Source organism: Pan troglodytes, chromosome 23 (assembly GCF_028858775.2).
Source record: "Pan troglodytes isolate AG18354 chromosome 23, NHGRI_mPanTro3-v2.0_pri, whole genome shotgun sequence".
In the NCBI taxonomy this organism is placed as follows: domain Eukaryota; kingdom Metazoa; phylum Chordata; class Mammalia; order Primates; family Hominidae; genus Pan; species Pan troglodytes.
Genome location: NC_086016.1, coordinates 19,361,177 through 19,431,514, shown reverse-complemented (window position 1 = coordinate 19,431,514; position 70,338 = coordinate 19,361,177). Strand labels below are relative to the sequence as shown.

General features: G+C 43.9%; 4 protein-coding genes and 1 long non-coding RNA gene across 5 annotated transcripts; 3 read left to right on the top strand and 2 right to left on the bottom strand.

The window, feature by feature from the left end:
* The first annotated feature begins 13,995 nt into the window (after positions 1-13,995).
* LOC472619 (fatty acid-binding protein 5) lies at positions 13,996-14,479 on the top strand. Its single transcript, XM_009454639.5, has one exon. The coding sequence runs from the start codon at positions 14,072-14,074 to the stop codon at positions 14,477-14,479; it is 408 nt and encodes a 135-aa protein (XP_009452914.2). The 5' UTR covers positions 13,996-14,071.
* A 1,196-nt stretch (positions 14,480-15,675) lies between these two features.
* Positions 15,676-18,809, top strand: CCT8L2 (chaperonin containing TCP1 subunit 8 like 2). Its single transcript, XM_525513.8, has one exon. The coding sequence runs from the start codon at positions 17,010-17,012 to the stop codon at positions 18,681-18,683; it is 1,674 nt and encodes a 557-aa protein (XP_525513.5). The 5' UTR covers positions 15,676-17,009; the 3' UTR covers positions 18,684-18,809.
* Positions 18,810-23,571: 4,762 nt separating this feature from the next.
* Positions 23,572-31,756, top strand: LOC744497 (calcium-activated potassium channel subunit beta-3-like). Its single transcript, XM_063808438.1, has 4 exons — positions 23,572-23,615; positions 26,867-27,065; positions 28,284-28,760; positions 31,524-31,756. The coding sequence occupies exons 1-3, from the start codon at positions 23,572-23,574 to the stop codon at positions 28,671-28,673; spliced, it is 633 nt and encodes a 210-aa protein (XP_063664508.1). The 3' UTR covers positions 28,674-28,760; positions 31,524-31,756.
* Positions 31,757-37,009: 5,253 nt separating this feature from the next.
* Positions 37,010-45,604, bottom strand: LOC107972578 (phosphatidylinositol 4,5-bisphosphate 3-kinase catalytic subunit alpha isoform-like). Its single transcript, XM_054676151.2, has 5 exons — positions 45,533-45,604; positions 42,131-42,298; positions 41,450-41,567; positions 41,195-41,346; positions 37,010-37,490 (listed from the first exon to the last, which is right to left on the bottom strand). Exons 2-5 carry the CDS (start codon positions 42,223-42,225, stop codon positions 37,220-37,222), a joined length of 636 nt encoding a protein of 211 aa, XP_054532126.2. The 5' UTR covers positions 42,226-42,298; positions 45,533-45,604; the 3' UTR covers positions 37,010-37,219.
* A 5,864-nt stretch (positions 45,605-51,468) lies between these two features.
* Positions 51,469-52,315, bottom strand: LOC134809666 (uncharacterized). The gene is made up of 3 exons (XR_010155941.1): positions 52,275-52,315; positions 51,815-51,979; positions 51,469-51,603 (listed from the first exon to the last, which is right to left on the bottom strand). It is a non-coding gene; the product is annotated as an uncharacterized LOC134809666 (long non-coding RNA).
* Between the last annotated feature and the right edge of the window lie 18,023 nt (positions 52,316-70,338).

Here is a 70,338-nt window from a genome sequence, read left to right as displayed (position 1 = left end):
GGTGTGGTCAGGAGTACTTGGAGTGGTCCTTTCCACCTGGGCTCTAGGGTCTCTTGTCGGTGTCGCTTAACCAGGACCCAGTCTCCCGGCTGGTACGGATGGGGTGTCGGTGGGGGACTGGTCTCATATAGCTCTTTCAGCTTGGGCCAGATTTCTTGGTGAATTTTCTGTAAGGCTTGCAGGGAAAATAAGAATTCAGAGACATTTTCTGTTTCAGACTTAAGCAGATCATCTTTTAAGCTAGGAACCAGGGGTGGAGGTCTGCCATACATGATTTCGTAAGGGGTAAGGCCCAGTTTGTAAGGGGTATTACGGGCCCGGAACAGAGCATAGGGGAGAAGGACTACCCAATTAGCGCCAGTCTCTATAGTCAATTTAGTTAAGGTCTCTTTTAAGGTCCGATTCATCCTTTCTACCTGTCCTGAACTCTGGGGCCTGTAAGCACAATGTAGTTTCCAATTTGCCCCAAGGATGGAAGCCAAGTCCTGACTTACCTTAGCGACGAAAGCGGGCCCATTATCTGACCCTATCTGGATGGGGAAGCCATACCTGGGAAGGATATCTTCCAGAATTTTCTTTGCTACGACCTGAGCAGTTTCTCTTTTGGTTGGGAATGCTTCAGTCCACCCTGAAAAAGTATCTACAAAGACAAGTAAGTACCAGTACCCATACTTTCCTGGCTTTATTTCAGTAAAATCTACTTCCCAGTAGATACCGGGCCTGGTTCCCCTGAGCCTTGTTCCTGTTGCAGCTTGAGATTGGGGGTATGCGTTGTTAAGCTGGCAGACTTTGCAACTTGTCACGATACTGCTGGCCATCTCAGCTATATGTCTGATTTTGAGCTTGGAGCGTCTGATCAGGTCTATCATCCACCGGGCCCCCAGGTGGGTGGTTCGGTGGATGTGTTCTAACACCTGTTGTCCTAATTTTTCTGGTAGGATGGTTTGGTCATTAGTATCAGTCCACCACCCATTCTGGATTTGTTTCAGGGGAAGTTTGTCAATCCACTGGAGATCTTGTTCTGAATATTCAGGGAAATATGGCAAGTCCCGGGGGCCCGGGTCAGGGAGCTGGAGCGCAAGAAGTTGGCTGGGAGCCTTCGCCACATTCCTTGCAGTTTGGTCTGCCACAAAGTTGCCTTGAGCAGTTGGAGTAGTTAGTTTCTGATGCCCTGGGCAATGTACAATGGTTAATTTTTCTGGCCTCCATAGGGCTGTTAGCAGGGCTAGGATCTCTTGCTTGTTTTTTATCTATTTTCCTTCAGCCGTCAGTAACCCTCGCTCCCTGTAAATGGCCCCATGTATATGCGCCGTGGCAAAAGCATATCGGCTGTCTGTATATACTGTCAGCTTTTTCCCCGCTCCTAAGGTAAGAGCTTGGGTGAGCGCTATCAGTTTGGCCTTCTGGGCCGATGTCCCCGGGGGCAGGGGTTCCGCCCAGATTACCTCAGTCTCTGAAGTTACTGCCACTCCAGCGTACCTCTGGCCTTGATGCATGAAGCTGCTCCCATCAGTGAACCAGACGAGGTCGGCGTCAGGAAGTGGGCGGTCCTGCAGGTCTTCTCGAACTCCGTGCACCTGAGCTAGTATCTTGGTGCAGTCATGGAGTGGGGCGTCCAGGTCCAGGTTGGGCAGCAGCGAGGCAGGGTTTAAGGTCGTTGGGGGCAGGAAAATTATCCTGAGAGGATTTAGTAGTAGTCCTTGGTAGTGGGTGAGCCGGGCGTTACTCATCCATCGATTAGGTGGCTGTTTGAGTACACCTTCAATGGCATGTGGAGTAACGACCCGCAATTCTTGCCCCATGACAAGTTTATCAGCATCTTGCACCATCAGAGCCGTGGCCGCAATCATTCGGAGACAAGGGGGCCACCCGGCAGCCACTGGGTCTAACTTCTTTGACAGGTAGGCAACTGGCCTCCGCCAGGGGCCTAAGTTCTGAGTTATTACTGCCTTGGCGACACCCTTATTCTCATCCACGTATAAGTGGAAGGGCTTGGTAACATCAGGTAGTCCTAGTGCAGGCGCGGAGAGTAGGGCGGTTTTAATCTGTTGGAAGGCCAACTCGGCTTCGTCTGTCCAATTAAATGGCTGTTGCCCCCGTGTTGCCTGATACAAGGGTTTAGCCAGTTCTGCGAACCCAGGTATCCATAGTCTGCAAAATCCCGCCGACCCCAGGAATTCTCTCACTTGTCGGGTGGATTGTGGCCTGGGGATCCAGGTCTTCATGGAGGGCCTCATCGAACAGGGTAGGAGAGTTTTTGAATCCCTGCGGCAGCCTGGTCCATGTCAGTTGGCCACTTATGCCCCTATCAGGGTCATTCCACTTGAAGGCGAAGAGCTTTTGACTCTGAGGGGCTAAAGGCAAACTGAAGAAAGCATCTTTCAAATCTAAAACAGTGTACCATTGATGTTTAGGGTTTAAGGTACTTAGGAGGGTATACGGGTTAGGCACAGTTGGATGTATGTCCACAACCCTCTTGTTGATTTCTCTTAAGTCTTGTACAGGTCTGTATTCTCCACTATTAGGTTTTCGTACCGGCAACAATGGAGTATTCCAGGGTGAGTGACATGGGCGAAGGACCCCTTGGTCAAGGAGCCGGCGGATATGCGGGGCAATCCCTTTCTTGGCCTCTAGGGGCATCAGGTATTGGCGTACCCGCACGGGGTCTGTCCCAGGCTTAAGTTCAATAAATAAGGCAGGATGGTGTTTTGCTAGACCTAAGCCCCCCGTTTCCGCCCAAGCTTCTGGATATTGCTGGAGCCAGGTTGCTATGTCCTGGTCAGGGGCCGCTTTCTCCTGGTGGAGACGGTACTCATCTTCTAGGTTTATAGTCAGGACGGACACGGGTCGATTGTGGGAGTTGGTCACGACGGGCCCCTCAGGGAGGAAATGGATCTGTGCTCCCATTTTAGTTAGCAGGTCTCTCCCCAATAGGGGACAGGGGCTCTCAGGGATGACCAGGAAAGAATGGGTTACATTCTTGGCTCCGAGGTTTACTGTTCTTTGTGTTGTCCATGGGTATTTCTTAACTCCTGTGGCCCCTTGTACCCACGAGGATTTGGAGGATAACTTCCCATTAGTTTTAACTAAGACCGAGTGCTGTGCTCCCGTATCGACCAAGAACTGGACTGGGGACCCCTCCACTTGCAAAGTTACCCTAGGTTCGGGGAGGGGGTCCGAACCCCGTCTTCCCTAGTCTTCGTCTTGAGTGACTAGTACGGGTGTAGACCTAGGGGGTCCCTGTCCTCGTGGTTTCTTTTTGGGGCAGTCTCTTACCCAGTGGCCAGCCCCCTAACAGTAGGCACATTGGTCTTTGCTCAGATTATCATGCCGGGGGGGGGCCGCCTAGGTTGGGTGTACTCTGGCTGTAGATGCTCTTTCTGTACCACTGCTGCCAGGACCTTGGTCATTTTTTCAGTGGCCTTAAATTGCTTTTCCTCTGGAGTATCTCTGTTATTGTAAACCCGCTGGCCTATCTGAAGGAGGTCCTGAATCCGCTTTCCCTCCAAGTCTTCTAATTTCTGGAGTTTTCTCTTAATATCTGGGGCTGCCTGATTTACGAAAGACATTACAACAGCTGCCTGACTTCCTGGAGCCTCTGGATCTATGGGGGTGTACTGTCTAAAAGCTTCCATTAATCTTTCTAAGTAGGTAGCTGGGCTCTCTGTCTTTCCCTGCAGAATAGAATATACTTTAGCCAAATTAGTGGGCTTGCGAGCAGCTGCCCGGAGACCTGCCATTAGAGTCTGGCGATAAAGGTGTAGCCGTCCCCTACCTTCTGCCGTGTTGTAGTCCCACGCCGGCCTGGTCAGAGGAAAGGTTGCGTTTATGAGGTCGGGGTTGGCAGTCGGTTGACCGTCATCCCCCGGGACCAGCTTTCTAGCTTCTATCTGTATTCTCTCTCGCTCTTCCGCGGTGAACAAGATTCGGAGGAGCTGCTGACAATCATCCCAATCATCCCAAGTGGGCTGGTGGGTGAACATGACACTATCCAGTAAAGCCAGTAAATCTTTGGGGTTGTCTGAAAACCGAGCACTCTGAGTCTTCCAGTTATACAGATCACTGGTGGAGAATGGCCAGTACTGGAGCCTGGGGATTCCTGTGTCATCGGGGGGTCCTATTTCCCGAAGGGGTAAAGCCACCGTGGATTCAGGCGGCTGAGGGGGGCTAGTCCGCGAAGTGCGCCCTCGCGTCCGCCCCGCCGGCCCTTCAAAGTTACTTTCCCTTTCAGCGGGCCCGTGTGTGCTGGCCGCCTCCCGTCCGCCTGCTCCCTCCCGCAGCTCAGCCAGGGGGGCTGGGGCCTGGGGCCCGGAGGGGTACGGAGGGGGTTCTGTGAACAGTGGGTCCCCGCTGTCAGGTAGAACAGGATGGGGGGGGCAGTTGGTTGCTTGGATTTTAGTGGTCGAGCAACCAGTGCCTTACAGGGTTCAGAGGCTAATTGGAAAGGGGACAGCCAAGGAGGCGGGTTTTTCAACAAGGTCCTGCCATATGAGGATATATGGGATTTGATCTAAGTGGCCCACACGCCCAGGTAGGAAAATCTTGGACTTTACCCTAGTGATGACAGCAAGTCGGAAGGTCCCTTCGGGTGGCCACCCCACATCAAAGGCAGGCCATTCGGAGCGACACAGAGTAATTAGCTTTCCTTTCCTGATTTCTATACCAAGATCATGGCCCCTTGCTCTAACTTCTTTGAAATTACTCATAAGGAGAGATAGAGGAGTGCTCTGGGTATTACCCATCCTGTAATAATTTGTAGTCTCTTCCTGTAAAGGAATGTGGGTTAGAATCCCTGTAAAGGAAATCTGATCTGACTTATTAATGATATCTAATCGCAGGCGCACTTTGGCAGCCCTGGTCAGAGTTAGCTGCCTGGATCGTGATCGCGCTGGGGCAGCCCGTATCAGAGATAGCTGCTGCCCGCCAAACCGGGGCAGTTCAGATTGCAAGCGCGCACCGGAAGCCCGGGTCAGAGTTAGCTGCCTGGATCGCGATCGCACTGGGGCAGCCCAGATCAGAGATAGCTGCTGCCCACCAAACCGGGGCAGTTCAGATTGCAATTTAGATCAGATGAGAGCCAGGGGACGTCTCCCACCGGTCTCTGCTGGCCGTTCTATAGCGCGTCCGCCAGGACTGTGCCAGCTCCAGTTTCAGACCTCGTGAGTCACAGATTCAGATTCATAACAGACACAGACAGACAAACGGAGACGAGCCAGCTCACCTATCAGTAGATCGATCCTAGCAGATCCGTTGACCAGGGGTCTGGTGGGCTTGGGGAATCCCGGACGAGCCCCCAGATGTTATGCCCAGACCGTTAGTTCCCCAAAGAAGACCACCAGAGTCCAGAGTCAAAGCCAAGCGGCAAGGAACTTTACTACAAGTTCGAACCTGGTCCCTCCATTCCACATCATACAAGAGGGCCCTGAACAACGTGAGTGTTTGCTTTTTATAGCCTGAAAGTTACAGGGGAACAAAGGAATTCTTTTGGTTCCCGCTTTTTCAGTAAAACTTTGAACGGCTGTCCCCTTATCGGAGACTTTCCTGGTGTTGTTTGTACTGGGCTCAGGAAGTTTGAGAGATATATGGCGATATGTGGTGGGATGGGAGGATGGGATGTGTTTGTACTGGGCTTGTTTGTTTTGAGCCCGGGGCTGAGGAATGTGCCCGGCTCCTTTCAATACACAATTGAAAAACTTTCTCTTTGCTTTCCAATTCATATGTTAGTTTCCATTTACATGTTTCTAAAAACAACTGGAGATTCCATTCCCTTCAAAAGACACAATTTCAAAAAAAAGCTCTAAAAAGTTTAGACCCGTCAATTTTACCAGTAGACTTTACTTTCCTATAAAGAAAGCAGTACTAGTTTTCAAATCTAAAAGAAAAAGCTCTCTACAGACTTACATTTGTTCTAAATATTTCCAAAAGCTTTGATGTTTCATAGTTATACTGTTATTCAGCAGAAATTTATCTTCTCCAAAGGCTACCTATTTCTTCATAATATGAGATTAAGAATTAAAATAATAAAGTGGCAATACCCTAATCGTCCAGTGCACTCAGGAACTGCACTAATACAAATGAGCTCATTTCAAAAGTAGGGTGTGTGCGAGTGTGCGCGTGCGTGTGAGTGTGCGCGTGTGTGCGTGCACAAGCACGCCCTTACAGGAGTATGGGGTGTGGGGTGTGACAACATAGATCTAATCTTTCTGGAGTAAAAATTCAAATGCAAATTTAAAACAATAATTCCAAATTAATGTTCAGTAAGAGATGAAGAAATGCTTTGCAAATGGTGAAATGGGAGGCAATCAAGGTAAAACCCCAATATGGCTTGTCCTGAGTTGCTTTAAAGGATGCAAAAAAGTGGCTTAGACGTCTAAAAATTACTTAAACCTCCACTTCCTTCTCCAAATTTCAGTTAATATAGAATAAGGGCATTTTTTATTTGCCATTGTATTACAACGCAAGTGGCATAAGTAAGTCCTAACTTTGTATCACGAAGAAGCTAATGTAATAATGTACACACATCCTGTACTTGCCTCCCTCACGATTATCATAGCTAGGTAAGAGCTGGCAATAAAATATGGAGGCAAGTTGAAGGCCCTGAATCATTTTCATAGTAAAAGGACAGCAGGGCAAGAAAAGAGCACATTCAAGTCAAGAGCTTAATGGGTTCCCACAACCCAACTCTGCTATGTCTCAGTTCACTCTACTATTTTTACTGCAAATCACCAAACAACAATACTATTACTAAGTGAATGCAGCCGAACCAAAGAAACAGCCTATCCATAAACGTGCTGGCTTCCTTCACATCCCAGCGCACCCTTCCACTCCCCACAGTTCAATGAGAATATCATCTCATGAAATGAGTAAGCACACACGCCATTCTACAACTTCGAAAGACATTCACAGTTCTTCCACGGCACACGCGAGAGCCACAGAAGCCGAGCAGCTCGCTGGCACTAAAACGGTGTCTTAATTTACAAGCAAAGCCGTCAAATAACCATTCTGTAAGAAGACATTTCTGGTCCTCTAATAAGCGGGTCTCCAGCCCTACTGTACGGTCAAAGGCAGGCGACCCTATTCCCAAGCCCCTTACATCTAAGACTTACGAGGGAAACGACTTTTACATCTGCACTCTTTCCGAATAAGTGCTCTCGGTATTCTGCCTTACGAGGGTACACTGGCTACGTCTCCAAAACTTAGGCAGGCCGTTCCCCGAAGCTGTGGGATCCCACAGGACTTGTGCTTTCGGAGCCCGGGAGTGCGGTGCTGGGTGTTGGGGTAGCGGGGAGGAAGAAGCCAAATGGCTTCCTAACATAACATCAAAAGAAGAAAACACAGGTTTGGGACCAGGAAAAGTTTCAGGAACAAGTCGCTGACAAACAAAAGCTGCACTCGCCCGGCCGCTTTCTTCTCGTCCCCAGCCCGCACCCCGAGACCACCTGGCCCGGGCGTTTTGACAGCTCCGAGAGTTTCCCCAGCGCCGACGGCTCGGCGGTTCGCCCGGAGTCCGTCCGGGGACTACCTGCGCGCGCTCCCGGCTTGTTTTCTCAATGATCCAGCTAGGCCAAGACGCGGCTACGAGAAATTTCTCCAAAAGAAGAGTCGCGGAGAAGACCCAGTGAAAAGGCCAGACTGAAAAGTAAAGTGTGCAGAGCCGGGCGCGGCGGGAGCCCGGGCGGGCGGCGCGGAGCGGGGTCGGCCGGGCGCGGGGGCTACCAGGGGCGCGGGGCGGGGGCCGGTCTCCGCCCGCGGCCCCTCCCCCGGGCCGCCCGCAGCAGGAGGAGAAAGGGGCCCGGCGGGGGGAGGGCGGGCCGCGGGGCCCGGGCGGCAACGAAGTTTTGACAGCTGCTCCAGCGGCGGCGCTGGGCGCCCGGCCGCGGCTCGCTCCTCACATTCGCTCTCTCACACACGCTCGCTCGCTCTCCCGGAGCAGGGGAGGAGGAAGTTTTGCAGGTGTGCGTGGACCCCACACACACGCCGCGCGACCGTGGCCGTCGCGCGAGGCCCGCGCCGGGGATACCCTGGGGCGACCCGCACCACAGACCTCTCCAACTCGCAGCCGTTGCGCCCACACACCGCCGCCTCGACGGCCCCCGCCCGCTCCCCGCGCGCCGCCACTGCCACTCACGGGCGTCGCTCCGCGCATGCGCAGCTCCCGCCGCCCGCGGACGCGCCGCCGCCGCTGACCTCACCGCCCCTTCCCCTCCCCCTGGGTTCCCTCCCCCTGTGACGCGGCGGCCGGGCCCAGCAGCGACTCCGGCTCCGCCTCCGGCTGCGGCTCGGGAGGGAGCCAAGCTGTGGACCCAGAGATCCGGGATCGGGATCGGGGGACTGCGGGCGAGGGCGGGAGGGAGCCGCGGACACACGCCGAGGCGGCCGCGGGCGCCCGGCGCAGCCCGGCGCGAGGAGCAAGTGTGCGCCCGCAGGGCGAGGGCAGCCGGGGCTTCGCTGGTTCTCGCCGAGGTCTTTCCTCGTATCGCCCACACTACGGGGAGGAAAAGGAATGGAGTCAACTTCGTTCTAATCCAACGCCAGTTAGAGTTTCCTTATTATAACGTCATTTTTTTTAATCCAGAAAAGGTTCATAAGGATGTAAGACGAAAAGAACGATGACAGCTCGAGAAATAAAACGGTTAGAGACAAAATAAGCCAATAAAAACCCAACCACTTGATTTTAACGTTCAGTGTGTTGTGATGAAGAGGCAAAAATCGAAGTATTTCTAAGCCACCTCTCATAACATGTAAAAATGGTAAAAAGAAAAATGGGGCTAGAATCCGCCTGAAAAATGCACTTTCTCAAGAAGGACAGTTACAAATATGGGATTCTGGATTCCTCAGGCTAATACCTAACACTTGGACGATGATCTATTCTGTGCTTTCCATTAACTATCGATTAGTATATGGGAGTGAAAAAATTCTAGATTTGAATAGGGGGGAAATAGTAGGACCTATCAACCATTTGTGAAGGATTGGGGTAAAGTATCGTTTAATAAGCATCTACTTTGGGCCTGGCGTTAAGAGGCACACTCTCATCTTGATTTCTTTTGATCTTCACAATGTAGTTTTAGTGTAAGGTAAAAAAAAAAATAGGCTCCTTTTCCAGCGATGTTGTTTGCTTTCCCTTCTAGTAGCTAGGATGTTAACTTTAAACTGTGTCTTCTACTTGGGCAAAACACACACACTTTGATTCCCAGAGCCTATTCTAAATGAAAGCATAATTTTTCGAAATGGCTGAAATGAGGAATAACGTCAGATAGTCATTTGAATACCTTCAGGGTTTAATCCCTGCTGGCTCTTTCAAATTTACTAAATTTATAACCAAAGGAAATTTGGGATTGAGGAGGAGGCTGGCATGGTAAATGCAAACTAGAAATTAAAAGTGCCTGACGATTACACATAGAAATACAACATATACGTGACTAGTGATAAACATATGATGTGATCTAGTGAAAGTTTACTAAGTACAAATTTGAAAGCACCCTTTCTTTTTTCATTTTTGTCAGCACATTGTACTTTAAATAAAGTGTGCTTTCAAAACTGGATTATTGATCCAAATGTTTAGCTGTGTTCCATACTGAAATTAGATAGGCACTTCCACGGTGAGTTTCACATGCACAAAATTATACATCAGGATAATTCACTTCCATACGCTTCTCCAGCACTTCCGAGAACTTAAGTGTCAGTGGATACAAATTTCAAGTCACTCCTGCTGGAGAGTTCACAAGAAACAAAGGGTACTAAGAGCAGAAAGGTGAGCCGAGTGAATGGAAGGGTAGAAACAGAGGTTTTGTGCAGGGATGCTTCTGGATAGATGAAGATGATGCAGGTAAGTAAACTCAGCCTGAAATCTCCATTCCTTTGGCCACTATGAGCAGGGAGTTGGGATCTGTTTTAAGAGAACTGATAGCAGTCTCCTTGGCATGAAGTTATCATGAGCAGAGCAAATCAAATATAACCCAGGATGCTGAGCAAGGATTCAAGGAATACTTATTCAACATAAATAAAGGTTTTCCAGAGGTTTTTCCATCTCAAGTCATCCAAATTACACAGCTCTGAGACCACAGTAGCAAAAATCTAGGAGGCAGGGAGCTGAGGTCCGTCAAAATTATGAAAGCAAAAAGGCAGGAGCATCTGAAAATAGTACCAAATACAATAGAAAAATATTAGAATGTGTACTTTCTAATAAGTATACATGTTAAATATGGGATTTTAACTTTAGGTAGATGTGTACTAACCTGTTAACCAATCATCTGCAAAGGGTTGAATTACGAGGGACTTTTACTGTCTAAAATATTTGAATATTTCAAAGCACATGTAGTAATCGTTTAATCATATATATATATATGTAGTTTTTAATGGGGAGGGAATGAGCATTGTTATCTGTGACAAAGAAAAACCAACATCTCAGGAAAATTTAGGCAAGGAAGATTCTCAAAGCATCTAGCAAACAAGTGACAGTGAATAAAAATTCATAGTCCAATATTCATTCTTACTAATTGAAGGCCTATAACATGTCATTGATATTGTCTTTATTTAGAATGCACAGGTTGACTACTAAATGTTGTCTCTCTTGTTTTCCCATAAATTCCTCAGGGCTTTTTAGGAACCAAACTTTCACAATTATAGAAGGACCACTGAAAGCTTAAATTTTAGATCTTAGAATTTTTGTGTTCATATTGTTATTATTAAAGTTGCACTGTAGGCTGGGCACCGTGGCTCATGCCTGTAATCCTAGCACTTTGGAAGGCCAAGGCAGGTGGATCACTTGAGCTCAGGAGTTCGAGACCAGCCTGGGCAACATAGTGAGACCTCCGTCTCTACAAAAAAATACCAAAGAAAATTAACCAGGCCTGGCTGGGCGCGGTGGCTCACGCCTGTAATCCCAGCACTTTGGGAGGCCAAGGCAGGCGGATCATGAGGTCAGGAGATCGAGACCATCCTGGCTAACACGGTGAAACCCTGTCTCTACTAAAAATGCAAAAAATTAGCCGGGCGTGCTGGCAGGTGCCTGTAGTCCCAGCTACTCGGGAGGCTGAGGCAGGAGAGTGGCGTGTACCCGGGAGGTGGAGCTTGCAGTGAGCTGAGATCGCGCCACTGCACTCCAGCCTGGGTGATGGAGCGAGACTCCGTCTCAAAAAAAAAAAAAAAAAAAAAAAAAAAATTAACCAGGCCTGGTGGCACATGCTTGTAGTCCCAGCTACTTGGGAGGCTGAAGTGGGAGACAGTCTTGCTCTGTCACCTAGGCTAGAGTGCAGTGACGCGATCTCAGCTCACTGCAACCTCCACCTCAAATTTGCCGGGCACGGTGGCTCATGCTTGTAGTCCCAGCACTTTGGGAGGCCAAGGCAGGCGGATCACCTGAGGTCAGGAGTTCGAGACCAGCCTGGCCAACATGGTGAACCCCCATCTCTACTAAAAATACAAAAATTGGCCTGGCATGGTGGCGTGCACCTGTAATCCCCACTATTCTGGAGGCTGAGACAGGAGAATTGTTTTAACCCAGGAGGCGGAGGTTGCAGTGAGCCGAGATCATGCCATTGCACTCTAGCCTGGGCAACAAGAGTGAAACTCTGCCTCAAGAAAAAAAATTTATATTGCTATATAAGTTATTTCAGTAAAGTATATCATGTACCTGTTTGGTGGAAAAGTTAAAGGAAGAAACCAGGAAGGAAACAAACAGAACAGTCATCTTCAAAAGTAATTTGTGTTTAAGAATGTGAGGCTTAAGTAGATGTTTTGCAGTACATTTTATATAGATACAAATCTTGCCCTCTAGGGGTCTATACTTTAAGCCTGGCAATAGTAGTTAACAAGGATAAACACAAAAGGACAAGTAAGCAACTAGAAAATAAACATGGAGGCCGGGCATGGTGGCTCATGCCTGTAATCCCAGCACTTTGGGAGGCCGAGGTGAGAGGATCACGAGGTCAGGAGTTTGAGACCAGCCTGGCCAATATGGTGAAACCCTGTCTCTGTTAAAAATATAAAAACTAGCTGGGCGTGGTGGTGCACACCTGTAGTCCCAGCTACTCAGGAGGCTCAGGCAGCAGAATCCCTTGAACCTAGGAGGCGGAGGGTGCAGTGAGCCGAGATTGTACCAGTGCACTCCAGCCTGGGCAATAGAGGCAGACACCACCTCAAAAAAAAAAAAAAAAAAAAAAAAAAAAAAGAGAAAGAAAGAAAAGAAACATGGAAAAACATACAAATAGAAAGACTAAATATTTACATCCATTGTGTACAAGATCATAGTTTTAAAAGAAATGCATCTGTGGATTCAGGGGGAAGGGCAGCAGTGGGAGAAGTCATAGCAGACAACCATATCTATTCAGAAGAGGGTGACAGAACACATTCTGCCGGCAAGTATCATAAACTAGAAATTTTCAGGCCAGGCACGGTGGTTTACACCTGTAATCCCAGCACTTTGGGAGGCCGAGGTAGGCAGATCACTTGAGGTCAGGAGTTCGAGACCAGCCTGACCAACATGGTGAAACCTCGCCTCTACTAAAAATACAAAATTAGCCAGGCATGGTAGCAGGCACCCGTAATCCTGGCTATTCTGGAGGCTGAAGCAGGAGAATTGCTTGAATCAGGGAGGCGGAGTTTGCAGTGAGCCAGGATCATGCCACTGCACTCCAGCCTGGGTGACAGAGTGAGACGCTGTCTCAAAAAAAGAAAGAAAAGAAAGAAAGAAGGAAGAAATGGAATAGACAGCCCTATTCATCACCCTGCAGGCTGAAGCCTAAATTCCTTGGCTTGACTCACTAGGTCCCGGAGAGCCCCTGCTACCCTCTGGCGAATGTGCTCATCTCTTCCCCAGCTTTCCTTCTCACCTGACCACCAATTTTCAGAACTCCTTCCAGTGGGCTACAAACCACCAGGCTCTCCCATCGCCCTTCCCCTTTCCACGAGGCCAGTTCCTACTTTTTCTTCAGCTCTTGCTTTAGACCTCTGCCCTCCCTGAGAATGGCTGTGTCCCCCTAAATGCTTCTGCCAACCTCGTGCTTTCCCCACTCACAGCTCTCATTGCCTGTAATGAAAGTGCCCAGATTAATGTCTGTATCATCCCTAAACCCAGCGAAGATGGCAGTAGTTATCTGCCTTATTTCCCCTATTCAACAGCAGCTCAGTGAACAGTTGTAGGGTAACTGAAATGAATATGAAAATGTAGGTTAGGTGTTAGAAAAAGAGCTAAGAGGATCCTTTATAGGAGTGTTTATTTTATTTTATTTTTTGAGACAGGGTCTCACTCTGTCACCCAGGCTGGAGTGCAATGGCACAATCTCAGCTCACTGCAACTTCCACCTTCAGGGCTCAAGCAATCCTCCCACCTCAGCCTCCCAAGTAGCTGACTACAGGCACACACCACCACGGCCGGCTATTGTTTTGTATTTTTAGTAGAGACAGGGGTCTTGTCATATTGCCCAAGCTGGTCTTGAATGCCTGAACTCCACCTGGCTCAGGCCTCCCAAAGTGCTGGGATTATAGGCTCGAGCCATGGCCACTGGCCAGTAGTGTTTATTTTATTTATTATTTATTTATTTATATTATTTATTTATTTATTTTTTGAGACTGAGTCTCGCTGTATTGCCCAGGCTGGAGTATAGTGGCGCAATCTTGGCTCACTGCAATGTCCACCTCCCAGGTTCAAGAGATTCTCGTGCCTTAGCCTCCCGAGTAGCTGGGATAACAGGCACCCACCATCACACCTGCCTAATGTGTTTATTTTTTCAAAAAAGAAACTGTATCTTTAGAGAAAATGTATACATGCATACTTTGCTACATTTTTGTTGATTGTTACATTTTACATTTGTATAACAATACAGGCAAGTCATCTTTGCACTCATAACCACATCTTTTATGGAACATCAAGCCTACTCTGAGGTACAGGCTTTCAGAAGCCTGAATTTGGAGGACCATGCCTGATCCAAAGGGAGTCTCCAGAATCAAAAGTGCTCAAAATAATCATTCATGGTTCTCAGACCAAATAAGATCTCCTTAGAAACATTTCTCGACAGCACGCTGCCACGCCGACGCAGACCCCGCTCTGCACGCCAGCCCCCCTGCACCCACCATGGCCACAGTTCAGCAGCTGGAAGGAAGGTGGCGCCTGGTGGACAGCGAAGGTTTTGATGAATACATGAAGGAGCTAGGAGTGGGAATAGCTTTGCGAGAAATGGGCGCAATGGCCAAGCCAGATTGTATCATCACTTGTGATGGCAAAAACCTCACCATAAAAACTGAGAGCACTTTGAAAACAACACAGTTTTCTTGTACGCTGGGAGAGAAGTTTGAAGAAACCACAGCTGATAGCAGAAAAACTCAGACTGTGTGCAACTTTACAGATGGTGCATTGGTTCAGCATCAGGAGTGGGATGGGAAGGAAAGCACAATAACAAGAACACTGAAAGATGGGAAATTAGTGGTGGAGCGTGTCATGAACCATGTTGCCTGTACTCGGATCTATGAAAAAGTACAATAAAGATTCCATCATCACTTTGGACAGCAGTTAACTAAGAGAATGACCAAGCTCAGTTCAATGAGCAAATCTCCATACCATTTCTTTCTTTCTTTTTTTTTTTCATTACTGTGTTCAATTATCTTTATCACAAACATTTTACATGCAGCTATTTCAAAGTGTGTTGGATTCATTAGGATCATCCCTTTGGTTAATAAATGAATGCGTTTCTGCTTAAAAAAAAAAAGAAAAAAAGAAACATTTCTCAGGCCGGGCACAGTGGCTCACAGACCAGGCACAGTGGCACACGCCTGTAATCCCAGCACTTTTGGGAGGCCGAGGCGGGTGGAAACCCTGAGGTCAGGAGTTTGAGACCAGCCTGACTAACATGGAGAAACCCTGTCTCTACTAAAAATACAAAATTAGCCGGGCATGGTGGCACATGGCTACTCAGTCCCAGCTACTCAGGAGGCTGAGGCAAGAGAATTGCTTGAACCCGGGAGGCAGAGGCTGCGGTGAGCCGAGGGTGAGCCGAGATTGCGCCATTGTACTCCAGCCTGGGGGACAAGAGCGAAACTCTGAAACTCCATGTCCAAACAAAAAAAGAAACATTTCTCTGAGCCAAGATAATGTTGAGGAGGAAATGATTACAGAATAGCATATATGTATCATGATCTTAGGTAAAATGGTGTAAATCTATAATTATGTATGCATACAATATGTGCAAAGTAGTAGTAATGTTCATCAAGTTGTAAACAGTGGTTATCTCTGGACTAGGATTCCAAATGACCTTTTCCCTATTTTTTTTGAGACAAGTCTCACTCTGTTGCCCTAGCTGGAATGCAATGGTGCAATCATGGCTCACTGAAACCTCAACCTCCTGAGCTTAAGCAATCCTCCCGCCTCAGCCTCCCAACGTGCAGGGATTACATGCATGAGCCACCACGCCCAGACTAAATATGTGTTAAACTAAAGCAGAAGCATCATTACCCGAGTAGGCTCTATAGGAGGAAAGAGGAGACAAGTGAGGAAAGGAGAGAGAATGAAAAAAAGAGACTTAAATTGTAAGCATTGAAGGTTAGGATGGGAAGGCAATTTGCATTTAAACCTCAGGACCCCATTTAGGCTTCTACCTCCCTGACCACTGGGAGGCTGGTTGCTTTTCACCCCTCTGGGTTCACTTCTATTTGTCTGTGAGCTGTCAGCGTCCTTCCCCCCTTGTCTTGCCCTGCCTCTGCCAGGGAGGCAGAGTTGGGAGTCATGGCACAGGCATGCACGCTGTGCAGCCTCCCACACCTGCACCCTGAAAGACCAACAGACACCCTAAGAAACCTGATACACAAGCACAAACTGATAAGATACCCAAAAAGGCAAAGGCAGACAGCAAAACATGGCTAATATTACACAGTACTGCAAGAGAAAGTAACACCAAAACAAAACAAAACACAGACATCATCTCTCAGTTCCTTCTCAAATAAAAAAAAAGGCCAGGTGCAGTGGCTCACACCTGTAATCCCAGCACTTTTGGAGGCCGAGGTGGGCGGATCACTTGAGGCCAGGAGTTCGAGACTAACCTGGCCAACCATGGCCAACATGGTGAAACCCCCCTATCTCTACTAAAAATACAAAAAATTAGCCGGGCATGGTGGCTGGCGCCTGTAATCCCAGCTACTGAGAGGCTGAGGCAGGAGAACTGCTTGAACCTGGGAGGTGGAGGTTGCAGTGAGCTAAGATTGTACCACTGCACTCCAGCCTGGGCAACAGAGTGTGACTCGGTCTCAAAAAAAAAAAAAAAAAAAAAAGGGTGGGTGAGGTGGTGGCTCATACCTGTAGTCCTAGCACTTTGGGAGGCCAAGGTGGAAGGCTCTCTTGAGGCTAGGAATTCGAGACCTGCCTGCACAACATACAGAAACCCTGTCTCTACAAAAAATAAAAAAACTAGCTAGGTGTGGTGGTGTGCGCCTGTAGTCCCAGGTACTTGGGAACCTGAGCAGGAGGACTGCTTGAGACCAGGGAGCTGGGCCTGCAGTGAACCATGGTTATGCCCCTGCACTCCAGATAGGGTGAAGTGGGTAGCTTTTCACTTGATCTCCTCCTCATTGTCTCTTATGTTTAAACAAGTCTCAGACCTGGTGCAGAGGTGCATGTACCTCCATTGCTGGACAAGGCCTGACTTTTGCCTGCTGGTAGGGCCTCCTCAGTTCTAACCAGCCTTCTGTGACCTCATTCTCTATCCTGGTTCCATTTTCCACTTTGTGACTTCATCAGTTAAAGATCCCATTTCAGCCATCAAGGTTGAGAGGCCCCAAGACCCAGTTCCTTTACAGAATCAACCCTGGGGTGGCTTTAGGACTGTGCTCTTTGGAGCTCATCCTTGGACCCACAGTGGAGCGCTGGTCCGTGCTGATGTCTTCAGATACCAATCAATGGGCATTTGGCTCCTTGCTTCCACTGACCTCTTGAGTACTTTCAACGATTGGTGTCAGGGGTGCCCCAGCTGCTGTTTCTAGAGCATCTCTGCAACCCACGGTGGCCTCTCCTCTCTCTGCGGGCCATGGACAGCACAGTCCCTTCAGCCCTGGAGCTGCCCCAGCGGCTGGCACTGAACCCAAGGGAGAGCCCGAGGAGTCCAGAAGAGGAGGAGCCCCACCTGCTGAGCAGCTTGGCTGCAGTCCAGACCCTGGCCAGTGTCATCCGGCCTTGCTATGGCCCCCACGGCCGGCAGAAGTTCCTGGTGACCATGAAAGGAGAAACAGTGTGCACGGGGTGTGCCACTGCCATCCTCAGGGCCCTGGAGCTGGAGCACCCAGCAGCATGGCTCCTCCGGGAAGCAGGCCAAACCCAGGCAGAGAATAGTGGGGACGGCACAGCCTTCGTGGTTCTGCTGACGGAAGCCTTGCTGGAACAGGCAGAGCAGCTGCTGAAGGCCGGCCTGCCTCGCCCACAGCTCCGGGAGGCCTACGCCACGGCCACTGCAGAGGTCCTGGCCACACTGCCCTCCCTGGCCATCCAATCTCTGGGGCCTTTGGAAGATCCATCCTGGGCCCTCCATTCTGTGATGAATACCCACACCCTGTCCCCCATGGACCACTTGACCAAGCTGGTGGCCCACGCCTGCTGGGCTATCAAGGAACTAGACGGCAGCTTCAAGCCTGAGCGTGTTGGGGTGTGCGCGCTGCACGGGGGGACACTGGAGGATTCCTGCCTCCTCCCGGGGTTAGCAATATCTGGGAAGCTCTGTGGGCAAATGGCCGCAGTGTTAAGTGGTGCCAGGGTGGCTCTCTTTGCTTGCCCCTTTGGTCCTGCCCATCCAAATGCACCAGCAATGGCCCGTCTTTCTAGTCCTGCTGATCTAGCTCAATTTAGTAAAGGAAGCGATCAATTACTAGAAAAGCAAGTAGGCCAGCTAGCAGCTGCAGGAATTAATGTGGCAGTGGTGTTGGGGGACGTCGACGAGGAGACCCTCACACTGGCGGACAAGTATGGCATCGTGGTAATTCAAGCTAGGTCTCGGATGGAGATCATTTACCTGAGTGAGGTGTTGGACACACCTCTGCTGCCTCGTCTGCTCCCTCCCCAGAGGCCAGGCAAGTGCCAGAGGGTTTACAGGCAGGAGCTGGGAGATGGTTTGGCTGTGGTATTTGAATGGGAATGTACAGGCACACCTGCCCTCACTGTGGTTCTCAGGGGAGCCACCACCCAGGAGCTGCGGAGTGCAGAGCAGGCCGTCTACCACGGCATTGATGCCTATTTCCAGCTATGTCAAGATCCCAGACTGATTCCAGGAGCTGGGGCCACAGAAATGGCTTTGGCAAAAATGCTTTCTGATAAAGGAAGCAGATTGGAAGGGCCCAGTGGGCCTGCATTCCTAGCATTTGCCTGGGCCCTGAAGTATCTTCCTAAAACCTTGGCAGAGAATGCAGGCTTAGCTGTCTCAGACGTGATGGCAGAAATGAGTGGAGTGCACCAAGGTGGGAACCTCCTAATGGGTGTGGGAGCTGAAGGGATAATAAATGTGGCCCAGGAAGGGGTGTGGGACACCCTAATAGTCAAAGCCCAAGGATTTCGAGCAGTGGCTGAGGTGGTGCTACAGCTCGTGACTGTAGATGAAATCGTAGTGGCCAAGAAAAGTCCCACACATCAGCAGATCTGGAATCCTGACTCTAAGAAGACAAAGAAACACCCACCTCCTATGGAAACAAAAAAAATCCTTGGATTGAATAACTAGTGATACCCTCAATAAAACAGGGATTGCCAAGAAGGGAACAATCACCCCAAAAATGAATGTTTGCCTTTATTCCATGTTTGGTACTTGATTCACTTTCTTTAAATAAAAACATGAAGGAACATAAAATTTCTTTTCATGCGCTTAGTTCCTTTCCAGTTCTCGACTTTTTTTGATTTTTTTTGAGAGACGGAGTCTTGCTCTGTTGCCCAGGCTGGTGTGCAGTGGCGTGATCTTGGCTCACTGCAACCTCCGCCTCCCAGGTTCAAGCGATTTTCCTGCCTCAGCCTCCTGAATAGCTGAGACTACAGGTGCGTGCCACCACGCCCAGCTATTTTTTGTATTTTTAGTAGAGATGCGGTTTCACCATATTGACCAGGCTGGTCTCGAACTCCTGACCTCATGATCCTCCCGCCTCAGCCTCCCAAAGTGCTGGGATTACAGGCGAGAGCCATGGTGCCCAGCCAGTTCTTGACCTTTTCATTTTGTGTTTCTATCAGATGCTCTTCCTTTCCTATGATAAGAGCAGGATTCAATTCTATTAAGATTTTTAAACTGAGTACCTATGTGGGCTTTGGGCGTGCAAAGCACAGTGCAGCAATCTCTTCCCAACTATTTGAGCATTCCCTGCATGATATTCTGACATATATGGACTTATGTCTAGATGTCACTTTAGGAGTCTGAAAACATCAGTTGCAGCTTACAAGAGTGGTCAGTCCTTCCCGTTGTGGTTATTTGAAAAAAAAGAAGGGACTATCATCTTAAAGCACACAGAGAGAGAGAGAGCAGGAGAAGGAGCTGCTGTGGTGGCAGGCAGAAATGTAATTAAAAAAAAAAATCCTTGCCTGGCAAAGTGGCTCATGCTTATAATTCCTGCACTTTGGGAGGCTGAGACAGGAAGATCGCTTGAGTCCAGGAGTTCAAGACCAGCCTGGACAACATAGTAAGACCCTGTCTCTACAAAAATAAAAATTAAAAAAAATTAGCCAGGTGTGGGCCAGGCATGGTGGCTCAAGCCTTTAATCCCAGCACTTTGGGAGCCCAAGGTGGGCGGATCACCTGAGGTCAGGAGTTCAAGACCAGCCTGGCCAACGTGGAGAAACCCCATCTCTACTAAAAATACAAAAAAGTAGCCAGATGTGGTGGCACATGCCTGTAATCCCAGCTACTTGAGAGGCTGAGGCAGGAGAATTGCTTGAACCCGGGAGGCAGAGGTTGTGGTGAGCTGAGATGACGCCATTGTACCCCAGCCTGGGCAACAAGAGCAAAACTCTGCCTCAAAAAAAAAAAAAAAAAAAAATTAGTCAGGCTTGGTGATGCATACCTGTAGTCCCAGCTACTCAGGAGGCTGAGTGGGAGGATCACTTAAGCCCAGGAGATCGAGGTTGCAGTGAGCTGTGATTGTGCCACTGCACTCCAGCCTAAGAGACAGAGCAAGACCCTGTCTCAACAAAACAAAACAAAACAAAACAAAACAAAACCAGCAAACATCCTTGGCATAGATAGCAGAAGATAAGAACACATACCTTAGGACTATACTAAGGTTGTTGTGTAGGTGAGGAGAAAGCTGAGGGTAAGGGGAAGGGCTAGGATTGGACAACCTTGGGCATTAAAGAAGGGGTTTGAGCAGAGCTGAGTGGGTTCGGCACCTAATACCCAAAGCTTTTTCCACTTTTTTAACATCCAAGTTACTCTAGGAAAAATCAGAACCTATGGGACAGAATCTAGGAGATAAGAAGGTACAATCTTTTAGAATCATAAACGTAAAAAAGCTTTAGGCATATGCAGAGAGAATGAGACTCAAGAAACCATTGTCTTATAGCACACATATTAGCCGCAACACAGCAAAACAAAATTTTATTTATTTATTTATTTTGAGACAGAGTCTTGCTCTGTCACCCAGGCATAGTGACTGGTGTGGCCCAGGCACCAGTACGGCAGTGCAGTCTCAGCTCACTGCAACCTCTGCCTCCTGGGCTCAAATGATTCTCCTGCCTCAGCCTCCTGAGTAGCTGGAACTACAGGTGTCCACCACCATGCCTGGCTAACTTTTGTATTTTTAGTAGAGACGGGGTTTTGCCATGTTGGTCAAGGTGGTCTCAAACTTTGGACTTAAGGTGATCCACCTGCCTCGGCCTCCCCAAATGCTGAGATTACAGGTGTGTCCCACCCCAATTTGCTATATCTTGATTTTGTCTAGAATCTAAGTATCCTCTTTAATGTCATCTTTAAGTGTCCTTTTTTTTTTTTTTTTTTTGAGATGGAGTCTCACTCGCCCAGGCTAGAGTGCAGTGGCATGATCTTGGCTCACTGCATCCACCTCCTGGGTTCAAGTGATTCTCCTGCCTCAGCCTCCCAGTAGCTGGGATTACAGGGGCCCGCCACTAAGCCAGACTAATTTTTTTGATTTTTTTTTTTTGAGATGACATCTCACTCTGTCACCCAGCCTGGAGTGCAGTGGCGTGATCTCGGCTCACTGCAACCTCCACCTCCCGGGTTCAAGAGATTCTTCTGTCTCAGCCTCCTGAGTAGCTGGGACCACAGGCGTGCGCCACCATGCCCGGATCATTTTTGTATTTTTAGTAGAGACAGGGTCTCACCATAATGGCCAGGCTGGTCTTGAACTCCTGACCTCGTGATCCACCCACCTCAGCCTCCCAAAGTGCTGGGATTACAGGCATGAGCCACTGCGCCCAGCCAATTTTTTTGAATTTTTTGTAGAGATGGGGTTTCACCATGTTGGCCAGGCTGGTCTCGAACCCCTGACCTCAAATGATTCACCCGCCTCGACCTCCCAAAGTGCTGGGATTACAGGCATGAACCACTGACCCCAGCATAAGTGTCCTCTTTAGTTGTCAAAACATATGACTCAAACATCAAGTTGGTTTTTTTCTCCTACTGACTATGGAGAAGTTGACCAGAATTTGACCTGAATTTGGCCAGATCCCGATTCTTCTTCTGAGGTTACAGGATCAAGTTCTCCTAGCATGCTAGGTCTCAATACTCAAAGGCTTTGTCTTTGGAGTTGGCTACATATTTCTCTTCCAAGATGAGCTGTTTGCTTCAATTCCAGAAGCTGTTGAATTTCAGAAATGACAATTCCTGGAGTACATTTTCTTTCTTTTTTTTTTTTTTTTGAGATGGAGTTTCACTCTTGTTGCCCAGGCTGGAGTGCAATGGCATAATCTCGGCTCGCCGCAACCTCCGCCTCCCAGGTTCAAGCGATTCCCCTGCCTCAGCCTCCCTAGTAGCTGGGATTACAGGCATGTGCCACCACGCCCAGCTAATTTTGTATTTTTAGTAGAGACGGGGTTTCTCCATGTTGGTCAGGCTGGTCTTGAACTCCCGACCTCAGGTGATCCGCCCGCCTCGGCCTCCCAAAGTGCTGGGATTACAGGCGTGAGCCACTGGGCCCGGCCATTCCCGGAGTACGTTTTCTACAAGAACTTGTAGCTGGTGGACTCATCCCAGACCCCTTCCAGCTTTGTGACACTGCTTTACTGTGCTCCAGGTTGATCTAGCAACCAGAGAACAATAGCCACAATCCGGAGAAGATGGGAGGAAAATGAGAACTGAGTCCTGGGAAATGAAGGAGATGAGAGGCTGACTTGGATAGTGGAGGCTGGGACTGAGCCTTGGGAACTGCTCATCCATTTGGGCTATACGTAGGCCAGTCATGGTGGCTCATTACCTCTAATCCCAGTAGTTTGGAAGGCCAAGGCAGGCAGATCGCTCGAGGTTAGGAGTTTGAGACCAGCCTGGACAGCACACTGATACCCCTTTTCTACAAAAAAATGAATAAATTACCCAGGTGTGGGGGCGTGCACCTGTAGTCCCACTTACTCGGAAGGCTGAGGCAAGAAAATCTCTTGAACCCAGGAGGCGGAGGTTGCAGTGAGCCGAGATGGTGCCACTGCACTCCAGCCTGGGCAACAGAGCAAGACTCCATCTCAAAATAATAATAATAATAATAAATTAAAAAATAAAAATTAACTGGGCATGGTGGTGCACACCTGTAGTCCCAGCTACTGGGGGGCTGAGGTGGAAGGATTTCTTGAGCCCAGGAAGTCGAGGCTGCAGTGAGCAGTGATTGGTCCACTGCACTCCAGCCTGGGTGACAAAGTGAGACCCTTTCTCAAGAAAAAAAAAAAAAAAAGACTTCAATCTACAAAAACATTGGAGTTCTGATGAAGAGAAAAGGGTATCAATTCCAAACTGTGAAAAGAACTGTGAAGAGAAGATTGAAAACAAAACAACAGAAAAGAGTTGTCATAGTTTGCCAGTCCTTTCTCTACATGGGCCAGCCTCTTCTCATGTGTATTGAGTTGTTTCTCCAGAGTCTTTATTTATTTATTTATTTATTTTTGAGATGGAGTCTTGCTCTGTCACCCAGGCTGGAGTGTAGTGGTGTGATCCCAGCTCATCGCACCAGTAGACAGGTATGACAGATATTCCAAAAGTAGCTGAGTCACCTTTTCCCCTGAAACATCAAGCATCCCCACCCCCACCCCCACCCCCCCGCTGCAGGCTAAAGATCCTCTTTCCTAACTAAGGAGGAAGAGGAAGAAGGTTAGGGTAAGAATGAGGGAGATGGTGGTAGAACTTCTGAGACGGATGCTACTTACCTCCCAGTGGGTTCCAAGGAGTGAGATGGGGGAAAGGACAATTAGAATCCTCAACAAAGTTTGGGGGTCTGAGAACAGAGGAGATTCTCTGCTTCCAATCTGGAACCCTGGGGCCCCGAGGAGTTCCCTGTGCCAATAGGGCAGCAGAGCTGTAGAGCAGGAATGGCTGAGGCCTTGGGCGGAGATTGGCCCCGGGTAGTTGATGGGATGTTCGAGGTGCCGAGCAGCCTCAGAGAACAGCCAGGGTCCCCCATGAAGCAGCAATCATGAAGCCCCTGAACCTTAGGGCATTTCAAGGTCATGAGAAAAGGTAGGATTGTAAACTTTAGCTGAGGCTTGAGAAAGACAGAAAATGACCTCAGACCACAGGACACCAAGATGCTGCATCAGCCCGTGGACTGGAGGCTAATTGTCGGGTGAATGAGAGAAGGAGGTGAAGGAGAAGATCAAGAATGGACTTGGTTGAGGTTTGGGCTGATCAGGAAAAATCATAGAAGGCCAAAGTTTACCTGGAATTGACTGGATTAAGTATTTTACCATCAGGCAGAAAAAGGGGGCTAGAAATAGAAATACTGAGATGATTTAGTTATAAAAGCATAGCACGAACACTTCCCACACATTGGAGTGTAGGACTTAAGAATTTAAACTCTCGGCCTAGCGTGGTGGCTCATGCCTGTAATCCCAGCACTTTGGGAGGCCGGGGCAGGCAGATCACCTGAGGTCAGGAGTTTCAGATCAGCCTGGACAACATGGTGAAACCCTGTCTCTAATAAAAATACGAAAATTGTCCAGGTGTTTTGGTGGGTGCCTATAATCCCAGCTACTCAGGAGGCTAAAGCAGGAGAATCCCTTGAGCCTGGGAGGCAGAGGTTGCAGTGAGTCAAGACCCTGCCACTGCACTCCAGCCTGGGCAACAGAGCAAGACTCCGTATCAAAAAAGAATTTAAACTCTCTACAAATCTGAATTTTCTTTTTCTTTCTTTTTTTGTGTGGGGGGAACAGAGTTGCTCTTTCCCCCAGGCTGGAGTACAGTGGCACAATCTTGGCTCACTGTAACCTCCACCTCCTGGGTTCAAGTGATTCTCCTGTCTCAGCCTCCCGAGTAGCTGGGATTACAGGCACTTGCCACCATGCCTGGCTAATTTTTGTATTTTTAGTAGAGATGGGGTTTCACCATGTTGGCCAGGCTGGTCTTGAACTCCTGACCTCAAGTGATCCGCCTGCCTCTGCTTCCAAAAGTGCTGGGATTACAGGTGTGAGCCACCACACCTGGCCAAATGTGAATATTGAGTAAGGACTTCAGACACTGTCCTCTGTGTATTACCAACAGGGTTTGACACTAGTAATTGCAGCACCACATAAGAAAGACCAGACGCTGGTTAGCAAAACAATGGTAATCCTCTGCAATGCAGCACATGTTTGAGAAGCAATTTTATACAGTAGACAGGGTGGAAAAAATGACTCTTTGGAAGTTTTCTTCTAACACACAGAATGCACCAGCAAGGAAAGGTGGATCCTGGCAAGTTCAGGGGACATATGCCTCTCTATAGTGAAAAATATTTTCTTTCTTTCTTTTTTTAGGTGGAGTCTCCCTCTGTCGCCCAAGCTAGAGTGCAGAGGCGCAATCTCGGCTCACTGCAAGCTCTGTCTCCCAGGTTCACGCCATTCTCCTGCCTCAGCCACCAGAGTAACTGGGATTACAGGCCTCCGCCACCATGCCCGGCTAACTTTTTGTATTTTCAATAGAGACGGGGTTTCACCGTGTTAGCCAGGATGGTCTCGATCTCCTGACCTCATGATCCATCCGCCTCAGCCTCCCAAAGTACTGGGATTACAGACGTGAGCCACTGCGCCCGGCTGAAAAATATTTTCATATCCAGGTCAACATTCATTTCTTAAAACATCTTAACACATGTCCTCTGCCTCCTGTGTCCACAGACTCCAGAACCCTAGCTATTCCAGAGTCCCCCTTTCCTACTGTGGCTGCTCGCCTCTTGGCAGGCACCCCAAGTTCTGGACTAGTATTTCCCCTACAGAAGAGAACAAGATCAGCCAATCTCAGACTTCCCTATGCAGATGCAAAATATTATGTTTCCTATTTCATTCCTAGTCAGTCATTTTGATTGCAAACCTCCTTCGATTTCAATTTTATTACTGTAGGTTTCTTTTTGATGTTGTTGTTGTTGTTTGTTTTTTTTGAGACAGAGTCTTCCTCTGTCACCTAGGCTGGAGTAAAGTGGCACAATCTCAGCTCACTGCAACCTCTGCCTCCCGGGTTCAAGCGATTCTCCTGCCTTAGCCTCCTGAGTAGCTGGAATTATAGGCACCTGTCACCACGCCTGGCTAATATTTTTGTATTTTTAGTAGAGACAGGGTTTCACAATGTTGGTCAGGCTGGTCTCGAACTCCTGACCTCAGATAATCCACCCGCCTGGGCCTTCCAAGGTGTGGGATTACAGGCATGAGCCACCGCGCCTGGGCTAGTATCTGCCTGTTTCTTTTCTTTTTTTTTTTTTTTAAGACAGAGTCTTGCTCTGTCGCCCAGGCTGGAGAGCAGTGGTGCGATCTTGGCTCACTGCAACCTCAGCCTCCCAGGTTCAAGCGATTCTCCTGCCTCAGCCTCCCGAGTAGCTGGGACTACAGGCACGTGCCACCATGCCTGGCTAATTTTTTGTATTTTTAGTAGAGACCGTGTTTCATCATGTTAGCCAGGATGGTCTCAATCTCCTGACCTCATGATCTGCCTGCCTCGGCCTCCCAAAGTGCTGGGATTACAGGCATGAGCCACCGTGCCCAGCCTAGTATCTGCCTTTTAAGGCTTTATGAGGATTTGTCCAGAACTTCACACAGGAAGAGCTCAATACATGCTTATTATTCTTTTATTATTTTCATCAATATTATTAATCCTATGGTTGTGTACCACAGAACAAATATTTAAGCAATAACATCAAAATAATTTCAGAAAACTAAATGGGCTAGTTAATGTATTTTGTCGAACCTAAAACATCACCATTTGTGAGATTTTCCATTATTTTATTTACTTATTTATTTATTCTGTCACTATATTGGCCAGGCTGGTCTCGAGCTCCTGGGCTCAAGCGATCCTCCTATCTTGACCCTTCAAAGTGCTGGGATTACAGGCATAAGCCACTGCATCTGGGCATGTTCCATTATTTTACGGACTATTAAAGAAATGTTTTCAAATAATAGCAAGATGCCATTGATTGCAAAATACATATTGATTTTAGTTATATTAAAATGTAAATACTAAAGTGCACTTTAGAATTGATAAAATATAGTATTTGGGCCAGGTGCAGTGGCTCATGCCTGTAATCCCAGCACTTTGGGAGGCCAAGGTGGGCGGATCACTTGAGGTCAGGAGTTGGAGACGAGCCTGGCCAACACCCTGTCTCTACTAAAAATACAAAAATTAGCTGGACATGGCGGCTGAGCGCCTGTAATCCCAGCTAATTGTGTACATAAGCTCATAACCGCACCAAAATGTAGAACGAAATTTTCTAGTAAGTGAAGAACATTTTTCTTTTTTTTTTCAAATTGAAGCATTCGGAGAGAAGAATCAACCTGCACTGCCATCCACACAGATATCATGGACGACTGGCTGGACTGTGCCTTCACCTGTGGTGTGCACTGCCGCGGTCACGGGAAGTACTCGTGTCTTCGGGTGTTTGTGAACCTCACCCATTCAGCTCAGAAAGCTCTCCTACATTATAATGAAGAGGCTGTCCAGATAAATCCCAAGGTATTGTAAAGTTTAAAGAGTTCTTATGACAGCAACCCTTCCCTGCCAGACTGTCCCTAGCAGGGTACATAAATAACCCAGGGCTGTCTTTAGGGATAAATCTATTTTTTTTGGAGTGAACATTTTTATAGTGATCAAATCAGGATAAATGAAGCTTTCTTCTTGGTGGAGAAATGGGGTATATAGAAAGGAGAGAAATTATTCCAATTTCACAACTTGGTGTCTGGAATTTATAGGCTGAGCCAATGAGTAGTCATTTGTGGGGAGTCTTTCTTTTGGAGATTCCACTCCGCGCCATATAACATATGCTACAGTGTACTCACAGTCTCCCTTGAATCAAGCGAGTAATTTTTCTTACCAAATAAATGTAAAGACTATTTTTATTTTAATAAGTTACACAATGGGTTTGTATGATTTAACGAATTATAGAAATGATCCCTGAAAGTATAGTCTTTCATATGATTTAAAATTTATATTTATACCTAACTATAAAAGTTGAGTTGTGTTAGATTAGTTGACATGTTACACTTTACTGTCTTTAAGCATCAATTTCAATCCGATGACTTTTGTTTTCTATTTTGGATGCAATGATTTTTAAGATTTCAAACAGTTTGTAGGCCTTTAGCGCAGTACCTCAAGGACCTAATGGATATGGTAAAACCTCAAGCTTTTTTGAAAAAAGTCACCAGCTGACAGGGCTCCCTTCTCCACTGGTTCTGTCTCCCAGGAACCAAAGTCCAGGTGGGGCTCCCTGTCTGTGAGTCTAGAGCAAAAGCCTCAACGTGCTTTTCTTCAGGGTAATATTTTGCTACAGGAGATCAAGACAGAGACCACAGAGGCATTACTAGGCGTTGAAAGCTCATAGTAAGGCTCAATACATTTTTGTTCAGTGGACAAACGGATTCATACTGTCCAAGAGTCCAAGAACCTGCATGTAGGGAGGAGTCATATTCCTTATGAAGTTGGTCACTGACTCTCCTGCAATGTCATATAAACTAAGAATTCTCTTCCACATCCTTGCTTAATGACTGGAAATGGCCATTTCACTGTGGCCCTCCAATCAACCCTTTCCCATGAGCTATGTAATATTTTACCACCTTCTAGGATTGAAACTGCCCACTAATAACTTCAGCCTGAAGCTATTTCATAATTAAAAACTGTTAAGTATTTGGTATTGGTGACAGTGCCTTTATCTTTTTCCCTCTTCCATATTCCTAGTGCTTTTACACACCTAAGTGCCACCAAGATAGAAATGATTTGCTCAACAGTGCTCTGGACATAAAAGAATTCTTCGATCACAAAAATGGAACCCCCTTTTCATGCTTCTACAGTCCAGCCAGCCAATCTGAAGATGTCATTCTTCTAAAAAAGTATGACCAAATGGCTATCTTCCACTGTTTATTTTGGCCTTCACTGACTCTGCTAGGTGGTGCCCTGATTGTTGGCATGGTGAGATTAACGCAACACCTGTCCTTACTGTGTGAAAAATATAGCACTGTAGTCAGAGATGAGGTAGGTGGAAAACTACCTTATATAGAACAGCATCAGTTCAAACTGTGCAGTAGGAGGAGGAGCAAAGGAAGGAGCAGAGAAATCTTAAGACGGTGACCAAATTAAAGGGCTGGCCTTCAGATGTCTGTGATTTCTGCAACTGAGGACCTAATTATGCCTGTCTGCAAACTAACAATGTAAAAGGTAATAATTAAAGTATCATATTTTCATGTGGGAAAAAATTTAAAAGCCTCATTTTGTATTCTATTTATTTCTATAAATACTACAAATTAACCATCTTTTCTAATCCCAATCTCTTTCCAAATGAGCTAAGGGAGCACTTTTTTTCCTGTATAGCAAAATGAGTTCAAGATATTCTTTGCCTAATTTCAGCTCTAGCTAGAACCAGCCAATATGGAAATAAACAATGAGGGTATCTAACCTACTGAACACTGAACCATCAGCCTAACTCTATGCAATATAGTCATACTAAAATATTTCTCATAAAAAAGTTCTTAACAGTTCGTTCACTATACGAAGATAAAAATCTGGTAGAAAACTTAAGAAAACATGGACCTAACATATTTATTATAGTTTTTTTCTTTTTTTTCCTTTTTGAGATGGAGTTTTGCTCTTGTCGCCCAGGCTGGAGCACAGTGGCGCGATCTTGGCTCACTGCAACCTGTGCCTCCTGGGTTCAAGCAATTCTCCTGTTTCAGCTTCCTAAGTAGCTGGGATTACAGGTGTGCACCACCACACCCAGCTAATTTTTGTATTTTTAGTGTAGACAGGGTTTCACCATGTTGATCAGGCTGGTCTTGAACTCCTGACCTCAGGTGATTTGCCCGCCTCGGCCTCCCAAAGTGCTGGGATTACAGGCATGAGCCACTGCGCCTGGCCTTAGTTTGTTCTTTACCAGTCTAGACAGCAGAGGAAAGCTGCTGCCTAGAAAATTCACTAAGTTTAGAGTTACTAGTATTTAGCTTTGTCATGTACCATGTAATTTTTCTTTCAGTAACATTTTTCTAGTTAATGAAGCTTTTCATAAGCTCATTTCACTTTGTGCACGTTCTGGTGGGAAAAATGGGCCAGAAATAGGAAGAAGCTATACTGGATTTCAACGTTCATCTCAGATGATCCACATCGTATTAGGCTGGTGCAAAAGTAATTCCAGCGTTCGCTGTTAACTTTTAATGGCAAAAAACCACAGTTATTTTTGCATCAACCTAATAGAAAAGTCCCACATGGATAGTCAACAATTGTCTGTACTTTAATTAATGAATCAACCGTGGTTATTAAATGATGTCATAAGGCTCTCAACAAATGCTTTCCAGATTGATTAAGCCGAATCTGTGAGTGGAAAAGAGATTTTGGTCTGATTTTCCAAAGTGCCTCAAAGTATCTGTAAAATTGTATTATACTCAAAAATCTTAAATTATGGACAGTAGAATGAGACATTTGAAGCTACTTTTGTATGTAGATGTAATCAAACAAAAAACTGATTCTAAGTCAGTTTAATCCCTTTTAGCAGTTAATTTCAAGACACATATTACTAAATTAGCTGAATACAGCAATATTGACTTGATCAGTAATGAATAATCTTGGTGTTTTCCTTTCTAGTGTGCAATGGTGGAAAGAACATGTGTCTCAGAGTAGGATTTATTTGACTTTGTAGGCCATAATCACAACTTTGGGCAAGTAAGCTAACCTGTGTAAACCTTTCTTTTCTCATCTATAAAATGGGGATAACCTGTTCTTTCACGCAGTTATTTTATGGAATAAGCAAAGTAGGGCATGTGAAACACTTTAGCTTAGCTTCTAGCATCTAGTAGCGGTGCTCAAAAATGTTAGATCATTTATTTAACAATCTGCTAGGTTATAACATTCAGTGAGCCTTGGTACTTTTCATTGGACAGCTGGTATAGAGGCTAGGGATAGGGAACTGCAGTTCATTTTCCATGCCCCTACCCGAGTTCTCTTGGCTAAATGTGATACGTATTTAAGGCCCAGAACCTGCTGTTTAAAAGGTTGTGGTAAACTATTTTGTACACCAAAGACTTCTCTGTAATAAAGTATATAAGTACACATGAACATTTTATATGCACGCACATTTTAAATCATCTGCACACTGAGATTCTACACTTTTCTCAAGGGCACATCTCTATTCCGTTTCTTTGTAAATTTGACTTCTACCTAACAATATGCAATTGCTGGGATTTTTTTTCCCTAACAAATTCAAAACTGCTAATTTAAAATGTAACGTGTGTGTTTCAATTACCACAGTTTTCCATTTAGATAGGAGCTACCTGAATCATTCCAGCAAAGAGAGATATTATCCCTGGAGAACAAAGTCAATTCAAAATTATTTAAACCATTTGGCAAATAAATAAAATTTAAGTAATTATTTGCTTAATTGCTCAGAAATACCAAGTTGTTAATGCCTATGTGCATTAATGGTCAAAGAAAAGCCCACACTTACCTTTTGGAATGTTTATGAGAACTGAAAGCAAAACCAGTTTGCTTCTAGCCTAACTTCATTTCTAGGTTCTGATCTTCAAATGACTTGGAAAAAAGTCCACTTACCTATTGCATATACATACATACATACATACATACATACATACATACATACATATATGTATATACATATATTTCTTAAAATACAAGCTTATAATTCTTTATGCTTAAAGGAAGTAAATATTTAAACATACATTTCTTTAATATTCATCACTTTACTGGGGCAGAAAAATTGGCTTTTAAGGTATAATAGTTTCAGATTTTCAATCAAGTATTCTTAGTCATTACTGAAAAGAACTCAAATTCAGCTAAATTTTGATTTTAGCAACACTGGCTTGCTTTTCAAAAGGAATGGCAAAAGAGAATTATCACAGTTTTTTGCTTATGTAGTACACTAAGGATTGTTTGGACACAAGTCAAAGTAATTTTTCTTTTTTTTTTAATAAACAGCGTGATGTTACAGACTGCAGAGTTAAAGAAAAGCAGACATTGACAGTTTCTGATGAGCATAAACAGTAAGTGCAGTCACAGGCCAAACTTCTTGCTAGGAACAGACTGGGAAGAGGTCTTAAATTTAGTGATACTGTTATTATTCTGTATTCTCAATATAATAACACATGCATCTTGCTGTGTCAAATGCTTTCTGGGCCATCATTAAAAGGACATTAAAAACGTTTTTCTTCTAATGAATGCACTATACCACAGGACTTCAATTCACTGAATGACAAAATATAGAGAAATAAACTTGCTACAATTAATGGGGCCAAAAGGGTGGTTCGAATTTCTTGTTAAAGCGTCCAGGTGAACATCTGATGTGTTAGTAGTCTTCTTTTGGTAGTGCCACATTCCCCAAGGTATTAAAATGTTATGCCCCAAAAGGGTATATTCTTTTAGATTTTATTCAACCCAATTAGGTCTGAGGACTGAATCACACTGAAACCATTAACTTCATTTGAAACTCAAAACGTTTTTGAAATCAGATGAAGGCCAAGTTCTCCAACCACTCTTAGGAACATAAATTAAATTGAACAAGGGACTTTTAAAACTGAAATAAAAACAAAATTAAATAAAAATGAAATAAATAGATAATGATTTTGGAAATTCATACTAGAATTAAGTTTAGTCTAATTATATTTTAATATGAAGCAGTGAAGGTTTTCTGCCTCCTTGCTAACCTAGAAAAATTGACAAAAATAAGAATACCCAAAAGTATACATGGTTCTTAGCATAACCACAAAATTATTGTAGTGACAGATTAAATAAGGTTGCAGATAGATTCATAGACTTTAACTGGCTAACAAAATACATTTAAAAACCTTTTTCTGTACTTACCTACATGAGGAATGGAGTACACTGTTGGTAGAAAAATCATTTACCTAACTACTATATATGCACAAGGGACTAATTTTTTTTCTCCACTAAAACTCATATGTAGTTGTGTAAAAATTAAGTCAGAAAATTTCCTCATGGCTCACACCTGTCACTTTATGCTAACTAGCAAGGCTGGAATATCAACACACCTAAAATCAAGCAGAAGAAATGGTGCTGCACTAATAAAAAGGAGGTGCAAAACCTTAAGTGGAATAGGTGCATGAAGTTTATTTAAAGACTAACATCCCAACTTGGGAAACTCCTAATAAATTCTAAACTCTTCCGAATTTTAGAACCTTGATATTTCTTTACACCTTTTATAAAAGATGCCTCTTGACTAGGGCTAAGCAAGCAGTGTGTACACAAACAGAATTGTGTGCAAGTATACACACACCAAATGCACTAATAATGAAGAAGAGAGAACAAAATGAATTTCAAATGCCGAATTCGGAAACCTCCTCGAACTATTGCCTTTTTCAAATGGCTGGACCAACGATTAAACTTCAGCCAAGTTTTTTTCTTAAGGTCTTCCATATCATTAAAAACAACGCATGCCAACTCTGACTTTATAAATCTAAAATTCAGTGATCTGCACAGTTTCTGAGCTTGAAGTATTGAATTGTGACTCATCTATTTTTTTTCCCATTTTCCTTCTGAGGTAGAGTTACCAATCCAATTTTATCAGGACCACAGATATTTTGAGATAAACCCCATAATCTTTTCATACAGTAAAAATAATTTTTATGAAAATAGAAAACAGGCTTCCCAGGCCATGGCACATAGATATATTTAAAATTTTTAATGTAATAATTAAAAATGGTATTGTTTATATTTATAAAACAGCCCAGCTGTATTATTCTGTCACCAAGAATTATTAATTGAGGATGCTGTCAATGCTGAATTTTACAGTTCAGCCTTCACAATCCCATCCATGATGAAGAGTTGATTCTCTTACGGTATACAATATACTCTCACAACTTTCAGCCTTCTCTTAAAGACATGCCCCAAATGAGCAGGATGGATATAAAGAATGTAAATTCATTCAAACTCCTCCCTGTTCTGCCCCCTCCCCTCACATTCCCCTCTTCTCAAAAACATCTGAAGTATGAAAGTTGTCTTTAAATAGTAAAAGCACCACAATCTATTAACACCACATATTATCTTTAAGCTTAAATATTTTAGTGATGTCTTGGACATCAAAATAATTTCTTAAGGTGGACTCTTGAGTATGTGGGTCCAGTCCAGGTCTGCAGTTTGTGCAGACATAGAAAAAAGAGGAACTTTAAATATTCAGAAAAAGTTAACAGGCTAGCTTTAAAATACTGCTGGAAATTAAATTTCTTCAGAGTTGGCAAGCATGGGCTATTGATCAAAATATGAATTAAACGGATTTACATCATTAAGAAAAAAACAAATCCATGTTATTGTGCTGTGAAATTTCCATGATGCCTTTCAAATAGGCTGCTCACAATTTTTTTTTATAATTCTAAATCACTCGATTTTTGATGGAAAAAAGAATACAGACGGACTGTGTTTTACCTATGTGAAAGTCACCAATCCATTTAAAATAAAATCCAAGAGGGCATATACAGTCTAATCAAGTCATCATTTTCCTGATTAATAAGAACTACACTTTACACAAAATACTTTATCAGCAGCTGTTTTCATCAAAAAATCAGTAGTCAGTTTCACAGTTAAAAAAGTTACACATTAAAATATTTTACAATTCATTATATATTCACCAGGTTCCCATTTTCTAATGGGCTTTTAATATAAAGCAGAATAGAAGGGAACATCTCAAAGTTGATTACTTTGACACTAAGTTTTACATAGGACACTAAGAACCACAAAAAGCTTAGGTTCTATTGTAAAATAGCAATCAAATTCCATTCTTCTTTTAAAAATCCAATTAGAAACATCTTTTTTAAAAAAACAAATTGCACAATAAGAGTAACAGATTTCAAATTAACACTAGTCTAAAAATCTTCAAAATAAATGGTTTTGTATAGCTGAGAATATGGTAGAAAGTGAAAGCATAATTTTCCAACAGTCATTTCTTACTACAGCGTGTTTAAAATTATTTTTATTATTTTCTTTAGACTTTTTCTCAAAATAATTATTCAAGGAAATATTTCTTAAGTGGCCCAATAAAACCGTAGAGCCAATAGTCATTTACACCATATTCAAGGACAAGGATAGTCAGCTATAGATAGGAACTGTCTAAACCATGAGAACTGATCTCTGATACTGAAGTACCCAGAAGTGGCTATATTATCGCTGACTTGAAACAGATCTTAGTCACCCGTGTAGCATTTAATTCAATGTTTGGTTCTTTGCCTCATTTCTTTCTTAGGTCACAATCTACAGTCTTTATAGAATTTGTCTACATTTCTTCTAATAGAATTAATTTGGTTGTAGTAACTTTTGAAAATAGATGTAAATGATGAAATCGGCCATGTGGTTTGTGCATTTTAATGGTGGAGAGGTCCTGGGAGAAGGAGGGGAGACAACTGTCTGGACTGATAGATAAAAATGCAAAAGTGGTATAAATTTTGTGCAAGGAGGCTCACAGCATTTTTGGCACTCGGGTAAAACACAGTTCTCTGTTAAATCTTCAGTTTCTACCATCAAAGTTTCAGATCTGTACCATTTTACTGAGTTTTCCTATAATTTAACCCTGATATTGAAAAGGCTGGGATGTTAGTATGTATCAACTGCCTATATCTAAACAACACAAAATGTTAATAAGTTTTAATAAGTTATGAAATCTTCTACAACTGCAAAATAATCTTTCTGGTTTCCTGCTTAAAACAGAGTTTAAATTCTGCTTAACTATTGCAAGACAGTTTGCAGAAGTAAGTTCCCTTAATCTTCAAATTTATTTTTCTTGTTGGCAATATTATATACAGGCTTTAGTGAAATACCTAAATTTCCAATAATTATGCCCTTTAAGGGATCTAAAATAGCCAGATATTAAGAGTATTGGTATTAGAGTCCCTTGTTCACTACTCAAGACTTCAACTATAGGTAACAGATTTCATAAATGAATATTTTTAAAGTGATGCTGTTTTACTAGAGTATACAATGTTCATTCTTTATAAAGTTGTTTTCCAATAATATGCCTAATCTAAAAAACTGTCAATAATTACTGCGCATTTTTGATGTGGCACCTGGACATCTGCTAAAGCTAATTTCCTAGGACATTAATCATTCATTTCAAATACAGAGTAAAATATCAGATTCTAGAATGATGACTAGCAGTAGCCTCTACATCTTGGGTTAATGTTTTTCAAAATGTTTAAGAATGTGTCCTGTGCTCAAACAGTATTTAATAAAGTTGGAGAGTGAGCTCTGACTACTTGGGAATGAGACATGATCTTAAAATGGCTTAATGTCCTACTTTGGAGATATGGATAAATAGTTTAAAAAGGTAAAAAGTTCATGGTTTCTATTCCCCCATATTTTAAAGTATTATTCATGAGTATACTTCAGTAAAGGGGTTTAAGGAATCAGGAAGATAGTCTAAATTGTGTTAATTCTGGTAACTAATTTCATATGATTGAGACATTCTCAATTATAAAAGAGAATGGAAGACAGGGGATTCACATGAGAAATAAAAGGAAAGAAGATGAAGTTTTTATGTTTTCCTTAAGTAGTTATACACTGGTTATTGGTATAAATGGGATAGTGCCTGAGCCTCATCTACAGACCAAGAAGAAAGCTGACCATGCTGCTACAAAAAATAAAAAATTTGGGGTGCAAAACAATGCATGACTATGGGACAGATCATGTAAATAAAGAATATATATTAATGATAGTTTCTATAATATAAATAGCCTTTAATAAAAAACTCTTTTTAATAACATTAATACTTCTATTTTCTGGAAAACATGCATGAAAAATGTATTCAGTTCAATTGCAAAAGAAGAAAAAAATCAACTTAAGGTGAATACTGTACAATTCTGGAATAAGAACTATTCCTGCTCATTTTTTTTCTATGATTTTTTTTTCTTTTTTTAACTTTGTGGGAGCCCAGAATTTCCCTGGGAAATAAGAATAAGATCCTTTAAATACTGTCCAGAAGAAAAAAAAAAAAATACCACCTTGTAACAGGTCTCATTTGTGACTGCTTCCAAAACTGCAGATAAGACCTCAAATCATCAAAAGGTTTGATTTATTAAAAAGAAAAAGTCTCTGGTGAAATCTCAAGAGTCCCTTCCACCCCAAGCATTTTTCTTCATTAAACAAGGAGTCAAAAACCCACTTCAAACTATAAATTGAACAGCAATGGAAAAATAAGAAGTTTTCATTCTTTTCCAATCAATGTAATTTAACATAAACTCCATAAACCTAATGCAATAACAGCCTTTGTTGTGTCCACATTTCAAAACAGAACATTTGCAAGACAAAAAAAAAAAGTCATTCTTTTTCCTTCTCCATCATTTCTATATATTTTGGGGATTTTTGTTTTGTTTTGTTTTTTTAAAAAAGATACAAACAATCTTCAAAGTTTACCTTTTTGGACTTAAAGCGTAACATGAAATTGCGCATTATTCTAAAGCTTAATTTTGAAATGAACTAGTTTAAGTGCTACCAAACCCTGTTTGCATTTACATTATTTAAATTATATAGTATTTTATTTCTGTTCTTGCTGTAAATTCTAATGCTGTTCATGGATTGTGCAATTCCTATGCAAACGGTCTTTTCCTGCTGACAGTTATTAACAGTGCAGTGTGGAATCCACAGAGTGAGCTTTCATTTTCTCAGTTATCTTTTCAATTCAATGCATACTGTTTAATTGTGTGGAAGATCCAATCCATTTTTGTTGTCCAGCCACCATGATGTGCATCATTCATTTGTTTTATGAAATACTCCAAAGCCTCTTGCTCAGTTTTATCTAAGACTAGGGTCTTTCGAATGTATGCAATGTCATCACAAGATTGTAGTTCTGGCATTCCAGAGCCAAGCATCACTGAGAAAAGATTTATGAAGAGATTGGCATGCTGTCGAATAGCTAGATAAGCCTTGTAACACATCTCCTGAAACCTATAAGTAATAAGAACAGTTTGATCAGTATGGAGCAAATGATGTTAATACCTTCAGGTCTTTGCTCAAATGTCACACAATTAGAGAGGCTTTCGTAGACAAAGCTATAAAAAAATAGCATTCCTCTCTCACTTCTCTTACCAACATCTTTTGATTCCCTTTACCCCACTAGAATGTAAACTTCAAGAGAATAAGGACTTTTTAAAAACTGCTTTATTACCAGCACCCACAACAATGCCTGGCATGTCAGGAGTTTAATAAGTATTAAATGTATGAATTGGTCCATACTAAATCCTTTTGTGCTTAAGCTAGAGTCAGGACTGTGTTGTAGACAAAGCAGAATTTTATAGAAGGTTGTAAAAAGTACTTTAAAGTCTGATACAGTCTAATGAGATACCAAAGGTGTAAAAAAGTTATGAATAAACAAGGTGATTATGATTGACTGACTTTCCTCAAATTGTATGACCAAAAAATGTTGTATTAAGCGCTACACATTATTTGTCAATATAGAGGTGGAGTCCAACTATTTAAAGCTCAGTAAATAAAAACATTTAAGGTGTTATGAAGTTTAAGGATTACTTTCTTTTTAGGCCTTAATTAGCTTAACAAATTAAACTGTATTCCCTTTCCATTTTCCTTCACAGCATCACACAAATAAATACAAAAAAAAAAATTAAAATAGTTTTTCACTCAACAAACTAGGCATAGAAGGGACTTACCTCAAAATAATAAAAGTCACGTGACAAACCCATGGCCAATATCATACTGAATGGGGAAAAGCTGAAAGCACTCCCCCTGACAACTAGAACAAGACAAGGAAGCCCACATTGGCATCCAAATTGGAAAAGAGGAAGTCAAACTATCGCTGTTTACCAATGACATAATCATATACCTAGAAAACCCGAGAGTTCTCCAAAAAACTCTTAGATTTCAGCCGGGCGTGGTGGCTTTCTATAATCCCAGCACTTTGGGAGGCCGAGGCGGGAGGATCACCTGAGATCGGGAGTTCAAGACCAGCCTGGCCAACAAAGTGAAACCCCATCTCTACTAAAAAATACAAAAATTAGCTGAGCATGGTGGTGCATGCCTGTAATCCCAGCTACTTGGAAAGCTGAGGCAGAAGAATTGCTTAAACCCAGGAGGTGGAGGTTGCAGTGAGCTGAGATCGCACCACTACACTCTAGCCTGGGGGACAGAGCAAGACTCTGTCTCTCTTAAAAAAAATAAAAGACTCCTAGATTTGATAAATGAATTCAGTAAAGTCTCAGGTTACAAAATCAGTGTACACAAATCAGCAGCATTGCTATACACCAACAACAACCAAGCTGAGAATCAAATTAAGAACACAAGCCCTTTTAGCTTCAAAAAAATACCTAGGAATATACTTAACCAAGGGGGTGAAAGATCTATTCAAGGAAAACTACAAAACACTGCCACCATCATTTTTCACAAAATTAGAAAAAAAAATCCTAAAATTCATATAAAACCCACCAAAAAGCGTCTGAATACCCAAAGCAAGACTAAGCCAAAAGAACAAATCTGGAGGCATCACATTACTGGACTTCAAATTATACCAGAAAACTATAATTACCAAAACAGCAGATACACACAAAAGCAGACACACAGACCAAAGGAACAGAATGGAGAACCCAGAAATAAAGCCAAAAACTTACAAGGAACTGATCTTAGACATATAAAAACATAAATTGGAGAAAGGACATCCTGTTTAATAAATGGTGGTGGGAAAACTAGCTAGCCACATGTAAAAAGAATGAAACTGGATCCCTGTCTCTCACCTTATACAAAAATCAACTCAAGATGGATTGAAGACTTAAATCTAAGACCTGAAACCATAAAAATTCTAGAAGATAACTTAGGAAAAACTCTTTTAGACACTGGCCTAGGCAAATAATAAATGACTAAGACCCCAAAAGCAAATGCAACAAAAACAAACAAAATAAATGGGACCTAATTAAACTAAAAAGCCTCTGCATAACAAAAGAAAGAATCATCAAAGTTAACAGACAACCCATAGAATGGGATAAAATATTCCCAAACTATGCATCCGACAAAGGACTAATATCTAGAATCTATAAGGAACTCAAATCAGCAAGAAACAAATAATCCCATCAAAAAGTGGGTCAAAGCGGGATGCAGTGGCTCAAGCCTGTAATCCCAGCACTTAGGGAGGCTGAGGCGGGTGGATCACCTGAGGTCAGGAATTCAAGACCAGCCTGACCAACATGGTGAAACCCCATCTTTACTAAAAATTCAAAAATTAGCCGTGCATGGTGGCATGTGCCTGTAGTCCCAGCTACTTGGGAGGCTGAGGCAGGAGAATCACTTTGAACCCAGGAGGTGGAGGTTGCGGTGAGCTGAGATCATGCCATTGTACTCCAGCCTGGGCAACAAGAGTGAGACTCCATCTCAAAAAAAAAAAAAAAAAAAAAAAAAAAAAAAAGTGGGCTAAGGACATGAATAGACAATTCTCAAAAGAAGATGTATAAATGGTCAACAAACATGAAAAAAATGCTCAACATCATTAATCATCAGGGAAATGCAAATTAAAACCACAATGAGATACCACCTTACTCCTGCAAGAATGGCCATAATTAAAAAGTCAAAAAACACAGGATGTGGTGAAACAAGAATGCTTATAGACTCCTGGTGGGAATGTAAATTAGTACAGCCTCTATGGAAAACAGTATGGAGATTTCTTAAAGAACTAAAAGTAGATCTACCATTTGGTCCAGGAATCCCCTCTACCCAGAGGAAAAGAAGTCATTATATCAAAAAGGCATCTGCATGCATATCGCATGTTTACTGCAGCACAATTCACAATTGCAAAGATATGAAACCAACGTAAGTACCCACTGACCAATGAGTGGATAAAGAAAGTGTACATATACACCACAGAATACTACTCCACCACAGAAAAGAATGAAATAATGTCTTTTGCAGCAACTGGGATGGAGCTGGAGGCCAGGAATGGAAAACCTGAAAATACAGTATGTTCTCACTTGTAAGTGGGAGCTAAGCTATAGGTACACAAAGGCATACAGAGTGATATAATGGACTACGGAGACTCAGAAGGGAGAGGGTGGGAAGAACAGTGAGGGATAAAAAAGTATATATTGGGGGCAAAGCACACTACTTGGGTTACAGGTGCACTAAAATCTCAGACTTTACCACTATTTAATTCATCCATGTAATCAAAAACCACGTGTACCCCAAAAGCTATTGAAATAAAATAAAATAAAAAACAAACAAAAAATAGTTTTTGCTAAAGTGGTAAAAGAACTTCTTTTATTTTATTTTATTTATTTTGATACAGGGTCTCACTCTGTTGCCCAGGTTGGAGTACAGTGGCGTGATCATGGCTCACTGCAACCTCAACCTCCTGGGCTCAAGTGATTCTCCCATCTCAGCCTCCTGAGTAGCTGGGACTACAGTGCATGCCACCACGCCTGGCTACTTTTTAAATTTTTTTGTAGACATGAGTTCTCACTATGTTACCCTGGCTGGTTTCAATTCCTGAGCTCAAGTGATCCTCCAGCCTCGGCCTCCCAAAGAGTTAGGATTACAGGCATGAACCACCACACCCAGCCAACATTTATTATTTTGAAATTGCTTGAAAAATATTGATTGTTTCTAATAGAGCAGCCAGAACTCTTTATTTTGTGTTTTTAGTTTCTCGAGCTCACCTCTCAAATTCTCTTGTCTTTGTGCATTCTTGGGCTCCTTTACTAATCACTATTAAGAAATCCTGTGTCAAAACAAATGGCACACGTTCTCGTTTATAACCAAATTTTTTCTTCTTGTGATCCAAAAAGTGTCCAAAATCTATATGAAACAGCTTTCAAAAATAAGAAATTATGTTATAGTTTGATATATGCAGATACAAAATGTCTTGAATAAATTAAGAACACCAAAACATTTTAAACAGAGAAAACCATTACTTGTCCATCGTCTTTCACCATGATGTTACTATTGTGACGATCTCCAATTCCCGAAATGAAGGTAGCTACACAATATCCAGCACATGAACGTGTAAACAGGTCAATGGCTGCATCATATCTACAAAGAAGAAACACCCCATGAGTAGTATGGAAATATAGAGTGATTCAGGCCAACTTGAGAAAAGAAAACAGGGTGCAAGTTTCCATTTAAACAATGAAAACAATCACTGACAAGGAATAAGGAAATTATGTCCAAAGATTTTGAGATTGTGAAGTTTTCATGGGTTTCTAAGGAAATTTCCAGATGTTCCCTGACCAAAGCATAATTCTTCATAGTGAAAAAATACTTAGCATGTCATTAAAATTATTTTTTTCTAATCATTTTAACAATGAATTAGAAATAAAATTTTGAATGTGCAATATTCATTTTTTTAAAAAGAATAAGCAATAACAACACATTTTAGATAATACATAAAATGAATGTTTAAGATTTTACCAAATTAAAAGTAATTATAATCATTTAAATCCATTAACATCAAATATTTCAAAGGTTGAGCATATTTTTTTCCATAGAAAGTACAATTGTTTTCTCTGGTCTAACTCAGAGGAATACACAAACACCGACAGACTCATCTAACAAAAACTTAGATTAACATAGGAAGAAGGAATAATACAACTCACATTTCTCTTTTGTTCTTGTCTTTGAGCCACTGATGTAGTGTGTGGCTGTTGAACTGCAGTGCACCTTCCAAGCCGCCTTTGCACTGAATTTGCATAATAGTGTGAGAATTTCACACCACCTCAAGTCCCACACAGTCACCGATTGACAGACAACCATAAGGTAACATTCTGAAAGAGGAGTAACACGTTTACAATTAAATGATGGAATTTTAAAATAGCAAATATTTTAATAGGCTAAAACATGAGTATTTTATTAGTAAATTTGTCATGCATGACCTTTACTGCCTTTCCCCAATTTTAATTTTCTTTTTTATGGTGGGATAAACATACTCCTGGAATAATCCTCAAAATTACCTATCATCATTTATTATAACCTTCAACTGAAAAAGCGCTATATTTTTATCAGAAAAGAATTAAGAAAATTATTGTGGCAATTAAAATTTTACAAACATTTATGATTTTAAAAATATGCATGAATTTAAAGATGTTTAATTGACATCGAAATAAAACTGTAGGGCAGGAGTTCTCAGTTTTGGTCCCAGGACTCCTTTACACTTGTAGAAATTACTGAGGACTCCAAAGAGCTTTTAGTTATGTGAATTACATCTACTGATATTAGAAATTGAAATAGGGAGAATAAAAATTTTAAATATTTATTAATTCATTTAAAAGCAACAAACTATGACATGTTAATATAAATAACATATTTCATGAAACAAAAAATGCATTTAAAAAATTTAGTGAGAAGAGTGAAATTCTTTCACATTTAAAAAATTTTTTAAATGTCTGGTTCATAGTACCCAGCTGGATTCTCATATATGCTTTTGTATGCAATCTAATGCAATGTTTTAATTAAAGTATAAAAAGAAAATCTGGCCTCACAAAGATAGGTAGGTAGAAAAAGAAGGAGTATTATAATAGACTTTTGAGATAATTGTGATATTTTTCTTTGGTACTATTCTAAAACCTGACAAGATAAGTTTCTTAAGTTGCAAAATGTAATCTAAAACTGTATCAATAAACTTTTCATACTCAGTTACATTAAAATCAATTTGTCTTTCTTGCCTTTTAATGGATCTCTTACCCATACATGATTTTATAGTATCCTGCATGGTCATTTGTAGATGTTCCAAATGTTGGTACTTTTCATTATACCATACTAAAAAACCACAATTGTTAATATTACCAAGAATCTCATCAGAAAGATGTTAAGTTTAGGGACTCTCTTAGGTTCAGTGGCAGATACTGAAAATTAGAATTTTCAAAATTCTAATTTTGAATTTCTAATGAAATTTTTGTTGCAAGCTTGAATTTTATCATTGGCAACAAATACTGTCACAGTTGTTTTCTTCAAAGAGACAGGCACATATTGTTCATTTTCAAGAAAATGTCTGCCAAATATCCATGTCTGAATAACCATAGCTTGCCTACTAGTTATTTAAGTAAAAATCGTGATCCACAAAAACAGCAGCTAGTTCAGCTCACAACTCAAATAATCCCACAAATGTTTCCCTTTGATACAACCATAATACTTGGTATGTGGCACAAATGCTTTTTAGGGTACCTCTCATTTATTCATATAGAAAATTAAATAGGACACGTAGTCAAGGGTGCAGATGTGAGGATTTAAAGAGACAATGAAAAAAAGCACCTAACATTCAGATTGACACATAAGTACCCAAAGTTTGGTTTTCCTTGCTCTGTTCTTCTCATAAGCTACTCTCCATTCTTTCCACCTTTCCTTTACTTCTTAAATTCCTAATACAGTCTATACTTATTTTCATTTTCTTACTTAATTCCTTGTAGCCTAGCTTCTACACCTACTACTCTAGTGAGTAAACTCTTAAAACTAACGATGAGTCACTAAATCCAAGTGCTTTTTCACAGGCCTTATTCTTTTAACTCCCTTGAAGCCCTTGGCCCTACAAATTGTCAATCACTTCCTCTAGTACTCCTACTTTTTTTGATGACTTCTCTTACACAATCTTTTCTTCTACCTGCCCTCGTAAATAGGGAAATATCTTAAGGTTGTACTCCTGCTCATTCTTTCTTATTTTATGTTTTTATCACTGTTGAACATGCTCACAGTTTACAGAATTCAATTGTCTTCTAAGTCTTGTTATTAAAAAAAAGAAGGAGGGTTAAAATAAACCCGATTCTGAATTATAGTTTTGCCAAGTATAAATAAAAATGCTGTTATGATTTTAACTTAATTTTAATCTAAAGTTAAATTTGAAATAAAATTTTTACTTACATTTACTTAACTTAAAAAATATTCAGAAAATACAAGACTAAAAAACCATTAATATTTCTAATCATCTTAACTTCAGATGCTTTTTTGCAAAGTCATTAATTTATAATTAAACAATGTAATTAACCAGCATTACACAGTTATCTCCTTTACTCTTTCTTAGCTCTATAATCTTTTTTACAGTCTATACCTTTGGGAGACATGGTAGTAGTGGCATGTGGATCTCTCATGACACAGGAAATTATACCAAAAAACGAAATTTGATTCATATAACATTAACCATCTTTGGAAAGCAGCAGGGGTTAAGCAATGTATCAGGAGTTACAAATTTGAAGTTGATGACAATTTTGTGCCTTAGCAGGTCACCTGAAATGTCCACTTTCTTCTTTGCAATAAAAGGGTACAACTATTTGTCACTGACACATTTTTGTATACTAGCTACACTTAAAATGTATAAGAGGCATACACATAAGCCCTTGTCTGGTGTTACCTGCAATTCCTACTAAATGTACCCTGTTGTTACAGCTAGACTTGACTCTATGTCCACTTATAGGCCGAAATACTTTGGATAGAGTGGGCTTTGCCTGAATGACTATGGATTTGCAAAAAGACAAGTCAGGTAAGGAAGAACATTTTAGAAGCAACAATGACTAGGAGAAGATGAAGCATGACAGAAAACTTGGTGATAATACTGATATTGTGGAAAGTTGGGTAGAAATCAACAGACTGGTAAAAACTCTAAGATTAGCTGGTTGCATAATTTTGCTGCAAAACTGATTCCAATATTTGAGGATTTATATAGTTTTAGAATTAGAAAATTCCCATTATGAAACTTTCTTTTAAACTCTTAACTTCTGAATGAAAACAGGGGTCTTTTGTGTCTCCTTTGTCTTGTTCCTAATGGTGACACTCCAGAGGCAGTAGCAGAGTGTTTATTACCTTAATAGCTCTTTTTACTTAGCTGAATATAATTTAGCTATTCTAAGTCAAGTAAGAAGAGGATATGTCAAAGTACTATAGTGTAATCAACTATTGATAATTACTGCATACATTTCTTTTTAGACATATGCCTCTATATGCTTCTATAATTATTAATAGTTCACTTTTTCAGGATAACTTTCAACATACAGGTTTCCTTACTGGTTACCTACCGAAGATCAAGACCTTGATTTTGCAAGATATTTTCCATAATACGAATAATTTGAAGTGTTAGCATATCTTGCTGAAATTCAAATAATATGTATCACCATTTAATGCCACAGATGCAAATTTGGGGATCATGCCATCACATGGTTTTCAAATGAAAAACAAATACAGCTATATTTACTCTTCAAAAGAAACTACAGGAAAGCAATATTCTGATTTCTTTTCAAAAAATTTATAAATGAGTGTATATGTCCACTCAAAGCCTTTACATAGCTTTATTAATTTATTTATAATTTTTTGAGATGGGGTCTTGCTGAGTTGCCCAGGCTGGTCTAAAACTCCTGGGCTCAAGTAATCCTCCAGAGCAGCTGGGATCACAAGCATGCACCACTACAAATGGCTCTTAATATTCTGATTCGTAAATCCACTTTTAAAGTCTTTGCATAAACATATTTGAATAACAATGTAGGATGAGTGAGCACGCATCTCACAAAAATTTTTAATTAAAGCATTTATAGTAATTATTTTTCTGAATCCTTAAATTTGAACATATGTTTATATTAAAATATTGGGATCAACAGAATTCACTGCTGAAATGTCATTTCCTATAGAAAACCCATCCATGATCCTCCTTCACTCCCCCCATAGCCTCATCCTCCATATAAGTACCTTCTTTTATATGGTTCCTGAGCAGACTACACTTTTCCTTTGCACCATGCCTGTAATTTTATTTTTGTAATTATTCATTTAATGTCCCTCTTTTCTCTGTTAGGCTGTAAGCTCCAAGAGGGCAGGGATTCTATTTTTTTCACTGCTAAAACCCCAGGGCCTAGCACATAGAATATTTACGGAATGAATGGATACTCACACAGCTAAGCAAATGATAATTAGAAACTGATTAAAAACAAAACAAAACAACAACAAAAAATACTTCTCTACACAGGTCCACGGGAGCAGGGTTAGAGGCAGGGAACAGGAAAAAGAAAAAACAAAAAACTGATTTCAGGACTTCTGATCTAAACCTACTACTTCTTTTCTTTTCATTGATTATACATGCATATTTCAAAGGTCAAGACATCTGATAAATATTACATATTTTATCACATGTGTATATTCCTTAAATGGCTTTCAATAGTTTTCATGGTTCATAAATATCCTGTGTATAAAAAGATAGCTAAATTCATGCATCATAAGCTCATTAATACTCTTCCTTACCATCCCCATTTTTAAAGATGATCTCATTGTTCTGAAACAGTAACTCTGACATGATGTCTGGGTTCTCCCAATTCAACCACAGTGGCCTTTTTGCAGAGGACATAATTCGACACTCTTCAAGCCTTTAAAATAGTTAAAAACTTTACTAGGTACCTTTGCTTTATTATTCTTTTACCCTCAAATTTATTTTAAAATATAAATACAATATAGCTTTTTGAAGTGTTACAAAGATTTAAAACTTTCTCCTCAATTTTTATTTAGGAATCCATTTCTAAAGAGTATTAAAAAAACCCAAAAGTTTTAAAAGTTATATAATTGCATATGAATTTCCAACAAATATATAGAGATATATCATTAGTTTTACAGATATTACATTTCCATTTCTTATGCTATGGTAACAGAAATTCTGGCCATAGAAGGTTTTAAACTGTATTATTTTAGTAAAAACTCATTCTGAATAAAGGCAGTACCGAACTTAAGACGATTTACTACTCTTATTTTCAGGGTAGGAGAAAGAGAGAGAAGCACAGATTATTGAACATTCTAATTATAACAGACATTTTGACTTTTCTCAAGATTTTATCCAGAAAAGGTATTTATTTAAATATATCAATGAAACCCCCAAGAAAGTACCTGAGGTTTCCTAGTTGATGAGCAGGGTTTAGAGGAGACAGAAAGCCCTGTAGAGCATCCATGAAATCTGGTCGCCTCATTTGCTCAACTAAAAACTTCATCTGTACCTGGTTTAAAAAAAGGATAGTCACAGTAAGAAACTGACTTAATAAAAGATAAAACTAACTGCTAATCTCTTTCACACATGAGAACCTCAGTACTGTACAGTCTCTGAATCTACATCCTAGAGTGGCTGCTTTCTAACTAAGAGGGTTTCTACAACACAGAGCAGCAACACTCAGAGACAGAAGCAAGACTGGCAGCACTGTGTACCCCTTCCTGTAAGAAGATGAAATCTGCTTGGTGATAGTGGCAATGCTTTTGGCTGTAGAGCAGGGCTAGTCAACCGGCAGGTCAGCTGCCAGTTTTTGTAAATCGAGTTGTATTAGAATATAGCTACACCCATTCATTACATACTGGCTGCTTTTACGAGAATAGCAGAGTTGAATAGTTAAGACAGAGACAACATGGGCCTGCAAAGTCTAAAACAGTTACTATCTGGCCCTTTAAGAAAATTTGCTGATCTGTGTTCTAGAGGAAAAACTAAGGAGACCATGTTATATTAGCTTAATAACCTTACTTTTAGGCTTTTAAGAAAACACAGCATTCATACTCTCTTTGTTGGGTGAAAGTGGTCTAGTGAGGCTAAAAGAAATTGTTGGGAAAAGGACTTGTAAAAACATTTGTTACATGGAGTCTCATACTATATTCAGGTTTTAGTATGTGGCTACAAAACAATATCCCTTTTTAATCAATTCAAATCAGAGCCCAGACTGCTGAGTTATCACGCAATAGCTGGGATTTTATTTTAGGAAACTTTCACCTATTGAAAATATAAAATGTGAATGGGGGAAAAAGTGGTTAGGAGCTAGGAATTAATAATAAATTAATTTTCATGCTGGAATTTAAATAATAAAGTTTTTTTTCTTCTTGTTATATACAAATGAATAGTTAGAAAATCTAGTCATCACTGACTAGATAGCTCTTGTTCATGTAAAGGCATTTCTATCACTGACAACTCTAATGTTAGCACAATGCTTCATGTATTTTATCACTCATCGTTACAACAAAACACAAAGCCACTCAAAGTAACTGCTCTTGTTTCTATGACTGCATTCTTAGTTCCCTATCAAAATCTCATTTAAGCCAATAATGATCTGAGTAATGAATTTCATGTTCCTAATTAATCCACTGTATCATAGCCAATTTGTGATATAAAAACTCCAGCTTAGAAGAAATGCCTATACAGATGGTCTCCAACTTACAATGGTTTTGACTTACTATTTTTCAACTTTGTGATGGTGTGAAAGCAACATGCATTCAGAAATTGTACGTCAAATTTTGAACTTTTATCTCTTCCTACATGCATTCAGTAGAAACTATGCGTCAAATTTTAAACTTTTATCTCTTCCTGGGCTAGTGATATGCAACACAGTATTTTCTTGAGATGCTGGGTAGCAGCAGCGAGCTGCAGCTCCCAGTCAGCCATGCAGTCACGAGGGCAAATGACCAATACTTTACAGTGTACTGTGTGGCCAGCATTTTTTGGATACTGTGTTTTGTGTTTTCGCATCCCATCACATCTACAAAATGCCGATTTTTGCCTGTAAGGTATTTTCAACTTATGATGTGTTTATCAGGATATAACCCTGTTATAAGTTGAGGAACATCTGTATTTACAAATGTATCTAAAATTTAGTTTCTTTTTTCTCAGCTCAGTTACAATATACAAATACAATAAATTTTGTTCTTCCAGGGCAATCTAGTCCCTTCTTGCTCATAAATTCCAGTATTAGAAAGAGTACAATTATTTTCTAACATCCTATATTTGAATTTATATATCACACTTCAATAAAATCAACTCACACTGTATGACATTTACATTAATACAATAACTTTCTTTTAATTTTTTTTTCCTTCAAGTACTAGTAATGAAGATGCTCGAAAAATTCATTCAGTACTGCTAACTTACATTCTCTGTCCTTTGGGGACTCACTAATATACGATTTTTTTTTTTTCCTTTTACTGGAGGTGAGGAATGAGCTTCCTTTTAAGGGTAAGAGGTGGTGAATTTAGGATGTGGTGGATTGGATTGAATAAAGAATAGGGTGTAGGAAAAGGTCATAAAAAAGTTTACACTGGGCTAGGCACAGTGGCTCATGCCTGTAATTCCAGCACTTTGGGAGACCGAGGTGGGCAGACTGCTTGAGCCCAGGAATTGGAGACCAGCCTGGGCAACAAAGCGAAACACTGTCTCTACTAAAAATACAAAAATTAGCTGGGAGTGGTGGCATGCTCCTATAGTCCTAGCTACTCAGGAGGCTGAGGTGGGAGGATGGCTTGAACCCAGGAGGTCAAGGCTGCAGTGAGCCGAAATTGCACCACTGCTTTCCAGGCCGGGCAAAAGAGCCAGACTCTGTCTCAAAAAAAAAAAAAGTTTACATTGTATTTCCTACTCTTAGTTATACTAAGCTAGACAGCAGATGACTAGAGGGTGTGATATATTTACTGAGTGACTAGAAATCCATTTTAAACTTGGAAATGTAAAAACTAACTGCTTTCCACTCATTTTCAGGGTCATTACTGAGAGATAATAAATGACAGAATAAGGAAATAATCACTGTAAATACTTAGGGACCTGAATAAGAGAAAGGAAGGGAAAGTAAAGGGATCTAACATTTATTGGGCACCTTCTGTGTTCCAAGGATTGTGATAGGTTCTTTGCATATCTCATGTAATTTAATTCTCACAATGGCCTTACGAAGCAGGTATTATTCCCATTTTACAGACAAAGAAAATGAGTCTTGAGAGCCTGCATAACGCGTCTAACACTACACAGCTGAGAGGCAGTGGAACTTGGTTCCAAATCCTAATCTGCTTGATTCCAAGGACCATGATCTGTATATACACTGGGCTTCTAAACAACTCTGCCACACTGCAGTGAAAAGAGTCTCAAACACAAACTAGAGTCACACACCTTTTTTGTTTCATCCTTCTTCTCCTGTTTGACAATGTCAGTTAAGTTAATGAGCTTTTCCATTGCCTCGACTTGCCTATTCAGGTGCTTCAAATACATCCCACATGCACGACAATAGGACTCCAAAAGCAGGCCAAACCTCTGGCTAAGTGTTTTATTGTGCATCTCAGATTTAAAAGAATCATGCAAAATTAGAAATATATATATATAGTCTTAAATCAGTATACAAATAATCTTTGCTAAACAATTTAAACACTCATTTCTGAAATCCAATAAATGTTACAATCATACTAATAATAACATTATTCAAAACCTGTAATTTAGAAGCAAAACCACCATGAGTTTCAGGTAGTTCCTGAATATGTGATTAAATAAACATCTAGTTTTTAGGTTTATTTCAACTAGTTTTCATTGACTAATCTCAGTACAAGATATAAAAGCATGAAAAAAGGAAATTGAGCACAAAAATAATCAAATGAAGAGGGAGGGAACAAAGCGCTCAGTGAATGCTGTTTGACTCTTCTGACACACGTCTATGCTTCTTGTTTTCAACTTAACTTCTGGGTTCCATTTTTAAATTTTAACACTTAAAATATCATATTAGATATAAATCTGTTTCTAAATTTATGAAAAGTTATATGGTTTATGACCTGTAACTTTTGAGTACTGCATATATCACATTCTACAAAACATTTTTTATTCTTAATTAGCTTGTTTTTCAGTAAGAACCACGGGAGTTTGACATTATTGTTCTGAATCTCAAGGTAAAACTTTTTTTTCTTTTTTGGGGGATATTTTAATCCATACACACAGTGAAACCTACAGCAATATTCATCTGGACCTAGAAAATTTTACTTAAGTAGAACAAAAATCTTTAAAAATATTTAAGCTCTCATTCATGACTAAAATTTAGTTTTGAATTTATTACTTTTTAAATTTCAAAGAGCAAAAGTTGAGAAGCTCATCACCGGTACAAAATACTTTTAGTATGGAAAACTCTTCCAGCCAAACATAAACAAAAGTATATAAGTAATACATATTTATAAATCTATTAAGAAAGCAAGTAATACGTACCTTAAGAATTTAATGGGAAAATAATTAGACTTACTTTAAATGCCAAAAGAAAAAGTGCCCAATCCTTTGATTAGTCAATGCTTTCTTCAGTAAAAATCTCACAAGCAAGTTATCCAAATATTGTTCATATTTTAGGACCTAGGTGATTCAAAAAAAACAAATCAGGTTCAGTTTCTGCATGGCCGATCTAAAGAAAATTTTTTCAGAAAGAAAGTGGATATTACTGGTAATAATTTTTTTTTAAGCATAAAACTAGTTAGTGCAGTAGGTTTTTTAAAAGGAAGTTGTATGGATCTAGAATAAATTATTATTGTAATTAAACATTATTTGCTATTTTACATTATTTTACCTGTACTAGCTGAATTAAATACTGAGAAAGTTTGTCATCTGTTAAATATTTTTCCAAGCACCGAACAGCAAAACCTCGAACCATAGGATCTGGGTAATTACAGTCCAGAAGTTCCATAGCCTGTTCAGGTTTGATTGGAGGCCAATCTTTTACCAAGCAATACATCTGTGTATGAGAAAGACAATAAATCATATTTAAAGGGGAAAGATAGTTGTGAATGAGCCATCTAAAACACTGCCTTAACTTCTGATTTTAAAATTAGTTTAGATAAATAATCTCCTTAGAATTTACAGTTCTAATTAGTTTTATCTATGGAAATAATGTTAAGGGAGTTTTTTCTACACTATATTACTATTATTAGTCTATTTCATTTATTTATGTGGACTTTCTGAGAGAAAACAATTTAAGTGACATACCAATTTGTACAACAGTTATCTAGTAATCTCAAACATACATTTACCTGGGCTACTTCATCTCTAGAATTCCATTTAACAGACAGAATATAGCTCATATTTTTCACCTACTTATGCAACATGAATGAATCATAGAGTCACCACCTCTACTGTGGTTACAGGACAAAATTTATGTCTTAATGGACTTTCTGCAGAAATGCACTGCAACTGGTTTATTTAAATATACCCGTATCACCAACAGCAGGGTAATTTCTTCATAAATGAAAATAAGGCATCATACTATTTGAAGAAACGTAAGAAAAAAGAAAAATGAAAGGGAACCCCTAAAAATTATAATATCTAGAGCAACTAAATCACATCTAAATTGACCTAAAACTACTAGAATATTTTAAACAATCCTAAAGAAAGTCATATCAGGAATTCAGAGTAAGAAAAAGCATTTAATGTGCCAACTACCAATGTAGTATGATTTTCTACAAATATCAATTTACAGCCATTGTTTTTAAAAAGGCAATGTTTATAGTTTAAAAATCATGTAAATTCTGCTTCATTTATTCTAATAGGTATGGTAAAAACATGCTGAGATCAGCCAAAGTCAGTTATTTTTTCTGTAATAAAGAAAAAGAAACAGAGAATCTCCATTTTAGCACTTACCTGTGGTCCATAGAAAATCTTTCTCCTGCTCAGTGATTTCAGAGAGAGGATCTCGTGTAGAAATTGCTTTGAGCTGTTCTTTGTCATTTTCCCTTAATTCATTGTCTCTAGCTAGTCTGTTACTCTGTAAAATAAAATAATATCTTATATAGCTTTCTTTGTCATATTTTTCCCCTCTGGATTCACAGATGATTTACAAAAAAAGCAAATACATTTTCAATAAACTTTACATTGCTAATTAACTGTTGTAAAATAATTTATTCTCACTGCAAGACTTTATTTTCAGAGACAGGAAAGAACCAATCTAAGACATAATATTTGTGGAACAAATCCAGTAATTTATTTGGTTAATATTACACCAATCACAGAATAGTAACTGCTGAAGTTAGCCAACAACAAGACCAGATTAGGATACTAGAGGATGGTAGTGAACAATTTACTTTTCCTCCTCATGAGGATCTTGTTAACTTACCTGTGAATGTTTTTGATATAGAGAATAAGAAACACTAAAATGATAAAAATTTAAACTCTTTCATGTTCTTTGCCTGAACAGATCCTTATGATCACTGCAAGGCTTTCAAATTTAAAAAGTAAAAACCAGTGAGAAAAAAAGAATGAAGAAACACCCCCATTAAAACACTGTATCCTGAATATTAGAAAACGAAAAATACTATTTTTTTGTATAATTCCAAGCAATGTATATTCCCTGCAAATATAGATATATTAACTGTGTAATGAATAATGAGTACATATTAACGTATTATGCAAAACAAATATAAACCCCTTAGGATGGGTTACGTATCTTTTTAAATGGCTAAAAATGAAAGCAGACATCCATGCCACTTGGTTTGTATGTGTTTATATGCTGTTAACTTATTCAGCAGCATGAAGAAATATTACTGGCACATATTTGTTCAACAAGTATTTATTAAATATGTACTATGTACCTTGTTTTGTTCTTGCTGTTGGGATTACAAAATAGTAAAAGATCCTGCACTAACAGAGCCTCTGTTATAGTGGGAAATCAAATAAATAAAAACATTGGAAAATTGATATAATGTACTCTGGATGATGTAACAGAGAATGACTAAGAACATAGTATTTGTGATTCAAGTAACAAGAAGGAACCTTTATCCACACTAAGATTTGGGAAAGACTATTGCAGATGGAGAAAACACTGCAAGCCTTCCTCCCACCCCGGAAATAACTAGTTTGGTGTGAAGGAATAAGGCCAGTGAGCCTGATGGGCAATAGACAAGGGAAAGAAGAAATGTAAGCTGAATTCAGACCACGTTAAAATTTGCAGAACAGGGTATAAAGTTGGGATTTTATTTTTATTGATAACTATTTAAAGAATGAATACCATGATTTGATTTGTATTTCATAAAGATTATTATGGCTTCTCTGTGGAAGGAGGGAGAGGTTATTCCAATATTCCAGGAAAGATATAATACATACTCAATCCTCGATTTACCAGGAAAAGAAGCTGCTACTGTTTATTTACTTATTTTTATTTGTTTACATTTTAAACGTAAAATAACTTACAGAAGAATAAAGTGATGGGGAAAACAATTTTATTAGACATTTTAATAAGAATTTAAATATTATAAAACCAAATCCTTATCTACATTTTCCTGGTTTTGAAGATAAATATATCATTGTCAAACTAGAAACTACATTGTCAAAATGCAATATTTTTGAAAATTCTGACGGCTCATAACCGTTGAAGGAAAGGCCATCTTTTTTCCTCTGTAATTACAAAACATTTCTACTCTATAAATGCCAATCAGAATGATCAACTCAAGGAGTTATTGTATTTCTACATCATCTTTTTCCTTCTAGTCACATTTGTATACACAGCTACCTTCGGCATTTGTCCATTTAAAAAGTGTGTCAGGTAAATTTTTAAAGTAGATTTAGAGGTTCAAGAAAATTTAAAAAAGAAAATTTTGGTGCATATAATAAAAGATGAAAAGAATATTGTAAAACATGAGGGTGTTCAGGTTCTTGTCACAAAATATTGTGTGATGAAGTCATTCTGGTGGAATGACTAACTGAATGTGAATACAAATTTCCTTTTTGTCTTTAGAAATACTATCAAATTTCCTTTTTGTTGTTAGAAATATATTCTTTACTCATCATTATCTTGAGTTTGAGAAGACTTAAGATAACTGAGAGACAGTTTAGGTATTATCATCTGACATTTCATTTATATTTCTTTCACCATGATTAGAGTTTAGAGCAGTGGTTCTCAACTAGGGTGATTTTGTGTCCCCTTGACCACCCAGGAAGCTTGGCTAATGTCTGGAGACATTTTTGATAGCCATAACTTAGCAGGATGGCACTACTGGCCTGCAGTAGGGTAGAGGACAGGGATGCTAAACATCCTGGATTGCACACACAGGATGGCTCCTACAACAAAGAATTATTTGGCGCAAAATGTCAATAGTGCTGAGGTTGGGAAACTCTGCTCTAGGCTGCTACTATCTATCTGCATTCATATTATGATTTGTCTAATGCTTGTGAAATATCTTCCTTGGTCAGTTTTCATCTGTCATCATTCTAGGTGAAAAGTGAAAAATTCTGAATTCTCAAGTGTCCAGTGAAAGCCTGAAAGAAACCAACCAACCAAACAAAAAAATTACAAAGACAGTGTCTGCAGACTTCTTTTATACTTCTGGAAAGATGATGCAAGACACTGGGCAATGCAATAAGAAAACTGAAGCATGATGTAACGTCAAGATTTACTTCACTATTTTATTATCCTTCTAGGCTATTCTATCCTTCTTTTATATTTTCATATTATTTTAGTCTTTTTTAGCATAGTTGGAAATAATGAATATGGATAAAGTAATTTCTAGGATGATGAAATAGTAAAATATTTAAGATACAGAAAAACTAAGATCCCATGTCGTATCTTAGATTTACAAAAGTTTCCAATAGATACAACTTGTAACTGAAAAATAGAAGTTTTATTCTACTATAAAATAAGCAAATTTCTTTTCTTTGAAATAAAATTTCTTTTCTTTGAAATAAAATTTCTTTTAAGAAAGAATACAGTCATCAAATATCAATCCTTACAAAGAGAACTGCTCAAAAAAGAGACTCGTATCTTTTAAATGCAGAAAAATATACATGCAGAAAAGATAATTCGTTTTCCGAAAAGTAGTGGTAAACACCTTACTGAGAACACAGTTATGAATCAATAAATTTCCTAAGTGCAATATACCAGGCTGCCTCTTGATGCTGCTGTTACTGTTAATGGGATAGGGGTGTTTTGGACTTCTTGGCCCAAAATTCATTGGCTGGTTTATCTATAGCCAACAAGCCCAAAGAAAAAGTAATATATTTGGAAATACCAATGAACACAAACATCTTCTCTTGGCATTGACATCTTTGCCCTTGAGAAATCAGGGAGAGTTAATGGTTCTTGAACCTAGATAATTATACTGTGGTTCGAAAGCTATGGCCAAGATTAGAAAACTAGATCAATATTTAAATTCTATCTTACATACGCTCTTTCCTGGGGAACCTGGGATAACGTGGTAAAGACCTGCTGTTTTCTCGGCTTCCAAGCTCAACTAATGGTATATTTATGCAGGCGTACCCTGTATTACTGTGCTTTGCTTTATCATACCTCACAGATAGTGCATTTCCAACAAACTGAAGGCTTGGCCGGCAGGATGGCTTGGCTGGCATGGCTGGTTTGCCTGGCTGGCTGGCTTGGCTTGCGTGGCTGGCTGGCTGGCTTGGCTGGCTTGGCTGGATGGCTGGCTTGGCTGGCTGGGTGGCTTGGCTGGCTTGGCCGGCAGGCTGGCTTGGCTGGCTTGGCTGGCTTGGCCGGCTGGCTGGCTTGCCTGGTTTGGCTGGCTGGGTGGCTTGGCTGGCTTGGCTAGCTGGGTGGCTTGGCTGTCTTGGCTGGATTTGCTGTCTGGCAGGCTTGGTTGGCTTGGCTGGCTGGCTGGCCGGGTGGCTTGTCTGGTCTGGCTGCCCAGGTGGCTTGGCTGGCTTGGCTGGCCAGGTGGCTTGGCTGGCTTGGCTGGCCGAGTGGATTGGCTAACTTGGCTGGCCGGCTGGCTTGGCAGTCTGGATGGCTTGGCTGGCTTGGCTGGCAGGCTGGTTTGGCTGACTTGGCTGTCTTGGCTGGCTGGGTTGCTTGGATGGCTTGGCTGGCTGGGTAGCTTGGCTGGCTTGGCTGGCTTGGCTGGCTGGGTGGCTTGGCTGGTTGGCTGGCTTGGCTGGCTTGGCTGGCTGGCAGGCTTGGCTGACTTGGCTGCCCAGGTGGCTTGGATGGCTTGGCTGGCCGGGTGGCTTGGCTGGCTTGGCTGGCCGGGTGGCTTTGCTGGCTGGGTGGCTTGGCCGGCTTCGATGGCCGAGTGTGGCTAGCTTGGCTGGCCGGCTGGCTTGGCAGGCTGGATGGCTTGGCTGTCTTGGCTGCCTTGGCTGGCTGGGTGGCTTGGCTGGCTTGGATGGCTGGGTGGCTTGGCTGGCATGGCTGGCTGGGTGGCTTGGCTGGCTTGGCTGGCCGGGTGACTTGGCTGGCTTGGGTGGCCGAGTGGATTGGCTAGCTTGGCTAGCCGGCTGGCTTGGCAGGCTGGATGGCTTGGCCGGCTTGGCTGGCAGGCTGGTTTGGCTGGCTTGGCTGTCTTGGCTGGCTGGGTGGCTTGGCTGGCTTGGCTGGCTGGGTGGCTTGGCTGGCTTGGCTGGCTTGGCTGCCTTGGCTGTCTGGCCGCCTTGGCTGTCTGGCCGGCTTGGCTGGCTGGCTGGTTGGCTGGCTTGGCTAGATGACTGGCTTGGCTGGTTGGCTGGCTTGGCTGGCTTGGCTGACTGGCTGGCTTGGCTGGCTTGGCTGGCTGGCTGGCTTGGCTGGCTTGGCTGGCTTGGCTGCCTGGCTGGCTTGGCTGGCATGCCTGGCTTGGCTGGCTGGCTGGCTTGGCTGGCTTGGCTCGCTGGCTGGCTGGCTGGCTGGCATGGCTGGCTGGGTGGCTTGGCTGGCTTGGCTGGCTGGGTGGCTTAGCTGGCTTGGCTGGCTGGGAGGCTTGGCTGGCTTGGCTGGCTTGGCCGGCTGGCTGGCTTGGCTGGCATGGCTGGCTGGCTGGCTTGGGTGGCTTGGCTGGCTGGCTGGCTTGGCTGGCTTGGCTGGCTGGCTGGCTGGCTTGGCTGGCTTGGCTGGCTGGCTGGCTGGCTGGCTTGGCTGGTTTGGCTGGCTGGCTGGTTGGGTGGCTTGGCTAGCTGGCTGGCTTGGCTGGCTTGGCAGGCTGGCTCTCTTGGCTGGTTGGCTGGCTTGGCTGCCTTGGCTGGCTGGCTGACTTGGCTGGCTTGGATGCCTGGCTGGCCGGGTGGCTTGGGTGGCTTGGCTGGCCGGGTGGCTTGGCTGGCTTGGCTGGCCGGGTGGCTTGGCTGGCTTGGCTGGCCGCCTGGCTTGGCTGGCTGGATGGCTTGGCTGGCATGCTTGGCTTGCCTGGCTGGCTGGCTTGGCTTGCGTGGCTGGCTGGCTGTCTTGGCTGGCTTGGCTGGCTTGGCTGGCTGGCTGGCTTGCCTGGTTTGGCTGGCTGGGTGGCTTGGCTGGCTTGGCTAGCTGGGTGGCTTGGCTGGCTTGGCTGGATTTGCTGTCTGGCAGGCTTGGCTGGCTTGGCTGGCTGGCTGGCCGGGTGGCTTGGCTGGTCTGGCTGCCCAGTTGGCTTGGCTGCCTGGCTGGCCGGGTGGCTTGAGTGGCTTGGCTGGCCGGGTGGCTTGGCTGGCTTGGCTGGCCGCCTGGCTTGGCTGGCTGGATGGCTTGGCTGGCATGGCTGGCTTGCCTGGCTGGCTGGCTTGGCTTGCGTGGCTGGCAGGCTGTCTTGGCTGGCTTGGCTGGCTGGTTGGCTTGGCTGGCTTGGCCAGCAGGCTGGCTTGGCTGGCTTGGCCGGCTGGCTGGCTTGCCTGGTTTGGCTGGCTGGGTGGCTTGGCTGGCTTGGCTAGCTGGGTGGCTTGGCTGGCTTGGCTGTCTTGGCTGGATTTGCTGTCTGGCAGGCTTGGCTGGCTTGGCTGGCTGGCTGGCTGGGTGGCTTGGCTGGTCTGGCTGCCCAGTTGGCTTGGCTGGCTTGGCTGGCTGGCTGGCTGGGTGGCTTGGCTGGTCTGGCTGCCCAGTTGGCTTGGCTGGCTTGGCTGGCCAGGTGGCTTGGCTGGCTTGGCTGACCGAGTGGACTGGCTAACTTGGCTGGCCGGCTGGCTTGGCAGGCTGGATGGCTTGGCTGGCTTGGCTGGCAGGCTGGTTTGGCTGACTTGGCTGTCTTGGCTGGCTGGGTTGCTTGGATGGCTTGGCTGGCTGGGTGGCTTGGCTGGCTTGGCTGGCTGGCTGGCTTGGCTGGCTTGGCTGGCTTGGCTGGCTGGCTGGCTTGGCTCGTTGGCTGGCTTGGCTGGCTGTCTGTCTTGGCTGGCTTGGCTGGCAGGCTTGGCTGGCTTGGCTGGCTGGCTGGCCGGGTGGCTTGGTTGGTTTGGCTGCCCAGGTGGCTTGGCTGGGTTGGCTGGCCAGGTGGCTTTGCTGGCTTGGCTGGCCGGGTGGCTTGGCCGGCTTCGATGGCCGAGTGGATTGGCTAGCTTGGCTGGCCGGCTGGCTTGGCAAGCTGGATGGCTTGGCTGTCTTGGCTGCCTTGGCTGGCTGGGTGGCTTGGCTGGCTTGGATGGCTGGGTGGCTTGGCTGGCTTGGCTGGCTGGCTGGCTTTGCTGGCTTGGCTGGCTTGGCTGGCTGGCAGGCTTGGCTGGCTTGGGTGGCTTGGCTGGTGGCTGGCTTGGCTGGCTTGGCTGGTTGGCTAGCTTGGCTGGCTGGCTGGCTGGGTGTCTTTGGTGGCTTGGCTGGCTGGGTGGCTTGGCTGGTTTGGCTGGCTGGCTTGGCCGGCTGGCTGGCTTGGCTGGCTGGCTGGCTGGGTGGCTTGGCTGGCTTGGCTGCCTTGGCTGGCTGGGTGGCTTGGCTGGCTTGGCTGGCTGGCTGGCTTGGCTGGCTTGGCTGGCTGGCAGGCTTGGCTGGCTTGGGTGGCTTGGCTGGTGGCTGGCTTGGCTGGCTTGGCTGGTTGGCTAGCTTGGCTGGCTGGCTGGCTGGGTGTCTTTGGTGGCTTGGCTGGCTGGGTGGCTTGGCTGGTTTGGCTGGCTGGCTTGGCCGGCTGGCTGGCTGGGTGGCTTGGCTGGCTTGGCTGGCTGGCTGGCTGGGTGGCTTGGCTGGCATGGCTGGCTGGGTGGCTTGGCTGGCTTAGCTGGCTGGGTGGCTTGGCTGGCTTGGCTGGCTGGGTGGCTTGGCTTGCTTCGGTGGCTTGGCTGGCTGGCTGGTTTGGCTGGCATGGCTGGCTGGCTGTCTTGGGTGGCTTGGCTGGCTGGGTGGCTTGGCTATTTTGGCCGGCTGGCTTGGCTGGCTGGCTTGCTGGCTTGCTTGGCTGGCTTGGCTGGCTGGCTGATTTGGCTGGCTGGCTTGGCTGGCTGGCTTGCTGGCTTGCTTCGCTGGCTTGGCTGGCTGGCTGGCTTGGCTGTCTGGGCTGGCTAGCTGGCTTGGCTGGCCTGGCTGGATGCCGGGCTTGGCTGTTTTGGCTGGCTTGGCTGGCTGGCTGGCTGGCTTGGCTGGCTTAGGTGGCTGGTTGAGTTGGCTGGCTTGGTTGGCTCGCTGAGTTGGCTGGCTTGGTTGGCTCGCTGACTTGGCTGGCTTGGGTGGCTGGCTGGCTTGGCTGGCTTGACAGGCTGGCTTTTTTGGCTGGCTTGGCTGCTTGGCTGGCTGGCTGGCTGGGTGGCTTGGCTGGCTTAGGTGGCTGGCTGGCTTGGCTGGCTTGGGTGGCTCGCTGGCTTGGCTGGCTTGGCAGGCTGGCTTTCCTGGCTTGGCTAGCTTGGGTGGCTGGCTGGCTGGGTGGCTTGGCTGTCTTAGGTGTCTGGCCGGCTTGGCTGGCTTGGGTGGCTCGCTGGCTTGGCTGGCTTGGGTGGCTGGCTAGCCTGGTTGTCTTGGCTGGCTGGCTGGCTTGGCTGGCTTGGCTGGCTGGCTGGCTTGGCTGGCTTGGCTGGCTTGGCTGTCTGCCTCCCTTGGGTGGCTTGGCTGGCTTCCTGGCTTGTCTGGCTTGTCTGGCTTGTCTGGCTTTCTGGCTTGGCTGGCTTGGCTGGCTTCCTGGCTTGGCTGGCTTGTCTGGCTTGTCTGGCTTTCTGGCTTGGCTGGCTTGGCTGGCTTGGCTTTCTTAGGTGGCTGGCTGGCTTGGCTAGCTTGGGTGGCTCGCTGGCTTGGCTGACCTGGGAGGCTGGCTGGCCTGGTTGGTTTGGTTGGCTTGGCTGGCTGGGTGGATGGCTGGCCTGGCTGGCTGGGTGGCTGGCTGGCCTGGCTGGCTGGGTGGCTGGATGGCTTGGCTGGCTGGGTGGCTTGGCTGGCTTGGCTGGCTAGCTGGCTTGGCTGGCTTGGCTGGCTTGGCTGGCTGGCTTGGCTGGCTGGCTGGCTTGGCTGGCTCGGCTGGCTGGCTGGCATGGCTTAGCTGGCTGGCTGGCTTGGCTGGCTTCACTGACTGGCTGGCTTGGCTGGCTGGCTGGCTTGGCTGGCTTGGCTGGCTGGCTGGCTTGGCTTAGCTGGCTGGCTGGCTTGGCTGGCTTCACTGACTGGCTGGCTTGGCTGGCTGGCTGACTTGGCTGGCTTGGCTGGCCTGGCTGGCTGGCTGGCTTTAGTGGCTTGGCTGGCTGGCTGGCTGGCTGGTTGGACTGGCTTGCCTGGCCGGCTGGCTGGCTGGCTTGGCTGGCTTGGCAGGCTGGCTGGTTGGGTGGCTTAGCTGTCTGGCTGGCTGTCTGGCTGGCTTGGCTGGCTTGGTTTGCCAGGCTGGAGTGCAATGGTGCAAACTTGGCTAGCTGCAGCCTCCACCTCCTGTGTTCAAGCGATCCTCCTGCATGGGCCTCCCGAGTAGCTGGGATTAGAGACAAGTGCCACCATGCCCATCTATTTTTTTTGTATATTTAGTGGAGACGTGCTTTCACCATGTTGGCCAGGCTGGTGTTTTTTTTCTTTTTCTTTTTTTTCTGAGTGGGAGTCTCACTCTGTTGCCCAGGCTGGAGTGCTGTGGTGCAATCTTTGTTAGCTGCAACCTCCACCTCCCGGGTTCAAGGGATCCTCCTGCCTGGGCCTCTGGAGTACCTGGGATTACAGGCGTGTGCCACCACCCCCAACTAATTTTTTTGTATATTTAGTAGAGACGGGGTTTCACCATGATGGCCAGGCTTTTTTTTTTTTTTTTTTTTTCTGAGATGCAGTCTCGCCCTGTTGACCAGGCTGGGGTGCAGTGGTGCAATCTTGCCTCGCTGCAGCCTCCACCTCCCAGGTTCAAGTGATCCTCCTCCCTGGGCCTCCCGAGTAGCTGGGATTATATTCGTGTGCCACCACGCCCAGCTAATTTCTTTGTATCTTTAGTAGAGCCGCGGTTTCACCATGTTGGCCAGGCTGGTCTTTTTTTTTTTTTTTTCTGAGATGGAGTCTCACCGTGTTGCCCAGCCTGGAGTACAGTGGTGCAATCTTGGTTTGCTGCAACCTCCATCTCCCGGGTTCAAACGATCCTCCTGCCTGGGCCTCCCGAGTAGCTGGTATTACAGGCGTGTGCCACCACGTCCAGCTAATGTTTTTGTATATTTAGTAGAGACAGGGTTTCACCATATTGGCCAACCTGTTTTTTTTTTTTTTTTTTTTTTCTGAGATGGAGTCTCACTCTGTTGCCCAGGCTGGAGTGCAGTGGTGCAATCTTGGCTGGCTGCAGCCTCTACCTCCCAGGATCAAGCGATCCTCCTGCCTGGGCCTCCCAAGTAGTTGGGATTACAATCATGTGCCACCACGCTCAGCTAATTTCTTTGTACATTTAGTACTGACGGGGTTTCACTATGTTGGACAGGCTGGTCTTTTTTTTTTTTTTTTTGGAGATGGAGTCTTGCTATATTGCCCAGGCTGGAGTGCTTCTTTTTTTTCAGATGGAATCTCACTTTGTTGCCCATGCTGGAGTGCAGTGGTGCAATCTTGGTTCACTGCAACCTCCACCTCCCGGGTTCAAGCGATCCTCCTGCCTGGGCCTCCTGAGTAGCTGGGATTACAGGCATGTGCCACCACGCCCAGCTAATTTTTTTGTATATTTAGTAGAGACACGGTTTCACCATGTTGGCCAGTCTGGTCTTTTTTTTTTTTTTTTTTCTGAAATGGAGTCTCGCCCTGTTGCCCAGGCTGGAGTGCAGTGGTGCAATGTTGGCTTGCTGCAGCCTCCACCTCCCGGGTTCAAGCGATCCTCCTGCCTGGGCCTCCCGAGTAGCTGGGATTACATTTGTGTGCTACCATGCTCAGCTAATTTCTTTGTATATTTAGTACTGACGGGGTTTCACCATGTTGGCCAAGCTGCTCTTTTTTTTTTTTTTTTCTGAGATGGAGTCTCGCTCCATTATCCTGGCTGGAGTTCTTCTTTTTTTTTAGATGGAGTGTCACTCTGTTGTCCAGGGTTGAGTGCAGTGGTGCCATCTTGGTTGGCTGCAGCCTCTACCTCCCGGGATCAAGCGATCCTCCTGCCTGGGTCTCCCGAGTAGCTGGGATTACAATTGTGTGCCACCACGCTCAGCTAATTTCTTTGTATATTTAGTACTGACAGGGTTTCACCATGTTGGACAGGCTGGTCTTTTTTTTTGAGATGGAGTCTTGCTATATTGCCCAGGCTGGAGTGCTTGTTTTTTTTCAGATGGAATCTCACTTTGTTGCCCAGGCTGGAGTGCAGTGGTGCAGTCTTGGTTTGCTGCAACCTCCACCTCCCGGGTTCAAGCGATCCTCCTGCCTGGGCCTCCCGAGTAGCTGGGATTACAGGCGTGTGCCACCACGCCCAGCTAATTTTTTTGTGTATTTAGTAGAGATGGGGTTTCACCATGTCGGCCAACCTGGTCTTTTTTTTTTTTTTTTTTTTTTTTTTTTTCTGAGATGCAGTCTCGCTCTGTTGACCAGACTGGAGTGCTTCTTTTTTTTTTCAGATGGACTCTCACTCTGTTGCCCAGGCCAGAGTGCAGTGGTGCAGTCTTGGTTTGCTGCAACCTCCACCTCCTGGGTTCAAGCGATCCTCCTGCCTGGGCCTCCTGAGTAGCTGGGATTAGAGGCATGCGCCACCACGTGCAGCTAATTTTTTTGTATATTTAGTTGAGACGGGATTTTACCATGTTGGCCAACCTGGTCTTTTTTTTTTTTTTTCTGAGATGGAGTCTCGCTCTGTTGCCCAGGCTGGAGTGCTTCTTTTTTTTTCAGATGGACTCTCACTCTGTTGCCCAGAGCAGAGTGCAGTGGTGCAATCTTGGCTCGCTGCAGCCTCCAACTCCCAGGTTCAAGCGATCCTCCTGTCTGGGACTCCTGAGTAGCTTGGATTACATTCATGTGCCATGACGCCCAGCTAATTTCTTTGTATATTTAGTAGAGACGGGGTTTCACAGTGTTGGCCAGGCTGGTCTTTTTTTTTCCTTCTCAGATGGAGTCTCGCTCTGTTGCCCAGGCTGGAGTGCAGTGCTGCAATCTTGGTTTGCTGCAACCTCTACCTCCCGGGTTCAAGCAATCCTCCTGCCTGGGAGTCCTTAATAGCTGGTATTACAGGCGTGTGCCACCGCTCACAGCTAATTTCTTTTTATATTTAGTAGAGACAGGGTTTCTCCATGTTGGCCAACCTGGTCTTTATTTATTTATTTATTTTTGTGAGATGGAGTCTCACTCTGTTGCCCAGGCTGGAGTGCAGAGGTGCAGTCTTGTCTCACTGCAGCCTCCACCTCCCGGGTTCAAGCGATCCGCCTGCCTGGGCCTCCCAAGTAGCTGGGATTACATTCGTGTGCCACCACGCCCAGCTAATTTCTTTGTGTATTTAGTAGAGACGGGTTTTCACCATGTTGGTCAGGCTGGTCTTTATTTATTTATTTATTTATTTTTTCTGAAATGGAGTCTCACCCTGTTGCCCAGGCTGGAGTGTAGTGGTGCAATCTTGGTTCGCTGCAACCTCCACCTCCTGGGTTCAAGCGATCCTCCTGCCTGGGCCTCCCGAGTAGCTGGGATTACAGGTGTATGCTACCAAGCCCAGCTTATTTATTTGTATATTTAGTAGAGATGGGGTTTCAGCATGTTGGCCAGGCTGGTCTTTTTTTTTTTTTTTTTTTGAGATGGAGTCTTGCTCTATTGCCCAGGCCGGAGTGCTTCTTTTTTTTCAGATGGAGTCTCACTCTGTTGCCCAGGCCGGAGTGCAGTGGTGCAATCTTGGCTTGGTGCAGCCTCCAACACCCAGGTTCAAGCGATCCTCCTGCCTGGGCCTCCCGAGTAGGTGGGATTACAGGTGTGTGCCCCCACGCCCAGCTAATTTTTTTGTATATTTAGTAGAGACGGAGTTTCACCATGTTGGCCAGGCTGGTCTTTTTTTTTTTTTTTTTTTTTCCTGAGATGGAGTCTCACCCTGTTGCCCAGGCTGCAGTGCAGTGGTGCAATCTTGCTTCACTGCAACCTCCACCTCCCGGGTTCAAGCGTTCCTCCTGCCTGGGCCTCCTGAATAGCTGGGATTACAGGCATGTGCCACCACACTCAGCTAATTTTTTTGTATATTTAGTAGAGAGGGGGTTTCACCATGTTTGTCAGGCTGGTGTTTTTTTTTTGTTGTTGTTGTTTTTTGAGATGGAGTCTCCCTCTATTGTCCAGGCTGGAGTGCTTCTTTTTTTTCAGATGGAGTCTCACTCTGTTGCCCAGGCCAGAGTGCAGTGGTGCAATCTTGGTTCACTGCAACCTCCAATTCCCGGGTTCAAGCGATCCTCCTGCCTGGGACTCCCGAGTAGCTGGGATTACAGGCATGTGCCACCACGGCCAGGTAATTTTTTTGTATATTTAGTAGAGACGGGGTTTCACCATGTTGGCCAAACTGGTCTTTTTTTTTTTTTTTTTTCCGAGATGGAGTCTCGCCCTGTTGCCCAGGATGGAGTGCAGTGGTGAAATCTTGGTTCATTGCAACCTCCAACTCCTGGGTTCAAGTGATCCTCCTGCCTGGGCCTCCCGAGTAGCTGGGATTACAGGCGCGTGCCACCACGCCCAGCTAATTTTTTTGTATATTTATTAGAGACAGGGTTTCACCATGTTGGCCAGGCTGGTCTTTTTTTTTTTTTTTTGAGATGGAGTCTCGCTTTATTGCCCAGGCTGGGGTGCTTGTTTTTTTTCAGATGGAGTTTCACTTTGTTTCCCAGGCTGGAGTGCAGTGGTGCAATCTTGACTCGCTGCAGCGTCCACCTGCCGGGTTCAAGTGATTCTCCTGCCTGGGCCTCCCGAGTAGCTGTGATTACAGGTGTGTGCCACCACGCCCAGCTAATTTTTATGTACATTTAGTAGAGACGGGGTTTCACCATGTTGGCCATCCTGGTCTTTTTTTTTTTTTCGGAGATGGAGTCTCGCTCTGTTGCCCAGGCTGGAGTGCAGTGGTGCAATCTTTGTTCGCTGCAACCTCCACTGCCCGGTTTCAAGCAATCCTCCTGCCTGGGCCTCCCAAGTAGCTGGGATTACAGGCGTGTGCCACCATGCGCAGCCAATTTTTTTGTATATTGATTAGAGATGGGGTTTCACCATGTTGGCCAGGCTGGTCTTTTTTTTTTTTTTTTTGAGATGGAGTCTCACTATATTGCCCAGTCTGGAGTGCTTCTTTTTTTTCAGATGGAGTCTCATTCTGTTGCCCAGGCCAGAGTGCAGTGGTGCAATCTTGGCTGGCTGCAGCCTCCAGCTGCCGGGTTCAAGTGATGCTGCTGCCTGGGCCTCCCGAGTAGCTGGGATTACAGACGTGTGCCACTATGCCCAGCTAATTTTTTTGCATATTTAGTAGAGATGGGGTTACACCATGTTGGCCAACCTGGTCTTTTTTTTTTTTTTTCTGAGATGGAGTCTTGCTCTGTTGCGCAGGCTGGTGCGCAGTGGTGCAATCTTGGCTCTCTGCAGCCTCCACCTCCTGGGTTCAAGCGATCCTCCTGCCTGGGCCTTCTGAGTAGCTGGGATTACATTCATGTGATACCACGCCCAGCTAATTTCTTTCTATATTTAGTAGAGACAGGGTTTCACCATGTTGGCCAGGCTGGTATTTTTTTTTTTTTTTCTGATGTGGAGTCTCGCCCTGTTGCCCAGGCTGGAGTGCAGTGGTGCAATGTTGGTTCACTGCAATCTCCACCTCCTGGGTTCAAGCGATCCTCCTGCCTGGGCCTCCCGAGTAGCTGGGATTACAGTCGTGTGCCACCACGCCCAGCTAATTTTTAAAAATATTTATTAGAAACGGGATTTCACCATGTTGGCCAGGCTATTCTTTTTTTTTTGTTTGAGATGGAGTCTCCCACTGTTGCCTGGGCTGGAGTGCTACTTTTTCTTCACATGGAGTCTCACTCTGTTGCCCGGGCTGGAGTGCAGTGGTGCAATCTTGGCTAGCTGCAACCTCCACCTACCGGTTCAAGCGATCCTCCTGCCTGGGCATCCCGAGTAGCTGGGATTACAGACGTGTTCCACCACGCCCGGCTAACTTTTTTGTATATTTAGTAGAGACGGGATTTCACCATGTTGGCCAACCTGGTCTTTTTTTTTTTTTTTTTCTGAGATGGAGTCTCGCTCTGTTGCCCAGGCTGGAGTGCAGTGGTGCAATGTTGGCTTGCTGCAGCCTCCACTTCCCTGCTTCAAGGCATCCTCCTGCCTGGGCCTCCTGAGTAGCTCAGATTACATTCGTGTGCCACCATGCTCAGCTAATTTCTTTGTATATTTAGTACTGACGGGGTTTCACCATGTTGGCCAGACTGCTCTTTTTTTTTTTTTTTCTGAGATGGAGTCTCACTCTGTTGCTCAGGCTGGAGTGCAGTGGTGCAATGTTGGTTCACTGCAACCTCCACCTCCCGGGTTCAAGCGATCCTCCGGCCTGTGCCTACTGAGTAGCTGGGATTACAGGCATGTGCCATGATGCCCAGCTAATTTTTTTGTATATTTTATAGACACGGGGTTTCACCATGTTGGCCAGGCTGGTCTTTTTTTTTTTCTTTTTTTGAGATGGAGTCTTGCTCTATTGCCCTGGCTGGAGTTCTTCTTTTTTTTCGGATGGAGTCTCACTCTGTTATCCAGGGTGGAGTGCAGTGGTGCAATCTTGGCACGCTGCAGCCTCCACCTCCTGGGTTCAAGTGATCCTCCTGCCTGGGCCTCCCAAGCAGCTGGGATCACAGGCATGTGCCACCACGTCTGGATAATTTTTTTGCATATTTAGTAGAGACGGGGTTTCACCATGTTGGCCAACCTGGTCTTTTTTTTTTTTTTTTTTTTTTACTTAGATGGAGTCTCTCTCTGTTGCCCAGGCTGGAGTGCAGTGGTACAATCTTGGCTTGCTGCAGCCTTCACCTCCCGGGTTCAAGCCATCCTCTTGCCTGGGCCTCCCGAGTAGGTGGGATTACAGGCGTCTGCCACCACGCCCAGCTAACTTTTTTGTATATTTAGTAGAGACGGGGTTTCACCATGTTGGCCAGGCCGGTTTTTTTTTTTTTTTTTTTTTTTTTGAGATGGAGTCTCGCTCTATTGGCCGGGCTGTAGTGCTTCTTTTTTTTCAGATGGAATCTCACTCTGTTGCTTAGGCCGGAGTGCAGTGGCGCAATCTTGGCTCGCTGCAGCCTCCACCTCCCGGGTTCGAGTGTTCCTCCTGCCTGGGCCTCCCGATTAGCTGGGATTACAGGAGTGTGCCACCACGCCCAGCTAATTTTTTTTGTATTTAATAGAGACGGGGGTTCACCATGTTGGCCAGGCTGGTTTTTTTTTTTTTTTTTTTCCCCCTGAGATGGAGTCTCGCCCTGTTGCCCAGGCTGGAGTGCAGTGGTACAATCTTGGTTCACGGCAACCTCCCCCTCCCGGGTTCAAGTGATTGTCCTGCCTGGGCCTCCCGAGTAGCTGGGATTTCAGGCGTGTGCCACCCCGCCCAGCTAATTTTTTTTTTTTTTGAGATGGAGTCTCACTCTGTCACCAGGGTGGAGTACAGTGGCGCGATCTCGGCTCACTGCAACCTCCGCTTCCCAGGTTCAAGCAATTCTCCTGCCTCAGCCTCCCGAGTAGCAGGGATTACAGTCATGTGCCACCACGCCCAGCTAATTTTTCTATTTTTAGTAGAGACGGGGTTTCACCATGTTGGTCAGGCTGGTCTCGATCTCGTGACCTCGTGATCCATCCACCTCGGCCTCCCAAAGTGCTGGGATTACAGGCATGAGCCACCACGCCCGGCCCTAATTTTTTTGTATATTTAGTAGAGACGGGGTTTCACCATGTTGGCCAGGCTGGTGTTTTTTTTTTGTTTTTTTTTGTTTTTGAGATGGAGTCTCGCTCTATTGGCCAGGCTGGAATGCTCCTGTTTTTTTCAGATGGAGTCCACTCTGTTGCCCAGGCTGGAGTGCAGTGGTGCAATCTTGGCTCGCTGCAGCCTCCACCTCCCTGATTCAAGCGATCCTCCTGCCTGGGCCTCCCAAGTAGCTGGGATTACAGATGTGTGCCACCACGCCCAGCTAATTTTTTTGTATATTTTGTAGAGACGGGGTTTCACCGTGTTGGCCAGGCTTGTCTTTTGGTATTTTTTTTTTTTTATGAGATGGAGTCTCGCCCTGTTGCCCAGGCTGGAGTGCAGTGGTGCAATCTTGGCTCGCTGTAGCCTCCACCCCCAGGGTTCAAGCGATCCTCCTGCCTGGGCCTCCCGAGTAGCTGGGATTACATTCGTGCGCCACCACGCCCAGCTAATTTCTTTTTATATTTAGTAGAAATGGGGTTTCATCATGTTGGCCAGGCTGGCCTTTTTTTTTTTTTCTTTTTTTTTCTGAGATTGGGTCTCACCCTGTTGCCCAGTCTGGAATGCAGTGGTGCAATCTTGGTTTGCTGCAACCTCTACCTCCCTGGTTAAAGTGATCCTCCTGCCTGGGCCTCCCAAGTAGCTGGGATTACAGGTGTGTGCCACCACACCCAGCTAATTTTTTATACATTTAGTAAAGACAGGGTTTCACCATGTTGGCCAGGCTGGTCTTTTTTTAATTTTTTTGAGATGGAGTCTCGCCCTGGCATGGCTGGCTGGCTGGCTTGTGTGGCTTGGCTGGCTGGCTGGCTTGGCTGGCTTGGCTGGCTTGGCTGGCTCGCTGGCTGATTGGCTTGGCTGGCTGGGTGGCTTGGCTGGCATGGCTGGCTGGGTGGCTGGGCTGGCTGGCTGGCTGGCTGGCTTGGCTGGCTTGGCTGGCTGGGTGGCTTGGCTGGCCACCTGGCTTGGCTGGCTGCCTGGCTTGGCTGGCTGGATGGCTTGGGTGGCATGGCTGGCTTGGCTGGCTGGCTGGCTGGCTGGCTTGGCTGGCTTGGCTGGCTTGGCCGGCTGGCTGGCTTGGCTGGCTTGGCTGGCTTGGCCGGCTGGCTGGCTTGGCTGGCTGTGTGGCTTGGCTGGCTTGGCTGGCTGGGTGGCTTGGCTGGCTGGCTGGCTGGCT

Bases quoted from the DNA above. Each gene is read 5' to 3' on its own strand.
- LOC472619 (XM_009454639.5), top strand. From the start codon at position 14,072: ATGGCCACAGTTCAGCAGCTGGAAGGAAGGTGGCGCCTGGTGGACAGC.
- CCT8L2 (XM_525513.8), top strand. From the start codon at position 17,010: ATGGACAGCACAGTCCCTTCAGCCCTGGAGCTGCCCCAGCGGCTGGCA.
- LOC107972578 (XM_054676151.2), bottom strand. From the start codon at position 42,225: ATGCAAATTCAGTGCAAAGGCGGCTTGGAAGGTGCACTGCAGTTCAAC. The intron at 41,568-42,130 runs GTGAGTTGTATT...TCTTCTTTGTAG, and splicing joins GACAAGAACAAAAGAGAAAT to ATATGATGCAGCCATTGACC. The intron at 37,491-41,194 runs GTGAGCTCGAGA...TATTACTTATAG, and splicing joins AAGACAAGAGAATTTGAGAG to GTTTCAGGAGATGTGTTACA.
- LOC744497 (XM_063808438.1), top strand. From the start codon at position 23,572: ATGAAGCCCCTGAACCTTAGGGCATTTCAAGGTCATGAGAAAAG. The intron at 23,616-26,866 runs GTAGGATTGTAA...TTCAAATTGAAG, and splicing joins TTTCAAGGTCATGAGAAAAG to CATTCGGAGAGAAGAATCAA. The intron at 27,066-28,283 runs GTATTGTAAAGT...CCATATTCCTAG, and splicing joins CTGTCCAGATAAATCCCAAG to TGCTTTTACACACCTAAGTG.